Genomic DNA, 58324 nt, shown 5'->3' with positions numbered 1-58324 from the left:
GGCCTTGGCGTGCCATGCGTCAGGCGTGACGGCGCAACAGCGCGCCGACCTCTTTGTTGGTGGCCTTCCGGATCACATTCGCGTCAACGTGGAGCTTCGCGGCCCTCAGGATCTCCAGACGGCCATGTATTACGCCCAGGCCTTTGAGGCTCGCGCCCAGGCCATGCTGCCGGCTACCCTGGCCCGAGGAGGCTGGCAGACCAGCCGCCCGCCACATGCACCAGGCCGGCCGCCCCCGGCCACACCGGCACCCACTACCTCGGCCTCGACGCGCCCCTTTCGGCGTCTCTCTCCGGCGGAGCAGATGGAGTGGCGACGCCAGGGCCTCTGCTTTAACTATGACGAGCCCTATACGCCGACCCATGTGTGCCCGCGCCTCTTCTACTTGGAGACGGTCGATTTCACCGAGGAGGACGCTTTGGCCGATGAGGCCGCAGCACTACCACCCCCAGCGACGGCTGAGGGCGCACCCGCGGCTGCCCCGGCGAAGCGCTCGTGGTCTCTCTCCACGCGCTCGCCGGGATCCGTGACGAGCGGACCATGCTCTTGCCGGTGACGATCCACGGCGAGCGCTTGGTGGCCTTGGTGGATACAGGCTCCACCCATAACTTCCTGCCCGAGGCTACCATGCTTCGCTTAGCACTTCAGCTGACAGGCGGGGAGCAACTTCGGGTCACGGTGGCCAACGGCGATCGCCTCCGGTGCCATGGCCTCGCACGGGACGTACCCATCACCATCGGCGGGGAACACTTCTCCATCACTCGTGCGGGCATCGACTTGGGCTGCTTCGACTTCATCCTTGGCGTCGACTTCCTGCGGACCCTCGGTCCCATTCTTTGGGACTTCGACGCGCTGACGATGACCTTCTGGCGCCTGGGCCGCCGCATTCGGTGGGACGGCGTTGGGGGCGCCACGCCCCTACCACCTCAGCTTCAGCTGGCCGCGGCCACCTCCGAGGCCGAGCATCCGCTCTTGGAGAACCTTCTGCAACAAAACGGCGACCTCTTCACCGAGCCACAGGGTTTTCCGCCCGCCCGCGCATATGATCACCGTATACATCTCTTGCCGGGCTCCGCGCCGGTGGCGGTGCGTCCTTACCGTTACTCGCAGCTGCAGAAGGACGAGTTGGAGCGGCAGTGTGCGCTCATGCTCGCGGCAGGCATCATTCGGATCTCCACCTCGCCATTTACCGCGCCAGTGCTTCTTGTCCGCAAGTCGGACGGGACATGGCGTTTCTGCATCGACTACCGTGCCCTTAATGCTGTTACGCTTAAGGACAAGTTCCCTATTCCGGTGGTTGATGAGCTCCTGGATGAGCTACACGGGGCGCGCTTCTTCACCAAGCTCGATCTCCGGTCGGGGTACCACCAGGTGCGCATGCACCCAGATGACATCGCCAAGACGGCGTTTCGGACTCACCATGGCCACTTCGAGTTCTTGGTGATGCCCTTCGGCCTCACCAACGCCCCGGCGACCTTCCAGGCCCTGATGAACGACGTCCTCCGGCCCTACTTACGTCGGTTTGTGCTCGTTTTCTTTGACGATATTCTGATCTACAGCGCCTCTTGGGCAGAGCACCTCCAGCATGTCGCCATCGTCTTCAACGAGCTTCGGGCGCACCATCTTCGTCTTAAGCGCTCGAAGTGCTCGTTCGGGACGCCTTCTGTCGCCTACCTCGGCCATGTCATCTCGGCCGACGGGGTGGCTATGGACGCCGACAAGGTGGCGGCCGTCGCAGCCTGGCCGACGCCGCACTCACCGCGGGCTCTTCGCGATTCTCTCGGCCTCGCCGGATACTACCGGAAGTTCATCCGGGAGTTCGGCCTCATTGCGTCGCCACTCACGTGGTTGTTGCGCCGCGACGCCTTCGCCTGGGACGAGGCGACAGCGGCATTCGAGGCCCTCAAGGGGGCCCTCACGACGGGGCCCGTTCTGCAGATGCCGGACTTTGACCGCCCCTTCGTGGTGGACTGTGACGCCTCGGGTGCGGGGTTCGGCGCCGTGCTTCATCAGGGCGATGGCCCTCTCGCCTTCTTCAGCCGGCCCTTCACTCCGCGCCATCTTAAGCTCGCGGCGTACGAGCGGGAGCTCATTGGCTTGGTGCAGGCCGTGCGCCATTGGCGGCCCTATCTGTGGGGCCGGTCTTTCCAGATTCGCACGGACCATTACAGTCTCAAGTTCTTGCTGGACCAGAGGCTCTCGACTGTGCCGCAGCATCAGTGGATTAGCAAGCTCTTCGGCTTCGACTTCTTCGTCGAGTACCGCCCGAGTCGTCTTAATACCGTGGCCGACGCCTTGTCGCGCCGCGACGCCGACCTCGACTCCACCGTCGGCGCCTCCGAGGGGACGGCGCTGTGCATCCGCTCCGGGCCCATATTCGGCCTCTTCGACGAGATTCGCCGGGCGACGGCGACCGCTGCCGACGCGGTCCTCCTTCGGCAGCAGCTGGCTGCCGGCGACCTGGAGGAGCCTTGGCGCTTCACGGACGGCCTGCTTCTCCATGGGCGCCGCGTTTTTGTTCCGGCACATGATGATCTTCGTCACCAGATCCTTTTGTTGGCCCACTCGGCTGGTCATGAGGGTGTGCAGAAAACCCTCCATCGTCTACGCGACGACTTCTACATTCCTGGTGATCGTGCCTTAGTCCGTGACTGGGTGCGATCTTGCATGACATGTCAGCGCAACAAGACGGAGACATTACGGCCGGCTGGTCTGCTTCAGCCTTTGGACGTGCCGTCTCAGGTCTGGGCCGATATCTCCATGGACTTCAACGAGGGCCTTCCCAAAGTGGGCGGCAAATAAGTCATTCTCACTGTGGTCGACCGCTTCTCCAAGTATGCCCACTTCATCGCGCTGGGGCATCCGTATACTGCCGCGTCCGTGGCCCGTGCCTTCTTCGAGGGTATCATTCGTCTTCACGGGTTCGCCTCTTCGATCGTCAGTGATCGGGACCCGGTGTTCACAGGCCATGTTTGGCGCGACCTCTTCAGGATGGCGGGCGTCCAGCTCCGCCTGATCACGGCCTTCCACCCTCAGACAGACGGCCAATCCGAGGTGGTTAACAAGGTGATTGCCATGTATTTGCGTTGTGTTACAGGTGATCGCCCTCGTGCTTGGGTGGATTGGCTCGCATGGGCGGAGTACTGCTACAACACCTCCTATCACTCCGCCCTGCGTGCTACACCATTTGAGGTGGTCTACGGTCGGCCGCCTCCGCCTATCTTGCCGGTGGACCCGGCGACGGCACGGACGGAGGCTGCGGGCGAGCTTATTTGCACCCGTGACGAGATGCTCGCTGAGGTCTGTCAGCGTCTCCTCCAGGCCCAGCAGCTGGCCAAGCATTACTATGACGGCAACCATCGCGAGGCAGAGTTCGCGGTGGGTGATTGGGTGTGGCTGCGTCTTCTCCACCGCTCTACGCAGTCACTCGACCCGCGCGCGAAGCGCAAGCTCGGGCCTCGCTATGCCGGGCCCTTCGCCGTCTTGGAGCGCATTGGGCAGGTGGCCTATCGCCTTCAGCTTCCGGCCGGTGCTCGCATCCACGACGTTTTCCATGTGGGGCTGCTCAAGCCTTTTCGTGGAGAGCCACCGGCCGCCCCACCCGCGCTTCCTCCGACCGCCGTCGGCCGTCTTCTTCCAGAACCGGAGAAGGTGTTGCGGGCGCAGCTCCGTTGTGGGGTGTGGTTCGTTCTGATCCAGTGGGCGGGCCTTCCGGAGGAGGAGGCTACTTGGGAGCAGCGTGACGACTTCCGCCAACACTATCCAGACTTTCAGCTCGAGGACGAGCTGTTTGCGCAGGCGGGGAGAGATGTTATGACCGGTTTAGCATATAACCGGAGGAGGCCCACTGGGCAATAGTTAGGGGCTTGGCCCACAAGTTATCTTAGGTTAACTATTATGCAAGTTATCTAGGTTATAAATATAGGATGTAAGACTCTTTCGGAATTAAGCAATAAAGATATTTTCTATCCCTATTGCCCGGCTCCTAGAGGAGTCGGAACCCTAGCCGCCGCCAGCCCTAACCGCCGCCGCCCTCCTCTTCCCTCGCGACGGCGCCGACACGCCGGAGCACGCGCCCTCGCCCCCAACCTCCGCTGTTCTGCCCTTATAACCTGAGGAGTAGAGCCGGTAGGAACCCTAGTCCTACCAATGGTAGCCATGGCAAACCAGAAGAACCTAAAGGGATTCTAGTGCAATGCCAAGCTGATCATCTCGACTTCAGTTTGAAATGCAACCTCCCGCCTCCGTCTTCACAGCTATACTTTGATCACTATGCTTCACTCAATATAAATTTCAAAAGCTACATTTTCCTACCATGTTCTTGCTGCTGAAGTTCTCTGTTTCAGCCAAGACCTATCTTGAAATAAGAAATAAACCTCTGCGTGATTTCAAGGTTGCCGTTCTCTATATGTTGATCTGCCAAAAAACAACACATTCAGTAACAAATTCCACCAAGTATCACAAGCATTTAGCCATTATGAACCCACTGAGAAATTTTAGCACCTATCCTTATCATACATCAATATCAATAGGAATTTCCCGAAAGGTATAGAAACGTTCTGAGCATTAATCAAAGGATTATGGGCTAGAGAGGTGATATAACTCATATTATTCATGCAGTTCCCTTCAAGTCTTCAACCATCTTCAGAAACCAAAATATGATGGCGCCTTTGCACCTTGAGCAGAACAACCGGCAGATCTGCAGAGTTGGACAACCGGATCGAGTGGTTCTAGATGGAAAGGGCGGGGGAGAGCTGAGAAGGCTCTTTTTTTGGGCGGGAGAGGGCTGAGAAGGCTCATTGAAAGGCAGCCGGGGAAAGGCGCCAATGGTGCATGCGGGCGCCGCAACCGGCTTGGTAGAACGCAGCAGGGCAGCAGCGGTGCAACGCCAAGGAACACGGGAGCAGCTTTGGAATCGGGCTGGCATTGGGATGAACTCAAGATAGGAAGGCTTTGCACATTTGACTTACCTCATGCGCCTTCAATCTGTGCTGCCCATTAGTCACACAATGGGTAGCTCGTTCTGAGGAGCAACGGCCCCAAAAGCGGTGATTGAAGCGGGCCATAAATATTGCGTTGTGGGATCCGTTCAAAAATTAAAAATTTGTGTTGTGGGACGACCGAACCTAAATCCTGGGCGCTCGTTAAAATGATCCAATGGTTGAGAAAGCAAAATCGCTGTAGAGGCTCATAGCTAGCTGAGTTATACTGTTTAGTAATTGGGCAGCAACATAATAAATAGGTTGATCATGATGAGAAAAACTAGTAATTAATATATATTTTTATGAAAACTTAGCAGGAGAGTGTTGGGAATTAGCACACAAATGCACTTGTGGTTAACTGAAAACTGCAGCGGAAACAAGTAATCTCAGCACCACATCATGTATTAACTCAAGGACCGTTGCTTAACACGGAAGGAAACATATGCAGCAGCATATATGGAGGCAGAAAATGTTACTCAGCAGGCAAGACACTCCTCAGCCAAGTGTTTTGTGGTAGGAGTAAGTTTCTGGGCAGCATCAAGCATCAACAAAGAGATAAAAGATTTTTACGTGGAAAACCCCTCAACTTGAGGGGAAAAACCACGGGCCGAAGCCACCCAAATCCTCTTCCACTATTATCAAATGTGGGATACAACAAGTTCTTGTCTAGACAACACTAGAGGATCTCATACATCAAGATTTCTGAATCTTGGATGAACACAATAAGATTTGGAGCTCAAGAACTAGGGATTGAAACAATCTCACCAAAGATGGTGGAACCGAAGCTTGAAGGAGGCCAGGTAGTGGATCTGGACCATCACAACCTTGGGGAGGAGCTCCCTTTGCTTCTTCCTTCAATCTTCCTCTTCTTCCCTTGCTCTCTTGGTTTTCTCTCTTCTTCTCTCTTGGAGGATGAACTGATTTTCATCACTCTTGGTGGTGGCTGCTGGATGAAGGGTAAATCATCCCCATCCACTCATGTGCAAAGTCCAAAATGACCCAAGGTCATAACCCTAATGGGTAGTGGGCTTCTGCACCTCTTTGGGCTGCCTAAAAGGCCTCAAATTGTCATCTCCTCACAGCCCACATGAGGAGGATATCCCAACAAATCTCCCCCTCCGACTCATGAGGGGGGCACGGCCATGCCCGCTACCTTGCAACATGCTTGTAGCTTCTCGTTTGGCAATATCTTGGTCATCATATCTGAACCATTGTCGTCGGTATGGATCTTCTCAAGTTTCAGTAACTTGGAACTCACAACATCTCGAATCCAATGGTACCTCACATCAATGTGCTTGGTTCGAGATTGATAGCTTGAATTCTTGGCAAGATGAATAGCACTTTGACTGTCACAAAACAAGACATACTTCTCTTGCTTCATGACGAGCTCTTGCAAGAAGTTCTTCATCCACAAAACTTCTTTGCCAGCATCAACTGCTGCAATGTACTCAGCTTCTGTAGTTGATGTAGAAACACATTTCTGCAATCTTGATTGCCATGACACTCCTCCCCTGCATAAGTCATTAGGTATCCAGATGTGGACTTCCTACGATCCTTGTCACCTGCGTAATCTGCATCTATATAGCCCTGCAATACAGGATCACCGCTTCCAAAGCATAGACAAGATGTAGAAGTACCCTTGAGATACCTGAGAATCCACTTCACTGCTTCCCAGTGAGTTTTACGTGGATTTGTCATGAACCGGCTAACAACTCCAACTGCATAGGCAATGTCAGGCCTAGTGCATACCATGGCATACATCAAACTACCCACAGCAGATTGGTAAGGTACTTTCCTCATTTCTTCTTTCTCCTCCTTGCTTGTAGGACATTGTTTTGAATTCAGTTTGTGATGGCCTGCAAGCAGAGAGATAACAGATTTTGCATCTTTCATTTTGAACCTTTCAAGTACCTTCTCAATGTATCTTTCCTGTGAGAGCCAAAGCAGCTCCTTTGATCTGTCACGGGAGATCTTCATGCCAAGTATTTTCTTAGCTGGTCCTAAATCCTTCATGGAAAATGATTTACTCAATGCTTTCTTGAGGAGAGTGTTAGGAATAAGCAACTTGTATTCCCATGAGGCCATAGGCCGATATATATACATGTACAGGTGTGGAACATATGCAGGAAACCCCTTATACAACGGGATAAATACAAAGGGGTACATGACCTATATTATAACTCTAACACCCCCCCTCAAACTCATGGTGGAGGAACAACACTGAGTTTGGAGAGATAAAAGCCATGTTGTGCTCTAGTCTGGGCCTTCGTCAGGAAATCCGCCAACTGTAACTCGGAAGGCACATACTGAAGAGCAATAACCTGATCCTGCACAGCAGCGCGCACATAAAACGCATCAACACCAATATGCTTGGTGAGCTCATGCTTCACAGGATCGCGCGCAATGCTAATAGCACCTGTACTGTCAGATAAGAGCAGAGTCGGTGTAGTGACAGAAACACCAAAATCCTGAAGTAACCACCGTAACCAAGTCACCTCTGCCGTCAAAAGAGCCATGGCTCGCAACTCAGCCTCAGCACTCGAACGGGAAACTGCAATCTGTTTCTTCGTCTTCCAGGCAATGAGAGAACCGCCAAGAAAAACACAGTAAGCAGAAAGTGAACGGCGATAAGAAGGATCACTAGCCCACGTAGCATCCGCATAGGCCTGAAGCTGTAAAGAACTGGAGCTAGGAAAGAATAGACGGTGCGAGATCGTGCCCCGAAGATATCGGAGAACACGAAGGAGATGACTATAGTGAACCGATGTGGGAGCAGAGACAAACTGACTCAGAATATGAACCGGATAAGAGATGTCTGGACGAGTGACAGCTAGATAGACAAGACTGCCAACGAGATGACGATAACGCGTCGGGTCAGGGAGAGGATCACCATCAGTAGCACGGAGGTGAACATTGAGCTCCATAGGAGTCTCAACAATGCGCTCGTCAGTAAGAGCAGCACGAGCAAGAAGATCCTGGATATACTTTTCCTGGGATATAAAAAATCCATCAGAGGTAGAAGAGACTTCAATCCCAAGAAAGTAGCGAAGAGGTCCAAGATCAGACATAAGAAACTGCTCACTAAGACGGGCCTTTACAAAGGCAATATACTCGGGGTCATCCCCAGTGATGACCATATCATCAACATAGAGAAGAAGAAGAGTCCGGCCACGAGGAGAAAGGTGAATAAACAATGCTGGATCATGAGCACTTGCTGAAAAACCAGCAGTAGTGACCACAGAGGCAAAACGCTCAAACCAGGCGCGAGGGCTTGCTTAAGGCCATAGAGAGAGCGACGAAGACGACACACCATGCCATCAGGAACAGAATACCCAGGTGGTGGCTGCATGTACACCTCCTCACGCAGCTCACCATTAAGAAAGGAATTCTTAACATCAAGCTGAGATATAGTCCAGTGGCGTGCAGAGGCAACAGCAAGAAGTGTACGAATAGTGGTCATATGGGCCACAGGAGCAAAAGTCTCGTCATAATCACGACCATGCTCCTGCTGAAAACCACGAGCCACGAGACGAGCTTTGTGACGCTCAAGAGAACCATCGGAGCGAGTCTTAACCTTGTAGACCCACTTACAAGTGATGGGACGGACTCCGGGAGGAAGAGAAACAAGATCCCAGGTACCAATGCGTTCAAGAGCAGCAATCTCCTCTGCCATCGCAAACTGCCATTCAGGATGAACAACAGCCTGACGGTAAGAAGTCGGCTCAAGAACAGCAGCACCAGCGGTGGGAAATCCAAAGCGATCAACAGGCGGACGAGGACGAGAACGCAAGCCATAAGTAGGCTGAGAGGAAGAGGACGACTCATCCAAGGAAGCATCCACAGGTCGTGAACGACGAGTGTAATGCTGAGGAAAAGATGGAATAAGAGAAGGAGGAATCGCCAAGGTAGAATCGGGGGATGGCGACGAAGAAGTCACCGGAGAGGAAGGTGTAGAATCCGGGGACATGCTAGGTGAGGAGACCGGGGAAGATGGTGGTGGCGAATCGACAAGGGGTGGGGAAGCAGAAGGAGTGGAACGAATAGGCACAGGCGCGACGGGGGTGATAGGTGAGTCAGGAAAAATGAGGAAAGAGATATCCTCCACTGAAAAAAAAGAGGAAGATGGGCGTGGGTAGAAAGGACGAGACTCATCAAAAGTCACGTCTCGAGAGATACGCATCCGACGACCGATAGGATCCCAACAACGATAGCCCTTATGCTCATCACTGTAGCCTAAGAAAACACACTCAACAGACTGAGCGGTCAGTTTGGTGCGTTCGCGAGGGGCAAGAAGAACATAGCAAACACAACCAAACAAGCGCATCGAATAATCGGGAGAACGATCAAAAAGACGCTCAAAAGGAACACCACCCTGCAAAGCAGCGGACGGCTGAAGGTTGATGAGATAGGCGGAAGTGGAGATAGCCTCGGCCCAAAAATGAGGCGGAAGAGAGGCGGCGATCATCATAGCACGAGCCGTCTCAAGAAGGTGACGATGCTTGCGCTCAGACACGCCATTCTGAGCATGAGCACCAGGACAAGAGAACTGGGCAAGAGTACCCTGCTCAGCAAGGACACCACGCAACATCTTAGAGATATACTCGCCAGCGGAGTCAGCACGAAAAACACGAATGGGTGAAGAGAACTGAGTATGAACCATGGCAGCAAAACGCTTATAAATAGACAACACCTCACTACGTGAAGTCATGAAATAAAGCCATGTGTAACGAGAAAAATCATCGATGAAAATAATATAGTATTTATGATCACCTTTCGAAGCGAAAGGAGCCGGACCCCATACATCAGAATGGACTAAATCGAAAGGACGCTTAGATACTGACTCACTATGTGAATATGGTAACTGAATCTGCTTGCCAAGACGACAACCCTGACACTCTAAAGAGACATCTCCTGAGACAGACCCCAGAAGACCTCGACGAACTAAAGACGATAACCGAGAACCACACAGATGACCAAGTCGATGATGCCACTGCTTGAAGGAACCAGTAACAGAGGCGACAGCAGCGGAGGGACTGGCGATGGTGGTGGCAGCGGAAGGAACATGAAGCCAGTCCAACTCCCAAAGACCCTGAGAATCACGGCGGCGAGGGCCAGCCCCAACCAGACTGTGCATGCGACGATCCTGGACAGAACAAGAGTCAACGTCAAGGATGACACGACAACCAGAATCAGTAAGTTGACCGGCAGAAAACAGATTCATGGTAAGTCGAGGAACATGAGCAACATCAGGAACAGAATAAGAAGGAGTGGAAAGATGGCCTCTACTAGCAACAGAAAGTGGAGTACCATCAGCAGTGAAGACATGAACAGGAGAATCCAGCGATCGAAGAGAGGACAAAACGGAAGAATGAGAAGACATATGAAAAGAAGCTCCAGAGTCCAGAACCCATGGGGATGTACCTGACTGTGTAGAGGGCGGGTGCTCAGTGCGGGAAGCATCAGTCACAGAACCAGCAGTACCCGTCGAGGAAGAACCTGAAGCCGCGAGCAGACGCTTAAGTCTCAGAATATCTTGCTCAGTCAAAGCAATGGCTGAAGCTGTCGAGGGAGATGACGAAGTCCCTGAGGAGGATGATCGCGCCTTGCGCAGGTGTTTCCGCTTTGTATAGCACTGGGACTCAATATGACCATCATTGTTGCAGTAGTCATAATGTGAACGGGGGCGACCTGAGCCTCCAGAAGGAGTGGGCAAGAGCGGCGGAGCACTCGGGCGAGAATGGGGCGGTGCAACAGGTGGAGTGGAAGAAACCCGAGTAGCGAGCACAGAGGGAACCTCCAGCAAACCAGCACCACGTAAGCGAGTCTCCTCAGCACGAATCTCTGAAAGCGCCTCCATGAGAGAAATACGGCCACGAGCAAACAACTGAGCACGCCGGGGCTCAAACTCCTTACGGAGCCGAGACAGGAACTCGTAGACGCGATGAAACTCCAAGTTGGCCTGGACAGCCTGGCAGCAGGGGCAAGTACGACAACCAGCACTGCGGAGAGAATCAAGCTGGCGCCAGATAGCAGAACTCTGTGCATAAAAGTCATCAACAGTAGAGTCACCCTGCTGAAGAGCATGCTCCTGACGAACCACAGAAAGGTATAAGGCATCACCAGAGGGCTCATAGCGCTGACGAAGACAGGTCCACATCTGATAGACAGTAGGAAGACCCAGAAACTCAGAAGCAAACTGAGGCAGAACACTAGCAGTGAGAACAGCTGCGGCACGAGCATCATCATCAAGCCACTGGGTGTAAACAGACAAAGCACCATGATAAGTCTGGAGAGCCTCCTCATAAGCCAAAACCCTCTCATCATAAGCACGATCAGCAGTCTCATCAGCAAGCTTAGCCGCATCCTTGGCGGCCTGAGTAGCGTCCGTAGGAAGAACCAGTGGAGTCGGCGGAGTAGGGGCCACCGGAGGGACTGGACGTGGCGGACAGCAGACCTCGCCAGAAAGAACACCCCAGAGACGAATGCCACGCATGTGAATGCGCATGAAGCCAGCGAACTCGGTGTAGTTGGTACCATCGAAGATCACCGGACAGCGAGGGACAGCAACATAGCCCAATGCAGCAGACATTTTTTTATAGCAAGGATCCAAAATCAGCAGAAAGCCGGACGAGGACGGCGGCTGGGAGCGGGATCTGGTACGGGAAGCCGGCGAAACCCAGCGAGAAGGGCAGCTGGGGGCGGGATCCGGTGCAACCTCAGACGGGCGGGATCCTGGACAGGACAAGATCGGGAGGAGAGGGAGCGGCCCAGCCCAGCCTGGCGAACCACACGGCGGCCGATCGGGAGGAGAGCAGCGGCGACGGGGACTTCGAGCGGGAGGGAGCCTTCGAGCGGGCGGGAGGGAGCGACGGCGGCTTCGAGCAGGAGAGAGCCTTCCGAGCGGGAGGGAGAAAACACGGCGGCGGCGGGATTGGATCGTAGCACGAGTTGCGCGTGCGAAAAAAGAGACCTAAAGCTCTGATACCATGTTAGGAATAAGCAACTTGTATTCCCATGAGGCCATAGGCCGATATATATACATGTACAGGTGTGGAACATATGTGAGCAATCCTCTTTGTGCCATTTCCAACAATCAGCATATCATCAACATACAACAAGAGAATAATGAAGTCACCCTCGGCGTACCTCTTCATAAAGACACAATGATCAGGTTGTGCTTTATGGTAAACTAGCCCAGTCAAAAAAGACTCAAACTTCTTGTACCACTGCCGAGGAGCTTGCTTCAAGCCATACAACTCTTCTTTAATTTGCAAACTAAGTGCTCCTTGCCTGCAACCATGAATCCCTCTGGCTGCTCCATGTATATCTCCTCCTCTACGTCACCATGTAAGAATGCAGTCTTCACATCAAGTTATTCAATTTCCAAGTCCATGGTGGCAGCCATGCCAAGCACAACTCGGATCGAAGACATCTTGACCACTGGAGAGAATATCTCACTATAATCAATGCCCTTTTTCTGACTGAATCCTTTCACAACCAATCTGGCCTTGTACCTTGGATGTGAGGTGTTTTCTTCAGTCTTCACTCTGTACACCCACTTGTTCTTAAGTGCTTTCTTACCCTTTGGCAGATTCACCAACTCAAAAGTATCATTCTCATACAGGGAAATTCATCTCGTCCTGCATGGCTTCTGACCATTCTTCTTTGTTCTCATCAGACATTGCCTCCTCATAGCATGAGGGCTCACCTGCATCTGTCATCAACACATATTGATGTGGTGGATATTTAGAAGAAGGAATGTGAACTCTTCCACTTCTTCTTTGTTGTTGCACTAGTTGTGAATCAAGTGGATTTTCATTGGCATCATCATTACCAACTCCTCATCATCATCACTTGATGGCTGCTTGCCACTTTGACTTGTACTGCCTTAATCAGTTGCATCTCCACTGTCTTCAGTGTCATCATCTCCCCCATGATTGTCATGCACGAGAGGAGGATGGATTGAATCCATATCAACCTGAGGTGTGCTGGTCATTGGCTTCTCTGGTTTCCCAATATCTTTTATTGTTTCATCTTCAGTGAACACCACATCTCGGCTTCTCACAATCTTTCTATTGGCTGGATCCCACAACTTGTAGCCGAACTCTTCACTTGGTTGGCTGAGGTAGATGCACTGCTTTGTCTTGCTATCAAGCTTGGATCTCTCGTCCCTTGGAACATGTACAAATGCCCTGCAACCAAAAACCTTCAAGTGATTGTATGATACCTCCTTCCCTGACCAAACTCTCTGAGGAATATCACCTGCAAAAGGAACTGAGGAAGATAGGTTAACCACATACATAGCATTCATCAAAGCTTCAGCCCAAAAAGAATTAGGTAAATGAGCATGAGAGAGCATAGCTGTGACCCTCTCTGTGAGTGTCCTGCTCATTCTCTCTGCAAGACCATTGAGCTGAGGTGTCTTTGGTGGACTCTTATCAAGCCTGATGCCAACATTTCTGCAATACCTTTCAAAAGGAACTCTGTATTCACCACCATTGTCTGATCTCACGCACTTCAATTTCCTGCCAGTTTCTCTTTCAACTTTGGCATGGAACTCCTTGAAGGCTTCAAGCGTCTGGTATTTGTGTTTCATCACATACACAAAAACCTTTCTGGAATGGTCATCAATAAAAGTCACAAAGTATAATGCTCCACCATGAGATTTTTTAGTCATGGAGCAAACATCAGTGTGCACAATATCAAGAACATTTTTTGCACGATGTGGAGGGAGTGTACGAAATACAACCCTATGTTGTTTGCCAGCAAAACAATGTGCACATGGTTTCAAGGATATACCTTTCAACTCAGGGAGGTACTCCATGCGAGCAAGAGTGTGCATGCCCTTCTCACTCATATGCCCAAGCCTCTTGTGCCACAATTCAACCGAAATGTCTTTTTCAGCTTACTTCCTCGAGCCACAATTAAAGAGCCTTTGGTGAGCTTCCATTTTCCTTCACCAAAATAACTAGGATGTTTGATATCATCAAGCTTGCCCACTGATAACAAGTGCAGCCTTATGTCAGGAACATGCCTCACATCATCGAGCACCAATCTGCAACCTGTGTTTGTTTCAATGCATATAGAGCCATTGCCAACAATTGCTGACGAACCACTATTTCCCATCCTCACTTGGCCAGTAACACCACTAGTGTAAGATGTGAAATACTCCTTTTGTGATGTGATGTGGAAGGATGCACCTGAATCCACAACCCAACTCATGGCATCATCACGAACAGAACTATAGCAATCTTCATCTTCAATGACTAGATAGTCCTCATCTGTTGCAGTCATGGCTGAACTGCTCTTAGCCTTTTGCTCGGTTTTCTTTGTAAGTTTCCCCTCTGCAAGCTCTCTCTTGTACTTCCTGCACTCGCTCTTTATGTGTCCCGGATTGCCACAATGAAAGCAAGTAATATCTTTTCTCTGTTTTGACTTTGATCTCCCCCTGGATTTGCTTTTGCCTTGCTGAAATCTTGTATTGCTGCGTCCACGGTTCTCATTCTTCCCAGGGGTTTCAGCCACATACGCATCAGAAGAAGAGGCATCACCCTTTTCCTTCTTTCTGGCTTCTTCATTCAGCATACAGTTCTTCATCATCTCCAAAGTCAGCTTCCCATCCGGAGCTGAATTGCTAAGTGACACAACAAGCGTGTTCCAACTATCAGGCATGGAACTCAGCAGCAACAATGCTTGCACCTCATCTTCAAAGTTGATCTTCATGGCTGAAAGTTGATTTATATGGCATTGAAAGACATTTAAGTGCTCAATCACAGTTGTGCCATCTCGGTACTCAAGCTTTGCAAGTCTTCTGATCACCGAGGCCTTGTTCATTGATGTCTTCCTCTCATACATAGACTCCAACTTCTGCCACATCTCGTAAGCATTTATGTCATTTGCAACATGATGGAAAATATTGTGGTTGATGTACAACCGAATCATACCTACTGCCTTTCTGTGCAACACTCTCCATTCTTCTTCCGTGACACCGGTGGGTATCTTGTCTTTCACAATTGGCTCATACAAATCCTTGCAATAAAGGATGTCTTCCATCATGGGCTTCCATAATGAGTAATTGGAGGAATCAAGTTTTATCATGCCACTTGTAGTAGCGCTTTCTTCCAAAGCCATTGTGAGCAGCACTTTCAACAACAATCAAGCAACTGGGATTTACAACCTTCTAAGCAATCAAAGCTCTGATGCCACTCTGTTGGGAATTAGCACACAAATGCACTTGTGGTTATCTGAAAACTGCAGCGAAAACAAGTAATCTCAGCACCACATCATGTTCTAACTCAAGGACCGTTGCTTAGCACGGAAGGAAACATATGCAGCAGCATATATGGGGACAGAAAATGTTACTCAGCAGGCAAGACACTCCTCAGCCAAGTGTCTTGTGGTAGGAGTATGTTTGTGGATAGCATCAAGCATCAACAAAGAGACACCAGATTTTTACGTGCAAAACCCCTCAACTTGAGGAAAAAACCACGGGCTGAAGCCACCCAAATCCTCTTCCACTATTATCAAATGTGGGATACAATAAGTTCTTCTCTAGACAGCACTAGAGGATCTCATACATCAAGGTTTCTGAATCTTGGATGAACACAACAAGATTTCGGGCTCAAGATCTAGGGATTGGAGCAATCTCACCAAAGATGGTGGAACCGAAGCTTGAAGGAGGCAAGGTAGTGGATCTGGACCATCACAACCTTAGGGAGGAGCTCCCTTTGCTTCTTCCTTCAATCTTCCTTCTTCCCTTGCTCTCTTGGTTTTCTCTCTTCTTCTCTCTTGGAGGATGAACTGATTTTCGTCACTCTTGGTGGTGGCTGCTGGATGGAGGGCAAAGCATCCCCATCCATTCATGTGCAAAGTCCAAAATGACCCTAGGTCATAACCCTAATGGGTAGTGGGCTTCTGCACCTCTTTGGGCTGCCTAAAAGGCCTCAAATGGTCATCTCCTCACAGCCCACATGAGGAGGATATCCCAACAGAGAGCTGCTCAGATCTCATTGGAGAAGAAGAAGCCGGTGGCTGAAACTGCTCGGTGTATTTTGAGGAAAATTGGGCGAAAACCTGCACAAAGGCACACCACACCTAGCTAAACTAGGTCTAAAGTACCACAAGATATACAAGAATGACAAAAGGCCCGAGAACACAACACAAACAGAAAGCACATCACCGACGAACGCGGCGCCATCATACATCATCAGTTGCGCTCATGACTCGACGATTTTGACTACTCCACGACATCCTCAAAGAGCATTCCAGTCTGTCGCATCGGTCGTGCCTGCCACAAGCATGTTCGATGACCTCGTTGACGCCGAAGAGAGAAGGCATATCTGAAGAGAAGCGGACAAGGGCTCTCTCTTTAGAATTCCAATCGGGATCCGAGGGCACAGAGGCCAGAAAGAGATTTCAGGGAGATCCGACCTTGCCGATTGGTGAAGGATCTAGGCTGCAAGTTGTAGGCATGCCTCCTCCCAAGATTATGATTCCTCCTCAATGGCCGAAGGTCAGGGCATGCAAGCCATCCAACTTGAGCAGGTAGGCCTCCTCCACTAACTTGGGACATTATCATAAGTGTTTTTAGTCACACAGGTACTATGATCGCAGGTCCTCTAGGCTCACAGGAAAAAAGGCTAGCAGGCCGCCTGCCTCACCAGGCTCTGACTCCCCCCGTGATCCTTCTGCTATGTCACGTGACGACCTCTGTTGTGGAACCAGCAGATGAAGCCGTTGGTGGAGTCGTGAAAAAACCCATGCAAGCATTGGAGTCGGTAGGCCCGCACATGTCTCCATGCCATGCCAATGCTGAGCCGAGGAAGGGTTCGGCCACCCTTAAAGGCGAGGGTGTGGTCCCGCAAGGCATTGCCCTGATGCGTGATGTCGGCCCACATACCATGGGGCCGAAGAATGTAGAAGTCCCTGCCACTGAGACTGTCGCTCCGCCTCACCGATGAGGCTACGAGGTCGGAATGAAACTGATGCTCGGCATAAGCGAGAAGCCGCCATGGTGGGTTCATCCTCGAGAAGCTCTACTCGGTTCCTGAGAAGGAGCAGGGTGGGACCAGATGTATCAGAGGACATGAGGTCTGCATTGTGTGAGTGCCACATCCATGCCCAGACCGTATCCCGATCTCTACGGAAGCTGGGAGGAGCTATTCAACCTGGCATGCACGTAAACTTCTCCTTGCTTATGCAGAGTTTTACGCGTTTATGCAAATGATTGCCGCTCGCATGTGATGCGGAGTTAGTAGTGCCCGAGCCTTAAGCACGGTCTATTAAAGACCTGGTTTAAGGATTTGCCATGTGCTTTTGCATGTTTTCTTTGTCCAAAGTTCTGCCTGTAGTAGCCCCCAGGACTCAGGTTGGTTGTATAACCGGTTTCAGTTTGAATAGATAATCATCGTGCAGCACCTGGAATCATGAACGGATCGTGGGTTGAATTGTTGGTTGTTTGTTTTTGTTTCCTGGACCTTGCAAGCCATGATTCATGAAAAAGGGCAACTTGAGGTAGAGGCGGTGGAGCTCCAGCGCCTGTTGTCCGAGGAGAAGATCAAGAACGCTAGCCTTAGGGAATCATTGGCCAATTACATCCTTCCGAAGTCACGCTTGTATTCTCCATCGTGTCCAGGGCTAATGAAGCTCTATCGCTATATTTGAACTAGCGGAGAAGCAATGCTACCACACGCGATAGCGGTTAGGTGAGGCTCAGATGGAACTAAATGAACTGCGTGGCTGAGCCATCGGATTAGAACAAATGGACGGATCACATTTACTTCAGGGTACTGTAAAAGTGCTCGTTTATGATATCTCATAGCGAGGTGCGGCTGATGACTGTGATCAGGTTTGCGTTTGAAGTAATGGTGCAATTTCCGGCTTTAAAAAAAATGGTGCAATTTCCAGGCTGCCATGAACTCACCATAAGCAATTTTTCGGTAATGAGGGTAGCGTGTCTGACAGGGGGACAGAACATCATTGACGTAATACGTCGGGTGTTGAACCGTTTAGCTTGCATGGTGACGGATATGTATAGTAGCATGGGTGGCAGATATGCATAGTATCATGGGTTTCGCCGCCATGACGACGCTAACTTGCGCGGTGACGAATATGTATAGTAGCATAGGTTCCACCTCTGCTGGTGAAGTCAGTATTGGGTTAGACTGCATGAGGTGCTTAAGGTCTTCGAATGTTGCCTTTGTCTCGTCACTTGAGTAGAATTTCCTGTTCTTCCGAAGGAGTCTATAGAGAGGGGTTGCTTTTTCCCCGAGCCGAGAGATGAACTGGCTTAGGGCTGAATTCATCCCGCGAGCTTCTGGACTTCGCGTACGGTCTCTGGTGGCTCGAGCTCGACGATGGCTTTGATCTTCTCCAAGTTAGCTTCTATGTCGTGCTAACAGGTGATGAAGCTGAGGAGCTACCTGAGGGGAACCCGGAGACACACTTTTCAGGGTTGAGCTTCATGCTGACGCGACGTAGGTTCGTGAATATTTGCTCGTGGTCAGATAGTAGGTTGGCTTTGTTCTGCGTTTTGATGAGGACGTCATCCACGTATGCTTCCACATTGATGCCAATTTGGTCGTGGAGGCACTTCTACATCTTGCGTTGATATGTTGCACCTGCGTTCTTAAGCCCGAAAGGCATCGTGAGTAGCAAAATGGCCCAAAAGGTGTAATGAGAGATGTTTTCTCTTGATTTGGTTCCTTCATCCGAATCTGGCGGTAGCCAGAGTAGGCATCTAGAAAGCAGAGCCGCTCGCAGCTCCTGAAGGAGTCGATCACTTGATCGATGCGTGGCAGCGGGAACGGATCTTCCAAGAAGGCTTTGTTGAGGTAGGTGTAGAGCTCCTGAAGGAGTCGATCACTTGATCGATGCGGGGCAGCCGGAACGGATCTTCAGGCAGGCTATGTTGAGGTCGGTGTAGTCAACACACATACACCATGAGTTGTTATTTTTCCTGACCATCACTAGGTTGGCCATCCATTCGGGGTGGGCGACCTCTCTGATGAAACCGACAACTAGGAGTCGGGTGATCTCTTCTCCGATTGTGTGGTGTTTCTCTGTGGCAAAGCGTTAGAAGGTCTGCTTTTACCAGCCTCGCATCCTTGCGGACGTCTAGGATGTGTTCAATGATGCGTGCGGGAATGTCGGGCATATCAGCGGGCCTCCAAGCAAAGATATTACGGTTGTCTTTTAGGAATTGTATGAGCGCGGCCTCCTGTTCCGGGCTCAAAGCTGCTCCTATAATTGTTGTCTTGAGGGGTCCTCAGGATGCATTTGGAACTTTTTCTTTCAGGAGCTGGAAGGCCACACCAGGTTTAGGCTTCCTGGGTAAGGAGACAATAGCCGGGCCGACTGTTCTGCTGAGGCTAGGGCGGCCTCCGCGCATTCCAAGGTGGCGACCTTCGCTTCTAGTGCTCTTTCGGCGCTGTCGTGCACTGTGATGGTGCCATTCGGGCTCAACAACTTTAGTTGTAGGTAGGCGTAAGATGGTAGTTCCATGAACGCCAGGTATGCTTGCCTGCCTAGGATAGCACTATAGTCGCTCCGGAACATGGAGACATCAAAGCACAATATTTCGGAGCAAAAGTTGTCCTCCCCGAATACGATCTCGAGGGAGATTTGCCCCAGCTACTGTACTTTCTTTCCTGGGACGAGGCCACGGAAACCGATAGGTGAGGGGCATAGATGGGATTTAGACATCCCCATCTTTGCCAATGTGTCGGAGAAGATGACACTGATTCCGCTACCACCATCCGTAAGGACTTTGAGGAGGCGGAAGCCACCGACAATTAGATCTAGCACCATGGCGAATTTCCCTGCATGAGGGATGTAGTATGGGTGATCGGTGCGGTCGAAGGTGATGCTGGAGTCGAACCTCTCCAGGTACTCAGTGCGAGCCGGTGCAGTTGTGTAGACTGCTCGCCACGAGAGCTTCTCGGTTCGTCGTGTGTTGGCAGCCCGGAAGATCATGTTCACCCCTTGCAATCGGGCGGGCTTGTAGGTTGAAGATCAAGCCGTTCCGAGTTTTGCCGAGATCAGCGTTGCCTCGCGTGCCAATAGTGATGGCGGGACACAGAGGCATACGACATCGTTGTACTAATCAAGGTGGAGCTCGAGGCTTCCGAAGCACAAGGTCTAGACGAGGAAGGGCGGCATCTCAATGTACTGTCGTCCCGCCCCATCGGCGGGGAACTTGAGCGAGCCGAATACGAAAGTTTGTTTTGGCGTAAAATGCCAGGCATGAGCAGAGATCTGATCTGCATTCGGTCTTCGGCCGGCGCAACCCCTACCTCGCATGCCAACTGACGGTACCGAAAACCATCAGTAGCCTCGATAGGGTGGAGAGCGTAGCCGGAAGTACCATAGGGGATCGTACATGGGGAGTTCACCTAGGTTCGAGCCCTAATTGTTGAGGTAACACCCTACTCCTACTTTGATTTAATTGATGATGGAAAATGCCTCGCGTGAGGGGGTTACAAGTATAGGGTGTTTGTACCTACCGAGACGATGATAATGATGTCGATGCCCTGAGCTATCCCTTGGTTTTGCCTTATAAAGGAGGACGAGGCCTCGGGTTACAAGTGTCCTAAACCGACCTAGGGGGCTCCTCAGCCAAGACACCAGACTTTCCTCGGGAGGGCTCCGCGTGTCGGTTAGAGGCCTGCAGAACCCTCACAACCCACTAGCCCCCAATGCCAGACCATGATCCGGCTTGCCTCCCGACGGGCCACTCCAGGTATTAGCGCACCGTCAAAAACCACCCTATTTTGGTCAAGAAAGGGTAAATTAAACAGCTTTAAAAACTGAATGGTGTGTTCTAACTAGTGTTAAGGTATGTTTGGAACTTTGGATTGCGACCAAAGTGTACCCTACAATTTGTTTTGCCATGATCAACATGTTGGTCTTTGTTGGATGGGAACCAACTTTATTGCATTTTCTAGTCAATGTTGGCCAATCGATTGGCAAGTAAAACCTCAACCCAAATTCTGGCTAGCAAACTTTTTGATACGACAAAGGCACAAACCAAACAGACCTTTTGACCCACACTAGTTTTCAAAGAGGAGGAACTGTTTACACAGTTTGCACATTAAAAGGCACGCAAAAAACAGAATGGTGATCCCGCAAGCAGGAAAAAATACTTCAGTTCCATAGTAAAAAAAAGAAGAAAAAGAAGAGAAGAGTTCATATCCATGGGAAAGACACGGCAATGTGAAATATAACAGGAAAAGTGCCATTTGTCAAGAAGAATTTGTGTCTGGCAGATACATGTATAATCAAACATAACTATGAAAAGGAGCAGCTTTAGCAACAAAACTGTGTATGTTCAGAAATCAAAATGGAGAAACATGCCAACAATATTCTTCTGCAGACTGCATCTGAGGCCAAATTAGTCGCCAGAAAAGAATTACCTAGCATGAGAGGTTGACGGTGCATGAAGCAAAGTAAAAAAAATGAAATGTAATTTCAATGTAATGAAATGGAAATAATCAAGACTAATTGTTTAACAGGTGAACTCGAACTGCCAAGTAGTGAAAGCAGGATAGGAAGACATCTACATGCTACTTTTCTGTCCAAAAAAGAAAACAAAATAACAAGAGAAAAAACAGACATAGGAAGTTGAAGCTCAAAGCTTCTATGCACAAAAAGAACAGGGGAATAATCCATGGCTATTCTTTGTGCATCTGGAATATTACATTGATGGATGATGCATATGTGATATGTACCATTAATTCTGCTTTTGTTCAAGACTTCTCCCAAAGGAAATGACATTAATATGATTTCTGAGGAACTAACAGGAAGCATGAGAAAAACACAACCATGAAGCGGTTTTTCAACCTGAAATCATGGATATTTATTCATTAGCTACAAAAAGTCAGAAAACAGAACCATGAAGCAATTTTTCAAACTGAAATCATGGATATGTATTCATCTGCTACAAAGAGTCAAAGAGCTGGTGGGAAATCCACATAATAATTATGAGCAGAATACCACCATAGACATGAACCATGGGAAAAACACAACAATTAGTAGGTTGGTACCCCCTTTGGTCCTGCCTACCAATGCCAGCCTGACACTTGCGGTAAATAAAACTAGCGTTGTAAGTCTGTAACCAAAGACCATTAGTAGGTTGGTACCCCCTTTGGGCCTGCCTACCAATGCCAGCCTGACACTTGCGGTAAACAAAACTAGTGCTGTAAGTCCGTAACCAAAGACCACCACCTATATCTATGTATTATTGAGCAGCAATGCCATGAATAGGACAGGCAAGATGAGCAAACTAGTAATTAACCTTCCAATATGTTCTTCAGCTATTATACTTAAACATGAACCTTGGGGCAGCGAGATAATAGGTTGGCTTCTCGCTACTTGAAAATTTGGGACTAATCGGTAACTACTTAATCCATCCATAACTAAATGACAGATTATAAACTAGTTTATAGCCTTTTACTACAGCTAATTGATAGGGATGTTGCTTTCCTATCCTAGTGTTGCTGTCTTTTGTGTATCGACCAACCGTGGACCAGGGTCCTAAGGTGCACCCACGACATGAAATAGGGAATCTTATGTGTGGTGTTCAGTAGGTCTGATGTGCAAATAAATCCACTACTAGATGATAACTACCACCAGCACTGCATGCATTCTTCAAGCAACATCAAAACAAAAGGGGGGAGAGGGGGCACCAACCAATGCATTCATTCACCATTCCTCCGGTCGTGCTGCAGCTGATCCTGCAGCTCTTCTTGGCCTCTCCTGCCACCGCATGCACCGAGCAGGAGAAGTGCAACCTCCTCCGTTTCCTTTCTGGGCTGTCGCGATATGGCGGCCTCGCCATGTCGTGGCATGACAACAGCACGGCCTGCTGCAAGTGGGAAGGCATCGCCTGAAGACAGGGCTGTCACTGAAGTCTCCCTTGCATTTAGAGGACTTGAAGGGCGTGTCTCGCCGTCCCTTGCCGAAATTTTAGCTGGTAAGGCAAATATGGGCACAAATCAATCAAAACTATGACGAGGAGCAGCTTTGGCAACAAAAGTTGTCTATGTTCAAAAATAATAACGGAAAAACATGACAACAATATTGCTGCAAACTGCATCTGAGGCCAAATTAGCTACCTTTAGCTAGCAAGAGAGGTTGGCAGTGCATGAAGCAAATTAAAAAAAATGAATTTTCATTACAATGTCCTGAAAAAAAGACTTAATCAAGAACAGTTGTTTAACAGGTCAACTCAAGCTGCCGAGTAGTGAAAGCAGGAATGTCTATCGCATATGCAGACAACCACATATTGTTTTTTTGTCCAAAAAAGAAAAGGAAAATAGCAAGAGGAAAACCGGATATAGGGAGTTGAAGCACAAAGCTTCTTTGCCACAAAAGAACAGAGGAATAATCCAATAACAAGAAGCATGAGAAAAAAACACAACCATAAAGCAGTTTTCAAACGGAAAATGATGGGTATTAATCATGGTATACAGCTGGCGGAAAATGACCTCACAGAATAAGTGTGGAGCAGAATATCTCCCATAGAAATGAAACACGTTTCAAAATTTAGGTTGGTACCCCCTGGGCCAAAAAGTAGGTTGGTACCCCCACGGCCCTGGGTACCAATGCCAGCTGTCACTAGCTCATGCCATAAACATGCGGTACTAAGTTGTAGAGGAAGACAACCACCTATATCTATGCACTCTTGAGTAGCAATAAAATGAATAGGTCAAGCAAGATGACTTGGGGCAGTGAGATAATAGATTGATTCTTTGCTACTTGAAAATTTTGGACTAATCGGTAACTATTTAATCCATCCATAACTAAGTGATAGCTTTATAAACTAGTTTATTGGGTTTTAATATAGCTATAATGGGTAGGCACGGGTGTTGCTTTCCTATTCTAGTGTCACTGTCTCTTTGTGCACCGAACCGATCGTGGCCCCGGGCACTGAGATGCACCCATGACAAGAAATATGGAATCTTATGAATGGTGTTCAGTAGCTCTGATGTCCAAATAAATCCACTGCTAGATGATAGCTAGTACCACCACTACATGCATTCTTCAAGCAACAGCAAAACAAGGGGAAAGAAACACTAACCAATGTGTTCATTCACAGTTCCTCCGGTCGTGCTGCAGCTGTTCCTGCTGCTCTTCTTAGCCTCTCCCGCCACTGCATGCACCGAGCAGGAGAAGCACAACCTCCTCCAGTTCCTTGCCGGGCTGTCGAGTGATGGTGGCCTCGCCACGTCTTGGCGTAATAACGGCACGGACTGCTGCGAGTGGGAAGGCATCTCCTGCAATGGAGATGGGGCCGTCACTGGGGTCTCCCTGGAGTCTAAAGGACTTGAAGGGCCCATCTCTCCGTTCCTCACCAACCTCACCAGCCTGCTGCGCATCAACCTCTCGCACAACTCGCTCTCCGGTGGTCTTCCGGCGGAGCTCATTTTCTCCAGAAACATCATCGTCCTCGATGTCAGCTTCAGCCGGCTCAACGGATCACTGCCCGAGCTTCCATCCTTGGTTACCACTGACCGGCCTCTGCAGGTACTCAACATCTCAAGCAACCAGTTCGGCTCAGAATTTCCATCAGCCACATGGAAGGTGATGAAGAATCTTATTGCGCTCAACACCAGCAATAACAGCTTCACTGGGCACATACCGTCTTCTCTTTGCATTGGCTCGCCATCTTTGGCTTTGCTTGACCTCTCCTACAACCAATTGAGTGGTGACATCCCAATCACACTGGGTAATTGCTCCAAGCTCAAAGTGCTCAAAGCTGGCAACAATCACCTAAGTGGGATTCTGCCTGTTGAAATCTTCCACGCTACCTCGCTAGAGTACCTCTCCTTCCCCAACAATGGTGGTTTACAAGGAGAACTTGATGGAGCACACATAGTCAAACTCAGTAGTCTGCTTACTCTTGACCTTGGAGGGAACAGTTTCAGTGGAGCCATCCCAGAGTCCATAGGTCAGCTCAGGAGGCTGGAGGAGCTCCATTTGGGCAGCAATAACATGTCTGGGGAGCTGCCATCAACTATGAGCAACTGCACAAATCTCAAAACCATTGATCTGAAGATCAACAACCTCACTGGAGATATAGGGAAGGTAAACTTCGCCACCCTACAGAATCTAAAAAGTTTAGATCTCATGGAGAATAATCTTGGTGGCATAGTTCCAGAAAGCATTTACTCATGCAGCAATTTGACTGCACTGCGGTTGTCAGCCAACCATTTCCATGGTGAGATCTCCCTGAGAATAGGCAATCTGAAGCACCTGTCCTTCGTATCACTTAGTAGAAACTCCTTTACGAATATCACAAAAGCTTTGCATGCTCTTAAGAGCTGCAGGAACATCAGCACTCTGCTTATTGGCAGAAACTTTATGAATGAGGCCATGCCACAAGATGAAAGCATTGACGGTTTTCAGAATCTTCAGTTTCTCGCCATGCACCAGTGTTCATTGACTGGAAGGATACCTACTTGGTTATCAAAGCTCACAAGGCTGAAGGTACTGGTATTATCTAAAAATAAACTTACTGGACCAATGCCAAGCTGGATTAACTCCCTAAACAACCTCTTCCATCTGGACGTATCAACCAACAGTCTTTCTGGGAAAATCCCAGTCACCTTGATGGAGATGGCAATGCTAAAATCAGATAAGCCTGCCATCTATTTGGACCCAAGTCTCGTTGACCTTGATCTACTTATTTATGCTGTGGATCCATCAAAACTTCAATACCGCATAAACAGTGATTGGTGCAAAATGCTGAATCTCGGTAACAATAAATTCACAGGTGTGATCCCACAAGAGATTGGTCAGCTGAAAGCACTCCTTTACCTGAACTTGAGTTCCAACAACTTCTATGGAGAGATCCCACAATCAATCGGCAACCTCACTAACCTTCAGAGGTTAGATTTGTCTAATAACCATCTGACTGGTGAAATTCCTGCAGCATTGGAGATCCTTCACTTCCTTTCGGAGTTCAACATTTCTAACAATGACCTAGAAGGACCTATTCCAACAGCAGGCCAGCTGAGCACATTTCAAGCTTCTAGTTTTAATGGGAACCCAAAGCTGTGCGGCACTATGCTTATTAACCATTGTAGTTCGGTTGAAGCAGCTCCCATCTCCATCGTTTCTGCAAAAAAATGCAGCAGTAAGGTCATTTTTGTGACAGCCTTTGGTGTGTTCTTTGGGGTAGGAGTGCTATATGACCAGTTAGTATTATTTAGATATTTTGGCTAAGCCCAATTCAGTGTAATCTGATCAAGTATGCAATGGTCTAGTATCCAGTTATGTTGTTCACATCTCTGTATCTACGTGCAATGGTTCTTAATAATGTATTAGTTGACTATTATTGAGCAAACCAAGTTGTCTGCACAATTACAACAAAAATTTAAGCCCGCATATAGCATCGTAGAATCAGGCCTTAATTGCCGTGTTTTACAAGGTCGCGATCATGACCCAACGACTTTAACTTCGCCACAGTATTGCCACTGTGAGGCATGTGATGCGGAGCATCCTACGATCATCCCCATGGACCTACCATCGTCTCATCAAGAGCCAAGAGGACCCATGACACGAGCACGAGCTAGAGCTCTCGAGAACAAGGTGACTTCCTTCCTTAGTGATATCACATATGATCCACTCGAGACATGGCTACTACCTAAGTCCGATATGCTATGCATGATCAGGTGTCAAGAGGACCCTCACGAAGATGCACGTGAAGACGGACAAGCCGCCAAGTCCATGGATGAAGAGAACCAACGGAAACGGGCAAGTTCACCTACCAGGCCCCGGACATCCGGCCCCTGAAGATGCCAACAACAGCAGCAGCCCAGCTGTCGAAGTGCTACAGGGCCCGGACATCCGGCCCCATGCCCTGGACATCCGGCTCCTCCCGAAAGCCCGGAAATCCGGCCCTTCGCCGGACATCCGACCCCGCCTATCCAGAGAGCACAGAACGCATCCACGCCAGCCCGGACATCCGGCCCCTCCTAAAGCCCCGGACATCCGGCCCGACGCCCGGACTTCCGGCTCCGTCTGTCTGCGCACAGTAAAGGGCCGAAGCCCATGTACCTCTTCGCCCCCCTAGACTATATATACTCCATCCCCTTCCTCTTTCGAGGGTTAGCAAAGGATTAGCTCATATGTGAGATAGAGCTTTGCTCATCCATTACGGATCTACTCCACGAGAGAGACCGCGGCCCCTCTACAGAGAAGATCACCTTGGATTCAAGACCCCCTCTTGGGTGGCCCCCATCAAGACCTCCTCACGGAGAAGAACCGGTTACCGCTTGTATCGTCCTTTGTTGGATTTGGATCTTGTATCTTACCTTTGTGTTCATCGATCTAGCGCATGTGTGATCTATTCTTGTTGGTTGAGTGATTTCTCTCGTGTTCCTCTCGTGTTTCCCTCGTGTTTTCCCCTCGTGTTCATCACGTTCTTCGTAGGGATCCGCTCCTTTCGTGAAAGATCGGCCACCTAGGGTTCCGCCCTACATCAGCATGCGTCTGCCGCCTAGGCCAGGGAGAGAAGAAAACTCTTCAACCACCATGAGACAACAAAAAAGGCACATCCAACACCATCCACAGATCAAGTGTGCACATGCAGCCCACTGCCAGAACACCATCAGCCTCCAGCAGTCCAGCCGCTCCCTGTAAGCCTCTCTGCCAACAGACATGTAGACCACGTACGACACCAAACCGAGGCTCCAGGTCTCCAATGCAACGCTTTCAAGAAAGAAAACGGATGAAGGTTTTTTCACCTGGAGAGTACGAGGAGTGGAGAAGTGAAGTCCTTAACAACGCCTCCAAGCAAGAGAACGACGCCCAAAGGCGCCATCATCGCTGGCACTAGTAAATGTCAAGACAAACTTTTCACTCAGATCACCACACTGCACCACCACTGTCACCCCGTATGCTACATGCAGCCCACGTACTGCCGCCACCAAAAGCCGCACCATCTAGAATCAGAGAGCCTGGCAAACGAAGGATGAAAACTCTCACTACCATTCATCAGGGAGCCCCTACATGGCATTGATCATGGTGTGTGGGCCCCAACTCCACCGGGAGCCCCCACGACACGCCCCGGGCAGGATATGCGAGGCTTGCCATGCGTGAGAGATCTGGATGGTGAAGCCCGTTGCACGGCTCTCCCATAGGCAAAGCTGCACGGGCCCGTGCCGCCTAGAGACTTCAAAACGCACCCAACGGTCGCACAAGGCCGGATTCTGGATGAGCGAGGTCCTTCCCGGGCCGGATCAGGGCAAGCTTGGCCCGGCGCGCTAGGCAAGCAAACAAGCTCTGCCTGCGGGGAAGCACCATCAGGCAAATGGAGAAGCACCGCCAATTGTTGTCAGTAATCGGAAGAGCGATGGCATTTGAGATCCTTCACTTCCTTTCGGAGTTCAACATTTCTAACAACGACCTAAAAGGACCTATTCCAAAACAGGTCAGCTGAGCACGTTTCAGACTTCTAGTTTTAACGGGAACCCAAAGCTGTGTGGCTCTCTGCTTATTAGGGATTGCAGTTCGGTTGAAGAAGCTCCCGTGTACATCATCTCTGCAAAAGAATACAGCATGAGGGTCATCTTTGCAATTGCATTTGGTCTTTTCTTTGGGGTAGGGGTGCTATATGACCAGTTAGTATTATTCAGATATTTTGGCTAAGCCCAGTTCAACTGTAATATATATGGTCTAGTATGCAATAGATAGAGGTGAACATGCCTTGGTTGTTCATATCTTTGTATCCACCTCAACTGTGTCATACTAAAAATTAATAGAATCTTTTGAAGTTGTATGTTGTTAGCTTGCTGAATAATAAAGGTACAGACTGTTTGTTTTTCTAACTAGCTGCCTTGTTAAGTTGTTAGGAGGTGTACAAAATGCACAATTTGATCAGAATACAAAGATGAGGACCTAGGTACCACCTAGATGGCTGCAGATATAACAAATTGGTCCTCCAAAAAGCAACTACTGACAAAGTTGACATGATCAAATATCCCCAAGTTTAAGCAAGAAGACTGATGAAATTGCTCTAACCCCAAGTAACAAAAAAAAGGGACAAATATTGGGCGGATTAAAAAAAAGGACAAATATTGGGCGGATTACCTCCGAGTTGTAGATTGTCGAAACATATGCGCTAACACCGGCCGCCAGCCGCCGGTTCGTAAGCTTCCCGAGATTAATCGCTGTTCAATTCCGGCCGCCGGCACGCGCCGGGTGGCTGCGGATCGGGAGATTCGCTAGGGCTTGCGAGCTGCCGTTCTACGTGGGAGTGGTGAACTGGGAGATGAGCACGAGAATGGCTGCTTCTCGCCGTGCCTTGGATAGCTTTCGCGGGAGCCGGGAGGCGATGCGGCCGCCGGACTGCGCGGAGAGGCGCTGGGCAGCGGAGCGGCGCCACCGATCGGAATGTGGCGTATGGGCTGGAGCCTGCTCCTGCCGGTCCAATCCCAAGTAGAGAAAATAGGTTGGGCTCAGATTTTCTCAATGGCCCAAATCTGAGAGGATAAATAGGTCACGTGATAGGATTTGCAAGCCCACTTCTTTTTTTTCTAAAGGGAAGCCCACTTCTTTGGTTCAAGGATTTATAAAGAAATCCTGGGGGATTTTAATTCTTAGTATTTTGTTCACGTGGGTTATTTGATTCGTAGGATTGCAATTCATAGGAATTTTTCCCGTTTCTCAAAAAAAAAAAGGATTTTTCCTTATAATTTATCTATACTAGTTTTTGTTATAGAAAAAAATTCATCCAGTCCAACCTCATGCCAAAAATCATACGCTTTTTCCAACACACAATCAAACGCATATATTGATCTGATACTAGTATTGAAGATGACATATCACTTCATTTCTGTGTATTTTACAAATCCTGTGAATCAAAGATGAACAAGATAGTGAAAATCATTAGGGTGTTTTTTGTCTAAAAAGCAGTGGAGAAACGATCACACCAGAGAGGACTCTGAATTTTCAATGTAAAATCTGAAGTAGACTCTGATTTTTAGAGTAAAGACTGAAGGAACAAATCAATTCAGGCCAAAGGCTGAACAAAAACAAGGTGGGAGACAACAATCAATCATCAATGGGACACAATGTGAAAAACATCCTCAAGCACAAATCTACGGACATATATGCCCCAACCCCGCCCATTGAAATGGTGACAGATTCCCATTCATACACACAACTCCCGTATCTTTTACATCATCATGAACATGGTGAAGAGTTCAAAAAGGAAAACATGGTGGGCACATGTAAAAAAGTTCCAAATTTATTCCGCTTTGATCATGCATGAGTCAGGTTCGCAACTACTGAGGTGCTGGCTGCTGATCCGTGGCTGCGCTCTGGAGGAAGGCAACGTAGCCACCTTGCAGGCTCCTCGCGTTCTCATACCCCTGCACGTACACCCACCTCACAAGTAAGATACTACTACCCCTGAAAGGCTGAAACTAAACATAAGACGTTTTTGCAGTTTAAGCTAGATTGAGTGAGAATTGACCGGGTTGGGCAGGCCTTAATTACCGCGTTTACGAGGTCCGCAGTCGCAAGCTTGGATCTCACGCCAGTGCGGCAAGCCTACGAGGGCACAAAATTATATTAAAACACGCAAAAACAATTACATCTAGTGTAGCTACAGTAAATGAGGGAGATGATCAAACGGTCACGAGTTTTTGTTAATTACCACAACCAAGTGTTGTTCCTTCCCATAGCGCGCACCTACTTCCTCCAGGAATTTTGGGTTCTTCTCCTTGCCTTGAGATAAACAGAAAGGGGAAGGAAAAACACTGGTGTCAACGATAGATCTAATTAAGGGAAGGCTAAATCTTTGCTGATCAAGGCAAGGGATTGGCAAGTTAAGCAGCTAACCCTGGGGAGTGACGGCGAGGTAGTAGGGGACGTTGACGGCGCCGGCGGCATGGTCCTTGTCGAAGTCCACCGGCAGCCTGACGTCCAGATACGCGTGACCTCCGCCGCCGGAGCTCAGGAGCGCTCGCGCTTGGCCAGCGTCCACGGTCGGGGTAGCACTGACCTGCTCCTCCTTTCCGGCAGACGCCATTGACGATGATTGGGAGACGGTGTATGACGTTGCCCTGCTGAACTAATGATCTTGCTTCTCATTATCCCTCTTTATATTGTACATTGGCAGGGTCAGCGCAGGATTGATCGGGATATTCGTGCCGAAAGTCTTCTCCCGGCTTAGTTTAGTTCATATGTCGTCATTGCTTAGTTAAGTACCAACGGCCACAAGTGTATAGAAGAAAATAGAGCAATGCTGAAGATGCTTTGTCAAGCCTGAGTTGTCAGCAGAGCAACATGCATTCATGTGTTGCAAGAATGGATCGAGTTGACTTTTCTTTTGATTAAGCAATTTTCTTTTATTCCTTTCATTGCAAATATCATTTATTTATTTTCTTAAAACATAATACAAACGTAGAGGCGCACATAGCACCCTCCAGAGACTAAGCAGGCAATTCTTGAAATTTATGAAGTCACCACAAGAAAAATCATGAGTGGACTAGTTGCACCACAAGAAACCTAACCACCTGAGTTGTTCCCAGTTCGGAATACCATTTGACTTTATACCGCCGCACATACAACACCTAGGAGGCGGTTGTCATTGATGTCCAACACCGTCACCTTCTTCAGCAAACCCATTTGCTAGGACACATGAGGTTGTCGGCCATCCACTAGGTCTACAACGCGGAAAACGCCCACGACAAGTGCGAAGAGGTGGTGGTAAGCCATGACCATGTGCAGTGGTGTGACTTATTTGGAGGTGACGGAATATTAGGACATAGATAACACTTGTATCGAACATAACATAAAAATTTAATGAAAATTCATAGCAAATGTGGTGGATAGAAAGGAAAATTCGATATGAAATAGTAGCTAATGTAAGTTGGGCTTCAGATTTGGCTTATCACCATTGATTACAAACTTTTTTTTTGTTTTGCTTTTGAGTTATAGTTTAATTTTGGACTAGAATTTTCTAACACCGCGGAACATAGATTTACATTGTGTCTGTGTGAACTTTAGAAGGTACAAATTGGAGTCGGGCGCCTGGTGCACCAGATAGTCTCTCCCATGAAGCATCCTTTAGTGGGGTTGTGGAGTGGTGGGGTTCTGGGAGGCGATTTTATCACACAGAGTTTCTATCTTGGTAATTATATTTACCCAATTGCATATGTACTCAGCATGAACTTTGCGAGATATGACTCAGTTGTCCATATGAAACTAATCCTCTATTTGTTTGATGCTATGATGGGGCTCAAAAATAACTTCTTGAAAAGTGAAGTTATGATGATACTGGAATATCTTGGGGTCCCTGGTTGTGCCTCTAGATTACACTCTCTTGATTGGTCCCGCTAATTGGATACTTGGGAAAGCATCTTTGATGGCTGGATGGGAAGTTCTCTGTTCCTGGTGGCAGATTAGTTCTGATCAGTTCAACTTTGTTCAGTACAACTGGTTATCATATGTCCATGTTCCTCATGAATGGAGTATTTAACAAAAAGCTACCGCAATTCGACTGGCCCTTCCGAAAAACTATCACTTAAGAAAAATTTGTTGAAGATTTCTACCACTCTACAACTATTTTTTTTTTTGCAAAAAAACTGCCAAACCAGACAATTGCCCGATTAGGCGTTTTAAACCAGTTTATGACAGGTTGGGCCCACTCATAAGCACTGACATGCCAGAGTAGTCAACTCCGCTAGATTGACCGCTATAATGATTGTTATGACGTGTGGGACTCATATGTCAACTCTAGCCTCTTCCTTGGAATTCCCAATCTACGGCGCGTCCGTGTCTATAGGTCGGTGTCGGTGGCGGCAGTGGCAAGCTCCCGATGCTGGTGTACTTCCATGGCGGCGACTACTGCCTCGGCTCCTTCGCCTAGCAGACCTTACACCCGTTCTCCTCCGCGCGGCCGTCGAGCTCCCAACCGCCATGTTGTCCGTGCAACACCGCCTGCCCGCAGCCATCGAGGATGGCACGACTTTCCCCTCCTGGCTGTGCGGCCAGGCCGAGCTCGGCGCCAGCGCCGACCAGTGCCTCGCAGGGTCGGCTTGCTTCGCCCGGATCGACTTTCATCTCCGGCGTCTCGGTGGGCGCCAACCTGTCCACTACCTCACCATCGAGGTCACCTCGACGGGCTCGCGGTCAGCCCTATGCGCGTCGTCGGGTGTCGCGGAGGTGCGGGCCAGGGACATGGCCACCACACACAGTACATGGCCACCGCGCACATCAAGACCGTCGTGCTCACCATCCACTAGCCCGTGCAGGACCAGTGCTGCTCGCGGCTGCGACTGCTCACGCTCGTCCGCACTCTGGTGCCCTTCCTCTCCTCCTTCGACAGGGGCCATGTCAGCTCGTGCTCCGTCATGTATACAAGTTACAACATGCTCGAGGAAATGGCCTAAAGAAAAACTGTCTTGAGGGAGAAAAGATTGATGCTGACATGTGGGTCTGCACGTCACAACGCCCAACTTACTGGTCAATCTAACAAAGTTTGACTACTATACCACATCAGCGCTTACATGTGGGCCATCTCTATCATAGACGGGTTTAAACTGGTTGAATCGGGCAATTGTCAGACTGGGTGGTTTTCGAAGAAAATTAGTCGTAGAGTGGTACCTTTCAGCAAAATTTTCTAAAGTGGTAGTTTTTCTGAAGAGTAGGTCAAATTGTGGTAGTTTTCTGTTAATACTCTCATGAATGACATTGTGATTAAGAAGGTGAACAAGGTCTTAAGGAAGTTCTTTTGGCAGTGTGGCAGCTGAAAGAAAACAATACCATATGGTTAAGTGGGCCCTTGTTGCAAACCCAAAGCAAAAGGAGGTTTGGCGATGAAAAACTTAAAACTATCCAGCATTAGTCTTTTGTGCAAATGGTAGTGGAAACTTGAAGCTGTTGTGGGACCTTGGCAAGATATTTTCAAAGCTAAATACTAGATTACCAGAGGGACCAGGCTTGTTAAACACAAAACAAAGTGGCTCTGACATATGTGGGCTGGTCTATTGAAGGTTAAAGACTTGTACTTGCGAGACGGGATAACACAAGTGGACAATGGGCAGATAACTGATTTTTAGAGAGACACCTTGTGTGGCAAGTTCCTTAGATTGTTTGAAATTTGTAACATTCATGCTCATGGCTATGATAATTTGGGTGCTTAGTTTTAGAAGGTGGTTGTTAGAAAGAGATGTAGTCGGAATATTGCTTACTCAGGGGCATGCTGGGTAGGGTGGCCCTTCGGTTTTACTGTAACATGTTCATTTTCCAAAGAGGGAATACCCTTCGGAAAGAGGCCGAGGGGCAGCTATTCACTTTTTTTTGGAAAGAGGGAATACCCATCGGCCTCTGCATCGAGTAATGCACACAGTCATTTATTTATTATTTGAAAGGTCATCATCTGATCACAAAAATTGCTACACATGGCTGCCCCAAGGGTGAATATAAAAAAATCATAGGAAGTAGTCTGCCAATCAAAACAGTTGAACAAATTTCGAGAGACCATCTCTCATCAGATGCACCCAAAGACCGTGGGCGCTCGATCCTCCTTGTTGCGTATTAACAACCACGTATGGATCCAACTGGTGGCCTTGAAAATAACCTGCAAAAATTTAAAACCTTAGTTTTGGTAAAAATACAATCATTACAAGTGTTTCAAATGGCTCAAAGTAAAGCGCAAATTTTCACACGGATCTATGACTTCAACTAAGGATGCACCTTGGTTTCAACGTTTGTTCATCGGGTGCATGTGTCTCCTTTGTGATATTAATAAACAAAAATCATTTATTGCTTACTAAACATCTTCACCAACTTTCTCGTTACTGTGGCTCATTCTCTTCTCGGTATCATCAAAGCGGATGTGATAAGTGATAACCCTTCAAACATACTCCTTCGTTCATAAATATAAGATGTTCTAACTATTTTTCGGATATATAGGTGTATTTTAGTGTATTTGTTTACTTATTTCGGTTCATATGTAGTCCATATTAAAATATTCAAACATCTTATATTTCTGAACATAGAGAATTGTTGACATGAATTATTGAAGATGCTCCTGACCTCTGTGCCACCTAATAATGCAAACAAGTGGCATAGTTTTTTATATTAATACACGCTCAAACTGAAAGCTATCTTATTTCGTTATGATTCAGAACCCATGGCTTGCACCTTAGCCATTGCATTGAAAATGAGCTTAAGATAATCTATATCAGGTCAGATGCAGTTTCTTTAAAAAGCGGAGTTTCTTTTTCAGAGATAAGTAATAAGTCCAGCTATAGGTATGTAAATAGCACTAGCATAACCAAAGGCCAGCATCATCCAGTCCGTTTATACTGGCGAATCCTATTTGCCGCGCGTGTGCGGCAAACAGATGCAGTTTAGCTGAAATCGAAGCTAGCGAGCGATGCGCACGTGCCGGCCCACTTCAAGCCAACAGCCGGTTTTTGGAACCTTCTAACCTTCTAGAAGGTTCCCTGAACCGATTTTTTTTCCTGTTTTTTCATTGTTTTTAATGATTTTTCTTTTTATTTTCACCTTTTTCCTGTTTTCTTTTTGTGGTTTTTCATAAATTCAATTCTTTAAAAGGTAAGAATTTAAATTTTGTTTAATTTTTTGAAATATGTTCATGAGTCCAAATTTTCTTCATGATTTAAAATTTTGTTCACCTTTCAAAAAAGTTCATTACATTAAAAAAATGTTAAATGTAAATTTAAAAAATGCTCTCTGTGTACAAAAATGTTCATCTTGTATCAAAAATTGTTAGCTTGCACTTGAAAAAATATTTACCATATTTTTCCAAAAAAATGTTTAGTGTTTATTCGAATAATGTACACCATATATTAACAAATGTTCACTATGTATTTTAAACTCATTGTTTAAAAAATTGTTCACTTTTCAAAAAGATTGTTCGAAATTCAAAATTGCTTTCATTATTTTGAAATGGTATTAGCATTTTCTCTGAAAATAATGTACTTTATTGTTAGCTCTATGCTTTACTCACAAACAGTTGCGAGGTTGACTGGCTAGCTGCCTTTCGTTTCGACGTGAGGTCGGGAACTCGAGTCCGCGCACCCCTTCAGAAGCGAAGCTGGACTATTGGACGCACGCGGGCGCCCAATAGGAGCTCTAGGCCAGACTCATCCAGTTCGTTTATACTAGGAAAACCAACGTCAGCCATGTGGGCTGTGAAATTCTTCCTGGGCTTCTTATGAAGCCCAACTACAGGGAAGCACGGACAGAGGCAGGCTGCTCAAGCATACTGCAAACTCTCAACTCTGATTCACGTTTAATCCCACCTCGCCTGTACAAAGTGGCATAGTCGGTCCAGGAAGCAATAAAAGAAGACTCAGGGCAACGTTTCAAAGCATACATTTCTCGGTCTTTTGGCTAAGATCAAGTGTAGTATCTGTTCTTATTAGTTTAATATCTGATATGTGGGTTACACGCCCACAATGATATTAAATTTATTTTTTATGAAGAAAGGTCCATTATAGTAGCTTGCTACTGGGGCCCTCACGTGTCGCTTGGGCATTGCACTATTGCCCGGGCTTGGTGCACCCCAACCAAATCAAACCAAAGAATTTTCTTACTTAGCCAAATTTTCTGAAAACAAAAAAAATCAATAATGTCTTAGCTTTTCTGAAGTTCAAGCTGGAGATAATTGCAATGGCCTCAGAATGTTTCTCATGTGCCGCCTCGTGATCAAACTCTATTATTTCAATGGAAGAACTTTCTGAAGCACACTTACATTTGCGTAGTACTATTTACATTTGGCAAGGGCCGGTCCACTAAAAAAGTTCACACGAACCAGGCATTGTGTACTGCATGCTGTGGCGACGCCTCCATTCACACCAGGACAGACGATTGAAAACACAGGTAAAAAAATAAGATCGCTAACGTTTCCTCTCCAAACTCCAAAGGTATACCGAGATCCAACTTGAATTTTGTTGCCCTGAATCACATAGGAAACTGCAGTGCCACAAAGCTGACGAACAGCACCAGCAGCATCATGGCGGACATGATCGGCATGTGTCGGCTTGAGCCACCGCACTCGAGCTTGTTGTTGTGGTGCGTGCACACCGACTGCTTCCTGATAGAAACGCAAGAATGTATGCATTGGTACCCAAAAATGGAAGCTCGCAATCTAGAAGCGTGAAGATCAGCGGAATTTTAGAGGGCCGTCACCTGTTTGCGCAGAAGGTGACGACGTAGTCGGCGCCGGAGCACTGGAAGAGGCTGCTGGGGTCGTCGTAGGCGTAGCTGTACGCCGACGGGCAGGCCTCCTTGAACTTCTTGGAGTAAGGCGTGGGCGGGCAGGTGGACGGCCCCCCGAACTTGCCGCGGCAGCAGTACTGGTCGGTGTTGAACACGTCGCAGGCGCTCCGGCACGCCGCGGTCTTCCCGCTGGGGCCCTTCACGGAGAGCTCGGCGGGGCAGGTGTCGCGGAGGTCGCCGTCGCAGCCGGCCACGGAGCAGTTGCCGCGCCCGCTCACGGGGGTCACCGTGATGGGCAGGTTGAAGCCGTCCACGAGGCTCACGTCGTAGAAGTCCGTGGTGGCGAGCGTGAACTCGGCCAGGCTCGCCGGCGGGTCGCCCGACGCGCCGCACTTGAGGGCCGCGCCGCAGGCGCCCGTGCCGCACTTGCCGGTGCCGGCCTGGTCGAAGGCGCAGTCCGTGCGGCCCCAGATGCGGCCCGACCACGCCGGCGGCGCCGTGAAGACGGCCGACTGCCCCGTCTTGAGCTCGAACCCGCCCCCGCCGAAGCTGTCCCCCGGCGTCACCGCCGGCCATACCGTCGCCTCGCACTTGTTGATGATGGTGAACATCCTGGCCGACTCGGCACGCATCGTCGCGCCTGCGTGGACACAAATTACGTGTCAAAATTCTGACCGGAACCAAGCTCGACAGTGCCGATCAATCATGGAACTGAAACTGAAATGCGTACCTGACAGGAAGCAAAGGAGAGGCAGCGCGAGCACCAGGGCGGCTCTGGACGGGGAACCCATGGCGTCTCCAAGCGAAACGAGAAGAGGACTTCGAAGCTCGTGTGGGTATGGCCGTTTTGCCTGCGCGCGGGTATAAATATGGCGGGAAGCATCGATCGGCCGAGCGCCTCCAGCGATGCCCATCAATTTGAAAGGAAAAAATAATGGAGGGGAAGTACAGTAGGGGAGGAAGAAAGGAACACGAATACGTGAGGGGGGAGGAAGATCGAGGTGGAGGCGGACGGGCACGGCACCCTCGCTCGCTGGATTGCTTCGCCGGCGGGGATAGGGATCCATGGAGGGCCTGGCGAGCTAGCTAGCAGGTGCCTATCTTCCTCTGGTCTTGGGTAAAATCTTCAGAAACTTTTGGTTTGAGAAAAGTGTCACTGTATGAGCAGGGTTCATCATTCCTTTCTTCGATTCCTTGTTCTCCTTTACCTGCTCTGCTGGCCTGCTGCTGCTGTGCTGTGCATCCCGTCCTCAGATTCTTGTTGCTGCTACACGCATGCAGTACGTCCCAGCGGGGAAACCTGGACTCTCAACTCGGCGATCTCATCGCTTGCGCAGTGGCGCGCGGACGCGTGTCCAAAGCTGCTGGGATTAACAGCTTGAATTACAGATCCAAAATGAAAAATGAGTCGGGACTGGCTTGTATGGCGTTGTTTGGGACTGAAAACGAGAGTGCTTAGAGCATCTCCGACAGCCGCGCTTAAGCGCCACGCTACCGTTCCGGACGCTTCAGCGGAGACGTAAAAACCGCGCGCGCGGCATATCTAGTTCAGCGCGCGGGTTGAAACGCCATCGCGCGTCACTTATTTGCTGCGCCCGCTCCTGCGCGCTGGACTCTCGAGTGCTCGCTCGCAACTACCCCATCCAGTCGCGGCGCCGCCGCCGCCCGCACCACCCGGCGACCGTTCCGGCGCTTCCCTGACCTATCCCCGTGCCGCGGCGGCTTCTTCCGTCTCCTCTAGTCACCGCCGCCCCTCGCGCGCGGCAGTCCTCCGACGAACAGCGCCCGGCCGCTCGCTGCCGCTCGGCGCCCGCAAGGTATTCGACAAAACGCCCGGAAGGTATGTACTGCTCAAACTTCATGAATTTGGTGCATGTTGATTGTAGTTTTTATAGCCTAGTATTGAACATTGTAGATGAGTTCGTCGTATGATTCTTCCAAAGAAGAATTTGATATGAAAGAGGAGGAGGATCTTGCAATGATCCTAGCTATGCACATCAATAAAAAACCGAAGCACAGTGGTTCGGTTATGGGTCGGCAGAAAATTTGGAGGGATAGGATCGATGCCCATAACAGATTGATGAGGCACTATTTCATGGAGAATCCCACATACCCAGAGTCGTACTTTCGTCGACGGTTTAGGATGAGCACCGAGTTGTTCAGGCGCATTGCAGAGAAACTAGCGAGCCATGACCGATTTTTTCAGCAAAGTAGGAATGCCGCCGGAGAGCTCGGGCATAGCACCTTTCAGAAGGTGACAGCCGCTTTGCGTATGTTGGCATACGGTATCCCGGCTGATCTAGTTGATGATTACTTGGCTATGGGTGAGAGCCAAGCCATCATGTGTGTCAAGCGCTTCACAGTCGGAATTGTCCAAGTGTTTGGCCAGGAGTATTTGAGATCTCCCAATGCTGAAGATGCCGCGGCTTCCCAGGTATGCTTGGCTCAATAGATTGCATGCATTGGAGTTGGAAGAATTTGTTGGAAATATGCCCTAGAGGCAATAATAAAGTGGTTATTATTATATTTCCTTGTTCATGATAATTGTCTGTTGTTCATGCTATAATTGTATTAACCGGAAACTGTAATACATGTGTGAATACATAGACCGTAATATGTCCCTAGTAAGTCTCTAGTTGACTAGCTCGTTGATCAATAGATGGTTGTGGTTTCCTGACCATGGACATTGGATGTCATTGATAACGGGATCACATTATTAGGAGAATGATGTGATGGACAAGACCCAATCCTAAGCATAGCACAAGATCGTGTAGTTCGTTTTGCTAGAGCTTTTCTAATGTCAAGTATCGTTTCCTTAGACCATGAGATTGTGCAACTCCCGAATACCGTAGGAATGCTTTGGGTGTACCAAACGTCACAACGTAACTGGGTGGCTATAAAGATGCACTACAGGTATCTCCGAAAGTGTCTGTTGGGTAGGCACAAATCGAGACTGGGATTTGTCACTCCGTATGATGGAGAGGTATCTCTGGGCCCACTCGGTAATGCATCATCATAATAAGCTCAATGTGACTAAGGAGTTAGTCACGGGTTCATGCATTACGGAACGAGTAAAGAGACTTGCCCATAACGAGTTTGAACGAGGTATGGGGATACCAACGATCGAATCTCGGGCAAGTAACATACCGATGGACAAAGGGAATTGTATACGGGATTGATTGAATCCCTGACATCGTGGTTCATCCGATAAGATCATCGTGGAATATGTGGGAGCCAACATGGGTATCCAGATCCCGCTGTTGGTTATTGGCCGGAGAGATGTCTCGGCCATGTCTGCATGGTTCCCGAACCCGTAGGTTCTACACACTTAAGGTTCGGAGACGCTAGAGTTGTTATGGGAAATTGTATGTGGTTACCGAAGGTTGTTCGGAGTCCCGGATGAGATTCCGGATGTCACGAGGAGTTCCGGAATGGTTCGGAGGTAAAGATTTATATATGGGAAGTCCAGTTTCAGTCACCGGAATGGTTTCGCGGGTTATCGGTATTGTACCGGGACCACCGAAAGGTGTCCGGGGGTCCACCGGGTGGGGCCACCTGCCCCAAGGGACTTAATGGGCTGAACAAGGGTGGGAATCAGCCCCCTAGTGGTCTGGTGCCCCCCAAGGGCCCAATGCGCCTAGGGTTGGAAACCCTAGGGGGTGGGGGCGCCTCCCACCAAACTTGGGGGGCAAGTTCCCCCCTTGGCCGCCGCCCCCCCCTTGTAGATGGGATCTAGGGGGCCAGCCCCCTCTCCCCTTCCCCCTATAAATAGTGGGGGTGGGAGGGCTGCCATACCCCTTCCCTGGCGCAGCCCTCCCCCTCTCCAACACCTCCTCCTCCTCCGTAGTGCTTGGCGAAGCCCTGTCGGAGAACTGCAAGCTCCACCACCACGCCGTCGTGCTGCCGGAGCTCTCCCTCAACTTCTCCTCTCCCCTTGCTGGATCAAGAAGGAGGAGACATCCTCGGGCTGTACGTGTGTTGAACGTGGAGGTGCCGTCCGTTCGGCACTTGGATCGGATCTTCCGCGATGTGAATCGCCGAGTACGACTCCATCAACCGCGTTCTTGTAACGCTTCCGCTTAGCGATCTTCAAGGGTATGAAGATGCACTCCCTCTCTCTCGTTGCTAGCATCTCCTAGATTGATCTTGGTGACACGTAGGAAATGTTTTGAATTATTGCTGCGTTCCCCAATAGTGGCATCATGAGCTAGGTCTATGCGTAGATTCTATGCACGAGTAGAACACAAGTATTTGTGGGTGATGATTTGTTCAATATGCTTACCGTTACTAGTCTTATCTTGATTTGGCGGCATTGTGGGATGAAGCGGCCCGGACCGACCTTACACGTACGCTTACGTGAGACTGGTTCCACCGACTGACATGCACTTGATGCATATTGTGGCTAGCGGGTGTCTGTCTCTCCCACTTTAGTCGGATCGGATTCGATGAAAAGGGTCCTTATGAAGGGTAAATAGCAATTGGCATATCACCATTGTGGCTTTTGCGTAGGTAAGAAACGTTCTTGCTAGAAACCCATAGCAGCCACGTAAAACATGCAACAACAATTAGAGGACATCTAACTTGTTTTTGCAGGGTATGCTATGTGATGTGATATGGCCAAAAGGATGTGATGAATGATATATGTGATGTATGAGATTGATCATGTTCTTGTAATAGGAATCACGACTTGCATGTCGATGAGAATGACAACCGGCAGGAGCCGTAGGAGTTGTATTAATTTATTGTATGACCTGCGTGTCATTGAAAACGCCATGTAATTACTTTACCTTATTGCTAACCGTTAGCCATAGTAGTAGAAGTAATAGTTGGCGAGACAACTTCATGAAGACACGATGATGGAGATCATGGTGTCATGCCGGTGACGAAGGTGATCATGCCGCGCCTCGAAGATGGAGATCAAAAGGCGCAAGATGATATTGGCCATATCATGTCACTTTATGATTTGCATGTGATGTTTGTCATGTTTACATCTTATTTGCTTATAACGATGGTAGCATAAATAAGATGATCCCTCACTAAAATTTCAAGAGATGTGTTCCCCCTAACTGTGCACCATTCCGAAGGTTTGTTGTTTCGAAGCACCACGTGATGATCGGGTGTGATAGATTCTAACGTTCGCATACAACGGGTGTAAGCCAGATTTACACATGCAAAACACTTAGGTTGACTTGACGAGCCTAGCATGTACATACATGGCCTCGGAACATGAGAGACCGAAAGGTCGAACATGAGTCGTATAGTAGATACGATCAACATGGAGATGTTCACCGTTGATGACTAGTCCGTCTCACGTGATGATCGGACACGGCCTAGTCGATTCGGATGTATCACTTAGATGACTAGAGGGATGTCTATCTGAGTGGGAGTTCATTAAATAATGTAATTAGATGAACTTAATTGTCATGAACATAGTCTAAATATCTTTACAATATGCCTTGTAGATCAAATGGCCCACGCTAATGTTGCCCTCAACTTCAACGCGTTCCTAGAGAAAACCAAGCTGAAAGACGATGGTAGCAACTATACGGACTGGGTCCGTAACTTGAGGATCATCCTCATAGCTGCCAAGAAAGCATATGTCCTAGAAGCACCGCTAGGTGAAGCACCCATTTTCCCAGCAAATCAAGACATTATGAACGCCTGGCAGTCGCGTAGTGATGATTACTCCCTGGTTCAGTGCGGCATGCTTTACAGCTTAGAACCGGGGCTCCAAAAGCATTTTGAGCAGCATGGAGCATATGAGATGTTCCAAGAGCTAAAAATGGTTTTCCAAGCTCATGCCCGGGTCGAGAGATATGAAGTCTCCGACAAGTTCTACAGTTGTAAGATGGAGGAAAACAGTTCTGTCAGTGAGCATATACTCAAGATGTCTGGGTTGCACAACCGCTTGTCTCAGCTGGGAGTTAATCTTCCAGATGACTCGGTTATTGACAGGATCCTCCATTCGCTTCCACCTAGCTACAAGAGCTTTGTGATGAACTACAATATGCAAGGGATGGAGAAGTCCATTCCTGAGTTATATTCAATGCTGAAATCAGCGGAGGTGGAGATCAAAAAGGAACATCAAGTGTTGATGGTGAATAAGACCACTGGTTTCAAGAAAGGCAAGGGTAAGAAGAACTTCAAGAAGGACGACAAGGGAGTTGCCGCGCCCGGCAAGTTAGTTGCCGGGAAGAAGCCAAAGAATGGACCCAAGCCTGAGACTCAGTGCTTTTATTGCAAGGGAAATGGTCACTGGAAGCGGAACTGCCCCAAGTACTTAGCGGATAAGAAGGACAACAACACCAAAGGTATATATGATATACATGTTATTGATGTGTACCTTACTAGCACTCGTAGTAGCTCCTGGGTATTTGATACCGGTGCGGTTGCTCATATTTGTAACTCAAAATAGGAGCTGCGGAATAAGCGAAGACTGGCGAAGGACGAGGTGACGATGCGCGTCGGGAATGGTTCCAAGGTCGATGTGATCGCCGTCGGCACGCTACCTCTACATTTACCTACGGGATTAGTTTTAAACCTCAATAATTGTTATTTAGTACCAGCTTTGAGCGTGAACATTGTATCTGGGTCTCGTTTAATGCGAGATGGCTACTCATTTAAATCCGAGAATAATGGTTGTTCTATTTATATGAGAGATATGTTTTATGGTCATGCCCCGCTGGTCAATGATTTATTTTTATTGAATCTCGAACATGATGTTACACATATTCATAGTGTGAATACCAAAAGATGTAAGGTTGATAATGATAGTCCCACATACTTGTGGCACTGCCGCCTTGGTCACATTGGTGTCAAACGCATTTAAGGAAATGTGGAATTGTTTCACAACTCACGCCGCCTGGAACACCTCAGCGTAATGGTGTGTCCAAACGTCGTAATCGCACTCTATTGGATATGGTGCGATCTATGATGTCTCTTACCGATCTACCACTATCATTTTGGGGTTATGCTTTAGAGACTGCCGCACTCACTTTAAATAGGGCTCCGTCGAAATCCGTTGAAATGACACCATATGAATTATGGTTTCGGAAGAAACCTAAGCTGTCTGATGTCTACTACGCAACCTTCTCCTTGTAGACGTTGTTGGGCCTCCAAGTGCAGAGGTTTGTAGGACAGTAGCAAATTTCCCTCAAGTGGATGACCTAAGGTTTATCAATCCGTGGGAGGCGTAGGATGAAGATGGTCTCTCTCAAGCAACCCTGCAACCAAATAACAAAGAGTCTCTTGTGTCCTCAACACACCCAATACAATGGTAAATTGTATAGGTGCACTAGTTCGGCGAAGAGATGGTGATACAAGTGCAATATGGATGGTAGATATAGGTTTTTGTAATCTGAAAATATAAAAACAGCAAGGTAACTAATGATAAAAGTGAGCGTAAACGGTATTGCAATGTGTAGAAACAAGGCCTAGGGTTCATACTTTCACTAGTGCAAGTTCTCTCAACAATAATAACATAATTGGATCATATAAATATCCCTCAACATGCAACAAAGAGTCACTCCAAAGCCACTAATAGCGAAGACAAACAAAGAGATTATTGTAGGGTACGAAACCACCTCAAAGTTATTCTTTCGGATCAATCTATTCAAGAGTTCGTACTAGAATAACACCTTAAGACACATATCAACCAAAACCATAATGTCACCTAGATACTCCAATGTCACCTCAAGTATCCGTGGGTATGATTATACGATATGCATCACACAATCTCAGATTCATCTATTCAAACCAACACAAAGTACTTCAAAGAGTGCCCCAAAGTTTCTACCGGAGAGTCAAGACGAAAACATGTGCCAACCCCTATGCATAGGTCCATGGGCGGAACCCGCAAGTTGATCACCAAAACATACATCAAGTGAATCACGTGAATATCCGATTGTCACCATAGATAAGCACGGCAAGACATACATCAAGTGTTCTCAAATCCTTAAGGACTCAATCCGATAAGATAACTTCAAAGGGAAAACTCAATCCATTACAAGAGAGTAGAGGGGGAGAAACATCATAAGATCCAACTATAATAGCAAAGCTCGCGATACATCAAGATTGTATCACCTCAAGAACACGAGAGAGAGAGAGAGATCAAACACATGGCTACTGGTACATACCCTCAGCCCCGAGGGTGAACTACTCCCTCCTCGTCATGGAGAGCGCCGGGATGATGAAGATGGCCACCGGTGAGGGATTCCCCCTCCGGCAGGGTGCCGGAACAGGGTCCCGATTGGTTTTTGGTGGCTACAGAGGCTTGCGGCGGCGGAACTCCCGATCTATTCTGTTCCCCGATGTTTTTAGGGTATATGGATATATATAGACGAAAGAAGTCGGTCAGGAGAGCCATGAGGGGCCCACGAGGGTGGAGGGCGCGCCTAGGGGGGTGGGCGCGCCCCCCTGCCTCGTGCCTTCCTCGTTGCTTCCCTTACGTACACTCCAAGTCTTCTGGATTGCTTCCATTCCAAAAATAACTCTCCCGAAGGTTTCATTCCGTTTGGACTCCGTTTGATATTCCTTTTCTGCGAAACACTGAAACAAGGAGAAAAACAGAAACTGGCACTGGGCTCTGGGTTAATAAGTTAGTCCTAAAAATAATATAAAAGTGCATAGTAAAGCCGTTAAACATCCAAGATGGATAATATAATAGCATGAATACTTCATAAATTATAGATACGTTGGAGACGTATCAGCATCCCCAAGCTTAATTCCTGCTCGTCCTCGAGTAGGTAAATGATAAAAGAAAGAATTTATGAAGTGTGAATGCTAGCAGGTGCACAAGTTTGATCAATGATAATATCAATCACCTTTTCTAGCATCATTATATGTCATAACATTAGCTCATATCATAAAACTTTTCATGACCAAGTAACAAACTATTCACATGTTAAAGTATAGATCATAAACTTTCTTGAAAACTAACAAACCGTGTTATTAGTCATCAAACAATTACAATTCATCTTATTTTCAGGAAGAGTCTATGTCAGAGCTTTGATTTCGCAAACTTCACATACTCAACTATCATTTAGTCTTCCATGATTGCTACCACTCAAAGCATATTTTTAGAACAAATAGTATTCATCGAACACAGAGAAAGATAGGGGCTTAACGTTTCGCCTCCCAACCTTTTACCTCAAGGGTAATGTCAACAATAATAATTCATGTTCAAATATATTTGAATGACCATATATGCTTAGATCTTTCCATCACATGATGCTTGCCAACTAAAGAGTAGGTTGGAATGAGAAGGAATACTATTGACTCTTGGATAAAATTAAAAGATAGGCCCTTCGCAGAGGGAAGCAGGGATTTGCAGAGGTGCCAGAGCTCGAAGCTAAAACAGAGATGAAAATAATTTTGAGAGGTATGCTTTCATTGTCAACATAACAACCAAGAGTTCCCAATATCTTCCATACTAGATACATTATAGGCGGTTCCCACGCAGAAAGGTAAAGTTTTTACTCCCCCTCCGCCAACATTCACACTCCACGGCTTGTCCGAAACAACGGGTGCCGTCCAACTATCAACATTCTTGGGGGAGTTTTGTTTAAATTTTTTGCGAATTTTTTTTTGATCTTTTGATCATAGGATTGGGCATCCCAGTTACCAGCCATTTTCTCGTGAATGATGAGCGGAGTCCACTCATCGTGAGAATAACCCACCTAGCATGGAAGATACTGATAGCCCCTAGTCCCTACATGAGCGATTCGGCATACAAAACACATTATTATTTGAAGGTTTAGAGTTTGGCACATGCAAATTTACTTGGAACGACAGGTAAATACCGCATATAGGTAGATATGGTGGACACTCAGGAAGAAACTTGGTTCAAGGAATTTGGATGCACAAGCAGTATTCCCGCTTAGTACAAATATTTTGGCTAGCAAAGGATTCTAAATAGCAAGCACCACATGTTAGAGGATCCATAACAATATAACTTCTATACAAATATACCCAAGCATAACTCATTATGTTGTCTTCCTTGTCCAACTTCAACTAATTTGCTCAGGTTTGAAAATAATTAATGGGGCTCACAATCATAGAAGATGTCCAAGATAGTATATTTATATGTGAAATCTCTCTTCCGTCAATATTCTTTCATGAATTGTTCAAGTGACCAATACAATGTTTGCTAACCTTCAATAAATTTACCACCTCTACTTCTTATATGTGAAGTCATTACTCCCCATGGGATAAGCACATGAAACATATATAATTTCAGATTTATGACATTCAATCATTAAACCATTTACTCATAGGATATAAGTGAAGCACACGAGTAAATGACAAACTACTCCAAAAAGATATAAGTGAAGATCAATGAATAGTTAAATAATTATGCAGCTTTGTGAAGACTCTCTCTCATTTAAGTATTTCAGATCTTGGGATATTATTCAAACAGCAAGCAAAACAAAATAAAACGACACTTCAAGGATAGCACTCATCATGTGAAGAAGCAAAAACTTAGGCTCAACCGATACTAACCGATAATTGGTGAAGAAGAAAGGTGGGATGCCTACCGGGTCATCCCCAAGCTTAGATGCTTGAGACTTCTTGAAATATAATCTTGGGGTGCCTTGGGCATCCCCAAGCTTGAACTTTTGCATCTCCTTAATTCCTTTCATATCACGGTTTCCTAAATCTCGAAAGCTTCATCCACACCAAACTCAACAGGAACTCGTGAGATAAGTTAGTATAAACCAATGCAAAAACCTTATCATTTTCTACTGTAAAAAATCACTAAAATTATTATTCAACATTGAATACTAAATGCCTCTGCATATTTAATACTCCTATCCTCAAATAGAATCATTAAACAAGCAAACATATGCAAACAATGCAAACATAACAGCAATCTGCCAAAATAGTACAATCTGTAAAGAATGCAAGATTCATCATACTTCCCTATCTCCAAACATTATGAAATTCTACCACACTGTAGAAAATTTATCAGAGCTTATTATGCAAAAAAAATCAACATTTTATCATATTCTGGCTTTTCTAGGGAATTTTTTGCAACAGCGATAAACTTTCTGTTTTGAAACAACAACATGTATACTTGCAAAATAAGCATGGTAAATGCTATCCTTGACAATTTTATTGAAAATAGAGATGCAAAACATTATTCTAAATAACAGCAAGCAAATACTAACAAAATAAAATGACGCTCCAAGCAAAACACATATCATGTGGTGAATAAAAATATAGCTCCAAGTAAAGTTACCGATGAACGAAGACGAAAGAGGGGATGCCATCCGGGGCATCCCCAAGCTTAGGATCTTGGTTGTCCTTCAATATTACCTTGGGGTGCCTTGGGAATCCCCAAGATTAGTCTCTTGCCACTCCTTATTCCATAGTCCATCGAATCTTTACCCAAAACTTGAAAACTTCACAACACAAAACTTAACAGAAAACTCGTAAGCTCCTTTAGCATAAGAAAATAAATCACCACTTAGGTACTGTTGTGAACTCATTCTAAATTCATATTTGTGTAATATCTACTGTATTCCAACTTATCTATGGTTCATACCCTTCGATACTACTCATAGATTCATCAAAATAAGCAAACAACACATAGAAAACAGAATCTGTCAAAAACAGAACAGTCTGTAGTAATCTGTATCAAACGTATACTTCTGGAACTCCAAAAATTCTGAAATAAATTGGTGGACCTGAGGAATTTGTCTATTAATATTCTTCAAAAAGAATCAACTTAAAAGCACTCTTATGTAAAAAATGACAGCTAAACTCGTGAGCGCAAAGTTTCTTTTTTTTACAGCAAGATCACATTAACTTCCACCCAAGTCTTCCCAAAGGTTCTACTTGGCACTTTATTGAAACAAAAGCTATAAAAGATGATTAATACAGTATCTTAATCATGTGAACACACAAAAACAGTAGGGGTAAATATTGGGTTGTCTCCCAACAAGCGCTTTTCTTTAATGCCTTTCTAGCTAGGCATGATGATTTCAATGATGCTCGTATAAAAGATAAGAATTGAAACATAAAGAGAGCATCATGAAACACATGGAAAGCGCATTTAAGTCTAACCCACTTCCTATGCATAGGGATTTTGTGAGCAAAAAAATTATGGGAACAATAATCAACTAGCATAGGAAGGCAAAACAAGTATAATTTCAAAACTTTTAACACATAGAGAGGAAACTTGATATTATTGCAATATGTAGAAGCATATGATCCTCTCTCATAATAATTTTCAGTAGCATCATGAATGAATTCAACAATATAACCATCACATAAAGCATTCTTTTCATGATCTACATGCATATAATTTTTATTACTCTCCACATAAGCAAACTTCTTCTCATGAATAGTGGGAGTATCATAAGAGACTCGAATACTATAAATTGTTTCCACATTAAAAGAGTAATGTTCAGAAAAAGGGTAATCATAATCATGACAAGTTTTATAAATATAATCATCACTACTTTTTATAGCATAAGTTTCATCACAATAATCATCATAAGAAGCAACTTTGTTCTCATCATAATCGATTGAAACCTCTTCCAAGATAGTGGACTCATCACTAAATAAAGTCATGACCTCTCCAAATCCACTTTCATAAATATTATAAGATTCAACATCCTCCAAAATAGTGGGATCATTACTTCCTAAAGTTGACCCTCTTCCAAACCCACTTTCATCAATATAATCATCATAGGTAGAAGGTATGCTATCATCATAACAACTTTGCATATCAAAACTTGGGAGGCTAAAAATATCATCTTCATTAAACGTAGCATCCCCAAGCTTGGGACAAACATTAATTTCAGCAAATATATTCACAAATGTGTCATCCTCATCAAACATAGCATCCCCAAGCTTGGGCCTTTTCATATCATAAGCATAATCACTCTCATTATTAATAGTATGGATAGCACCAATAGTATAGCAACTATCATCATCACAATGAGTAGTAGGAGCAACATCAATTGGGAGGGATACCTTTTTACCTTTGCTTCTTCATTTTTTCTTTTTCCTCTTCACATCATGTGCGGGTTTATCCCTCTTTTTGGAGCTCCTTATTGATGAGATTGGTTGAATAGAAAGCTCCTCCTCGTTACCTGATTCATCATAAGAAATAATAGGAGGATATTGGGAAGCCTCTTCCCTTTCATTAGTATTCTCTTCATCTTCTATTTGTTTTCTTGTCTTTATGTAATTGGCAATATAAGGATTTTCAATGCAATTCACCGCACAATACATATAAATTTCTTCTAGATCAATATCGAGGAATTTCTCGAAGTTATATTCTAGAATAATCTTAGTTTGACGTTTCATTTCTTCATAACCCAAAAGCAAACTAAGTTCATTATAATGTGCAAGATAAATCAAGTCATCACAATTTTTGGACATGATCCGATCATGAAACAATTTGCATTTGATATTTAAATGACCATGTTCATTGCAAAGTTCACAAGTATGGCTAAGAAATTTTAAATTTTCAGCACTAACATTTAGCCTTTCTTGCAACCATTTAGTTTCTAAATGCTTATGCCTCTTGCAATATCTATCTTCCCTATTTGGTGTGTACTTGCAAACCCAATGCACTCCACAAAAATTGACATGTTTATAGGAGACATTTTCATCATAACTAGTGCAATCATCATTAGTACTATGGATATTTGTAACACCCCGGATGTAACTTTCCATATTTGTAACTCCAACTCTTGCCATTTTCGGCTATGTGTTATGATATTCTCTTCGTGGTCGGGTTTTGTCTTTCATTTTGCATTTTGTTCATGTCATGCATTTCATATCATGTCATCATGTGCATTGCATTTGCATACGTGTTCGTCTCATGCATCCGAGCATTTTCCCCGTTGTCCGTTTTGCAATCCGGCGCTCTCATCTCCTCCGGTGCACCCCTCTTGTTTTCTTTCGTGAGCGGGTGTCTAACGTTCTCGGAATGGACCGAGGCTTGTCAAGTGGCCTTGGTATACCACCGGTAGACCACCGGTCAAGTTTCGTTCCATTTGGAGGTCGTTTGGTACTCCAACGGTTAACCGGGTAACCGCAATGTCCACTTGTGTGTGCAGCCAAAACCCCCTCAAAACCAGCCCAAAACCCACCAAACTCTTTTCCATGCTGTAGGTCGTTCGATCACGATTGTGTGGGCGAAAACCGCACCTCATTTGGACTCTCCTAGCTCCCTCTAGCTATAAATATGCATCTCTCCCGAAAAACGCTCGCAGTCCAACCCTAGCCCCGCTCCCTCTCCGCCGCCGGACACCTCCCCGCCGCCGCGCCCGGCGAACCAGACGCCGCCACGTCAGCGTCCGGCTGCCTCCACCGCGCCGGCCCGCCCGGCCCGCCGGCCCGTACACCGCCCGCGTTGCCGCCCGCGTCTCCGCCCGCGCACTTCGCCGCGCCGCCGCCGTGCCTCGCCGGCCGCCGCCTCGCCTCCGCCGCCGGCGCCGCCAGCCCCGCCGCCTCCGGCTGCCCGAGGCGCCGTCCGGCCACGCCGCCGCCCGGAGGAGCGCCCGACGCCGCCTGCGACCGCCGCGGCCCCGCCGTCCTCTCCTTCCCCTCCGCCGCCGTCCGCTTGCTCCGGCGAGCTTCAGCCCGAGCCCGAGCTCATCCCCGATCCAGATCTACAGTAACCGTGAGGTTGACTTTTTCCGAGCCCCGGAAATTTCTAAGTCTGTGATTGTTTACAATAAGTGCCCCTGTTCATCATTGCATAACTCTCTGCATATAGCTCCGTTTCGCACGTGTAATATATAGAAATGTTCGCCTCGTGATGCTCTACACTTTGTTTAATTGCACCATGTTCATTAGGGGCCATCTTGATGCCCAAATCTCTGGTGCAAGAGTGCTAGTTGTTGTTATCTGCTGTTCTTATCAGAAGTTGGAGATTTGTCATTTTTGTATCATTTAATCTGTGCATCTTATGGGCATGAGCTCTAGATGTGTTTTGTTGTATGCCATGCCATCTTTCCAGTGGTGTATGCCATGTATTTTTGTGATCTCTGTGGTGACTAGCACAAGCATGCAAACTAGGCCCCGTAATGTTTCTGATTTCACGGACTTAGTGATTTCTCTAAGTCTTTGTCTGCTGTTATTTTGTTGCCATGTAAACTTGATGCTACAGAGAGATCCGTGCATATTTTGGAGATGTCCAGTAAGGATGTTTTGTATATATTGTTGCAGTTGATCCATTCCTGCACTTTTTTGCAATTATGGAGTGCTATAGCATGACTCAATCTTGCTCTACTTTTGCTATAAAATATTTCTGGCAGATTGTTTACGTGTTATTCAAATTTGCCAAGCTTGTTGTAGTTGTTCCATAGATGCTATGCCGTTGTTCTTGCCATGGATAGCTTCATAAATATGCCATATTGCTGTAGGTATGCTTGTTTTGTCATGCATTGCTTTGTGATGAGTGCATCAAGCTCACCAAGATGCCTTCATATTATTATTTCTGCCATGCTCTGTTTTCTGCCAAGTCTGAAACCTGTTGACGAAACTTGCTATGTTTACCTGCTTGCCATCATATCTTCTGGTCCTTTTTGGCTTATGGTCAGTAAGGGACTTTTGTCATATGCATTTAGTAGAATACTGTCATGCCTTGTTTTAGCATGTTAAGTTCCTGTAGCATGTTGTTTTCATGCTCTGAACATTGCTACCTGATGCTGTTTTCTGCCATGTCCAGTAATTTCACCAAGTCTGTGAACCTGTTATCTTTTGCACTTTTGCCATGCTTGTTTGAGCCTGTTATGTTGGATCTAGCCGTAGCTCAGTGTTCATCTTTTGTCAAGCATCTCCTGTAGATTACTGCCATATGCTTTGTTGCTAAGTTGGAGTGCTGTAGCTTTGTTTCTTGTTGCATTCTAAGTGCTATCATGCTGTTAATCGTAGATTCGTGTCATTCTTGTTTTGCTTGCCATTTGCAAACCGTGCATCCGTTTCCGGTGATCTTTATATCGATTTTGACCGAAATCATCTCATCTTTCCAGTGGCATGCTTGGTTTGCCAAGTTACTGCCTTGTTCATCATTTTCCTTCCGGAGCACGCATATGCATCGCATATCATATCTCGCATATCATACATGTTTTGCATCATGTTGCTTGTGCATTTCTCGTGATTGATTGTGGTTCCGTTGCTTGTGTTCTTGTCTTGGGTAGAGCCAGGAGACGAGTTCGTGAACGAGGAACCTGTTGAGTACGCTTACGAGGATCAAGCTTTCGACAACTCTGAGAACCTTGCAGGCAAGATGACCACCCCTCGAAATCACTTCTATCTTTGCTTTGCTAGTTGTTCGCTCTATTGCCATGCTGCGTTACCTACCACTTGCTATATCATGCCTCCCATATTGCCATGTCAGCCTCTAACCATCCTTTCCTAGCAAACCGTTGTTTAGCTAAGTTACCGCTTTTGCTCAGCCCTTTTTATAGCGTTGCTAGTTGCAGGTGAAGTTGAAGTTGGTTCCAAGTTGGAACATGGATATGTTGGGATATCACAATATCTCTTATTTAATTAATGCATCTATATGTATTTGGTAAAGGGTGGAAGGCTCGGCCTTATGCCTGGTGTTTTGTTCCACTCTTGCCGCCCTAGTTTCTGTCATACCGGTATTATGTTCCTTGAGTTTGCGTTCCTTACGCGGTTGGGTGATTTATGGGACCCCCTTGACAGTTCGCCTTGAATAAAACTCCTGCAGCAAGGCCCAACCTTGGTTTTACCATTTGCCACCTAAGCCTTTCCCCCAGGTTTTCGCGAGCCCGAGGGTCATCTTATTTTAACCCCCGGGCCAGTGTTCCTCTGAGTGCTGGTCCAAACTAGAGCACCGTGCGGGACCGTCCCTTGGCAACTTGGGTTATGTTGGTACCTGTACGCTTCGCTTATCCGGTGTGCCCTGAGAACGAGATATGTGCAGCTCCTATCGGGATTTGTCGGCACATTCGGGCGGCTTTGCTGGTCTTGTTTTACCATTGTCGAAATGCCTTGTAAAGCGGGATTCCGAGACTGATCGGGTCTTTCCGGGAGAAGGTTTTTCCTTCGTTGACCGTGAGAGCTTATGATGGGCTAAGTTGGGACACCCCTGCAGGGTATTATCTTTCGAAAGCCGTGCCCACGGTTAGGAGGCAGATGGGAATTTGTTAATGTCCGGTTGTAGAGAACTTGTCACTTGACCCAGTTAAAAAACATCAACTACGTGTGTAGCCGTGATGGTCTCTTCTCGGCGGAGTCCGGGAAGTGAACACGGTTTGAGTTATGAATGATGTAAGTAGGAGTTCAGGATCACTTCTTGATCATTTCTAGATGACGACCGTTCCGTTGCTTCTCTTCTCGCTCTCATTTGCGTATGTTAGCCACCATATATGCTTAGTGCCTGCTGCAGCTCCACCTCATTACACCATCCTTTCCTATAAGCTTAAATAGTCTTGATCTCGCGGGTGTGAGATTGCTGAGTCCTCGTGACTCACAGATTCTACCAAACAGTTGCAGGTGCCGACGATGCCAGTGCAGATGATGGGATCGATCTCAAGTGGGAGTTCGATGAGGAACGTGGTCGTTACTATGTGTCTTTTCCTGATGATCAGTAGTGGAGCCCAGTTGGGACGATCGGGGATCTAGCATTTGGGGTTATCTTATTTTCATTTGGATCTTGACCGTAGTCGGTCTATGGGTGTTTTTTTTGAATGATGTATGAATTATATTTATGTATTGTGTGAAGTGGCGATTGTAAGCCAACTCTTTATCCCATTCTTGTTCATTACATGGGATTGTGTGAAGATGACCCTTCTTGCGACAAAACCACTATGCGGTTATGCCTCTAAGTCGTGCCTCGACACGTGGGAGATATAGCCGCATCGTGGGTGTTACAATATTCAAGGAGTTCATACTAACAACATTGCAATCATGCTCATCATTCAAAGATTTAGTGCCAAACATTTTAATGCATTCTTCTTCTAGCACTTGAGCACAATTTTCCTTTCCATCATTTTCACGAAAGATATTAAAAAGATGAAGCGTATGAGACAAACTCAATTCCATTTTTTTGTAGTTTTCTTTTATAAACTAAACTAGTGATAAAACAAGAAACTAAAAGATTCGATGGAAGATCTAAAGATATACCTTCAAGCACTCACCTCCCCGGCAACGGCACCAGAAAAGAGCTTGACGTCTACTACGCAACCTTCTCCTTGTAGACGCTGTTGGGCCTCCAAGTGCAGAGGTTTGTAGGATAGTAGCAAATTTCCCTCAAGTGGATGACCTAAGGTTTATCAATCCGTGGGAGGCGTAGGATGAAGATGGTCTCTCTCAAGCAACCCTGCAACCAAATAACAAAGAGTCTCTTGTGTCCCCAACACACCCAATACAATGGTAAATTGTATAGGTGCACTAGTTCGGTGAAGAGATGGTGATACAAGTGCAATATGGATGGTAGATATAGGTTTTTGTAATCTGAAAATATAAAAACAGCAAGGTAACTAATGATAAAAGTGAGCGTAAACGGTATTGCAATGTGTAGAAACAAGGCCTAGGGTTCATACTTTCACTAGTGCAAGTTCTCTCAACAATAATAACATAATTGGATCATATAAATATCCCTCAACGTGCAACAAAGAGTCACTCCAAAGCCACTAATAGCGGAGAACAAACGAAGAGATTATTGTAGGGTACGAAACCACCTCAAAGTTATTCTTTCGGATCAATCTATTCAAGAGTTCGTACTAGAATAATACCTTAAGACACATATCAACCAAAACCCTAATTTTACCTAGATACTCCAATGTCACCTCAAGTATCCGTCGGTATGATTATACGATATGCATCACACAATCTCAGATTCATCTATTCAAACCAACACAAAGTACTTCAAAGAGTGCCCCAAAGTTTCTACCGGAGAGTCAAGACGAAAACATGTGCCAACCCCTATGCATAGGTCCATGGGCGGAACCCGCAAGTTGATCACCAAAACATACATCAAGTGAATCACGTGAATATCCCATTGTCACCATAGATAAGCACGGCAAGACATACATCAAGTGTTCTCAAATCCTTAAGGACTCAATCCGATAAGATAACTTCAAAGGGAAAACTCAATCCATTACAAGAGAGTAGAGGGGGAGAAACAACATAAGATCCAACTATAATAGCAAAGCTCGCGATACATCAAGATCGTATCACCTCAAGAACACGAGAGAGAGAGAGAGAGATCAAACACATGGCTACTGGTACATACCCTCAGCCCCGAGGGTGAACTACTCCCTCCTCATCATGGAGAGCGCCGGGATGATGAAGATGGCCACCGGTGAGGGATTCCTCCTCCGGCAGGGTGCCGGAACAGGGTCCCGATTGGTTTTTGGTGGCTACTGAGGCTTGCGGCGGCGGAACTCCCGATCTATTCTGTTCCCCGATGTTTTTAGGGTATATGGATATATATAGGCGAAAGAAGTCGGTCAGGGGAGCCACGAGGGGCCCACGAGGGTGGAGGGCGCGCCTAGGGGGGTGGGCGCGCGCCCCTGCCTCGTGCCTTCCTCGTTGCTTCCCTTACGTACACTCCAAGTCTTCTGGATTGCTTCCATTCCAAAAATAACTCTCCCGAAGGTTTCATTCCGTTTGGACTCCGTTTGATATTCTTTTTCTGCGAAACACTGAAACAAGGAGAAAAACAGAAACTGGCACTGGGCTCCGGGTTAATAAGTTAGTCCCAAAAATAATATAAAAGTGCATAGTAAAGCCCATTAAACATCCAAGATGGATACTATAATAGCATGAATACTTCATAAATTATAGATACGTTGGAGACGTATCACTGTCGTTTATGAAAGTTTGGGGATGCGATGCTTATGTCAAGAAACTTCAACCTGAAAAGCTCGAACCCAAGTCGAAAAAATGCGTCTTCATAGGATACCCTAAGGAAACCATTGGGTATACCTTCTACCTCATATACGAAGGCAAGATCTTTATAGACAAGAACGGATCCTTTCTGGAGAAAGAGTTTCTCTCGAAAGAAGTAAGTGGGAGGAAAGTAGAACTTGATGAGGTACTCCCTCTTGAACCGGAGAGTAGCGCAACTCAGGAAGATGTTTCTGTGGTGCCTGCGCCGACTAGAGAGGAAGTTAATGATAATGATCATGAAACTTCGGATCAAGTTACTGAACTTCGTAGGTCCACGAGGACACGTTCCGCACCAGAGTGGTACAGCAACCCTGTCCTGGAAATCATGTTGTTAGATGATACGTCTCCAACGTATCTATAATTTTTTATTGTTCCATGCTATTATATTACCTGCTTTGGATGTTTAATGGGCTTTAGATATGCTCTTTCATATTATTTTTGGGACTAACCTATTAACCGGAGGCCCAGTGCCAGTTGCTGTTTTTTGCCTATTTTAGTGTTTCGCAGAAAAGGAATATCAAACGGTATCCAAATGGAACGAAACCTTTGCGAGGATCTTTCTTGGAACAAACGCAATCCAGGAGACTTGGAGTGGAAGTCAGAGAGGCAACAAGGCGGCCACGAGGCAGGAGGGCGCGCCCAGGGGGGTAGGCGCGCCCCCCACCCTCGTGGGCCCCTTGTAGCTCCACCGACCTACTTCTTCGCCTATATATACTCTTATACCCTGAAAACATCCAGGGGAGCCACGAAACCACTTTTCCACCGCCGCAACCTTCTGTACCCGTGAGATCCCATCTTGGGGCCTTTTCCGGCGATCTGCCGGAGGGGGATTCGATCACGGAGGGCTTCTACATCAACACCATAGCCTCTCCGATGATGTGTGAGTAGTTTACCACAGACCTTCGGGTCCATAGTTATTAGCTAGATGGCTTCTTCTCTCTCTCTTTGGTTCCCAATACAAAGTTCTCCTCGATGTTCTTGGAGATCTATTCGATGTAATACTTTTTGCGGTGTGTTTGTCGAGATCCGATGAATTGTGGGTTTATGATCAAGATTATCTATGAACAATATTTGATTCTTCTCTGAATTCTTAGATGCATGTTTGATATCTTTGCAAGTCTCTTCGAATTATCGGTTTAGTTTGGCCTACTAGATTGATCTTTCTTGCAATGGGAGAAGTGCTTAGCTTTGTGTTCAATCTTGCGGTGCTCGATCCCAGTGACAGAAAGGGAACCGACACGTATTGTATT

General features: G+C 47.1%; 3 protein-coding genes, 1 long non-coding RNA gene and 1 other non-coding gene across 8 annotated transcripts; 2 read left to right on the top strand and 3 right to left on the bottom strand.

Moving 5' to 3' along the window:
- Positions 1–21447: 21447 nt before the first annotated feature.
- LOC120966235 (uncharacterized) lies at positions 21448–29795 on the bottom strand. Of its 4 annotated transcripts, none has more exons than XR_012187308.1 (3): positions 29076–29745; positions 22671–22950; positions 21448–21821 (listed from the first exon to the last, which is right to left on the bottom strand). It is a non-coding gene; the product is annotated as an uncharacterized lncRNA (long non-coding RNA). The 4 variants fall into 4 exon arrangements; XR_012187309.1 differs by lacking the exon at positions 29076–29745 and adding an exon at positions 24061–24348; XR_012187307.1 differs by adding an exon at positions 24061–26100 and having other exon boundaries at positions 21470–22950; positions 29076–29756.
- On the top strand, positions 22982–28527 carry LOC109753390 (tyrosine-sulfated glycopeptide receptor 1). The gene is made up of 3 exons (XM_073501137.1): positions 22982–26118; positions 26657–26695; positions 26781–28527. The coding sequence occupies exons 1-3, from the start codon at positions 24063–24065 to the stop codon at positions 27020–27022; spliced, it is 2337 nt and encodes a 778-aa protein (XP_073357238.1). The 5' UTR covers positions 22982–24062; the 3' UTR covers positions 27023–28527.
- A 173-nt stretch (positions 29796–29968) lies between the features above and the next one.
- LOC109753385 (thiosulfate sulfurtransferase 16, chloroplastic) lies at positions 29969–31116 on the bottom strand. The gene is made up of 4 exons (XM_020312295.4): positions 30831–31116; positions 30646–30716; positions 30486–30539; positions 29969–30358 (listed from the first exon to the last, which is right to left on the bottom strand). Exons 1-4 carry the CDS (start codon positions 31018–31020, stop codon positions 30272–30274), a joined length of 402 nt encoding a protein of 133 aa, XP_020167884.1. The 5' UTR covers positions 31021–31116; the 3' UTR covers positions 29969–30271.
- Positions 31117–36338: 5222 nt separating this feature from the next.
- LOC120967490 (U2 spliceosomal RNA) lies at positions 36339–36535 on the top strand. The gene has a single exon (XR_005761252.1). It is a non-coding gene; the product is annotated as a U2 spliceosomal RNA (small nuclear RNA).
- A 112-nt stretch (positions 36536–36647) lies between these two features.
- LOC109753384 (pathogenesis-related thaumatin-like protein 3.5) lies at positions 36648–38086 on the bottom strand. The gene is made up of 3 exons (XM_020312294.4): positions 37918–38086; positions 37158–37827; positions 36648–37062 (listed from the first exon to the last, which is right to left on the bottom strand). Exons 1-3 carry the CDS (start codon positions 37976–37978, stop codon positions 36930–36932), a joined length of 864 nt encoding a protein of 287 aa, XP_020167883.3. The 5' UTR covers positions 37979–38086; the 3' UTR covers positions 36648–36929.
- Positions 38087–58324: the final 20238 nt, after the last annotated feature.

The sequence above is a fragment of the Aegilops tauschii genome, chromosome 6 (assembly GCF_002575655.3).
Source record: "Aegilops tauschii subsp. strangulata cultivar AL8/78 chromosome 6, Aet v6.0, whole genome shotgun sequence".
In the NCBI taxonomy this organism is placed as follows: Eukaryota; Viridiplantae; Streptophyta; class Magnoliopsida; order Poales; family Poaceae; genus Aegilops; species Aegilops tauschii.
Note: the sequence above shows the minus strand (reverse complement) of the source record. Positions and strands in the feature narration are given on the sequence as shown.

Coding starts and splice junctions, on each gene's coding strand:
- LOC109753385 (XM_020312295.4), bottom strand. CDS start 31,020: ATGGCGTCTGCCGGAAAGGAGGAGCAGGTCAGTGCTACCCCGACCGTG. Junction 30,717..30,830: donor CCTCGCCGTCACTCCCCAGG/GTTAGCTGCTTA, acceptor GTTTATCTCAAG/GCAAGGAGAAGAACCCAAAA. Junction 30,540..30,645: donor AGGAACAACACTTGGTTGTG/GTAATTAACAAA, acceptor GTGCCCTCGTAG/GCTTGCCGCACTGGCGTGAG.
- LOC109753384 (XM_020312294.4), bottom strand. CDS start 37,978: ATGGGTTCCCCGTCCAGAGCCGCCCTGGTGCTCGCGCTGCCTCTCCTT. Junction 37,828..37,917: donor TCTCCTTTGCTTCCTGTCAG/GTACGCATTTCA, acceptor GTGTCCACGCAG/GCGCGACGATGCGTGCCGAG. Junction 37,063..37,157: donor GTCACCTTCTGCGCAAACAG/GTGACGGCCCTC, acceptor CGTTTCTATCAG/GAAGCAGTCGGTGTGCACGC.
- LOC109753390 (XM_073501137.1), top strand. CDS start 24,063: ATGTGTTCATTCACAGTTCCTCCGGTCGTGCTGCAGCTGTTCCTGCTG. Junction 26,119..26,656: donor TTCTGCAAAAAAATGCAGCA/GTAAGGTCATTT, acceptor ATGCATGATCAG/GTGTCAAGAGGACCCTCACG. Junction 26,696..26,780: donor GAAGATGCACGTGAAGACGG/ACAAGCCGCCAA, acceptor GGCCCCTGAAGA/TGCCAACAACAGCAGCAGCC.